General features: G+C 34.5%; 5 protein-coding genes and 1 pseudogene across 7 annotated transcripts; 2 read left to right on the forward strand and 4 right to left on the reverse strand.

Annotated features, from left to right (window-relative positions):
* Positions 1–3,244: 3,244 nt before the first annotated feature.
* LOC132175658 (phospholipase A1-Ibeta2, chloroplastic) lies at positions 3,245–4,978 on the reverse strand. The gene has a single exon (XM_059587673.1). The coding sequence runs from the start codon at positions 4,932–4,934 to the stop codon at positions 3,342–3,344; it is 1,593 nt and encodes a 530-aa protein (XP_059443656.1). The 5' UTR covers positions 4,935–4,978; the 3' UTR covers positions 3,245–3,341.
* A 9,288-nt stretch (positions 4,979–14,266) lies between these two features.
* LOC132174046 (gibberellin 20 oxidase 1-like) lies at positions 14,267–17,763 on the reverse strand (annotated as a pseudogene).
* Positions 17,764–20,572: 2,809 nt separating this feature from the next.
* Positions 20,573–28,280, forward strand: LOC132173759 (ATP-dependent Clp protease proteolytic subunit-related protein 4, chloroplastic). 2 transcript variants are annotated; one of them, XM_059585354.1, is made up of 8 exons: positions 20,573–20,875; positions 22,107–22,310; positions 23,071–23,126; positions 23,972–24,098; positions 24,291–24,368; positions 25,301–25,414; positions 25,497–25,610; positions 27,981–28,280. In XM_059585354.1, the coding sequence occupies exons 1-7, from the start codon at positions 20,633–20,635 to the stop codon at positions 25,566–25,568; spliced, it is 894 nt and encodes a 297-aa protein (XP_059441337.1). In that variant the 5' UTR covers positions 20,573–20,632; the 3' UTR covers positions 25,569–25,610; positions 27,981–28,280. The 2 variants fall into 2 exon arrangements, with proteins under 2 accessions (XP_059441337.1, XP_059441338.1); XM_059585355.1 differs by having other exon boundaries at positions 27,985–28,280.
* Positions 28,281–30,446: 2,166 nt separating this feature from the next.
* LOC132173760 (expansin-like B1) lies at positions 30,447–33,050 on the forward strand. Its single transcript, XM_059585357.1, has 4 exons — positions 30,447–30,652; positions 30,965–31,071; positions 31,807–32,118; positions 32,638–33,050. Exons 1-4 carry the CDS (start codon positions 30,517–30,519, stop codon positions 32,842–32,844), a joined length of 762 nt encoding a protein of 253 aa, XP_059441340.1. The 5' UTR covers positions 30,447–30,516; the 3' UTR covers positions 32,845–33,050.
* A 579-nt stretch (positions 33,051–33,629) lies between these two features.
* On the reverse strand, positions 33,630–34,221 carry LOC132176199 (large ribosomal subunit protein uL24y-like). Its single transcript, XM_059588336.1, has one exon. It carries the CDS (start codon positions 34,180–34,182, stop codon positions 33,742–33,744), a length of 441 nt encoding a protein of 146 aa, XP_059444319.1. The 5' UTR covers positions 34,183–34,221; the 3' UTR covers positions 33,630–33,741.
* A 4,368-nt stretch (positions 34,222–38,589) lies between these two features.
* On the reverse strand, positions 38,590–46,515 carry LOC132173893 (GATA transcription factor 26). Of its 2 annotated transcripts, none has more exons than XM_059585565.1 (8): positions 45,995–46,515; positions 42,819–43,190; positions 41,679–42,111; positions 41,397–41,469; positions 40,954–41,057; positions 40,347–40,533; positions 40,136–40,247; positions 38,590–39,143 (listed from the first exon to the last, which is right to left on the reverse strand). In XM_059585565.1, the coding sequence occupies exons 1-8, from the start codon at positions 46,032–46,034 to the stop codon at positions 38,833–38,835; spliced, it is 1,632 nt and encodes a 543-aa protein (XP_059441548.1). In that variant the 5' UTR covers positions 46,035–46,515; the 3' UTR covers positions 38,590–38,832. The 2 variants fall into 2 exon arrangements, with proteins under 2 accessions (XP_059441548.1, XP_059441547.1); XM_059585564.1 differs by having other exon boundaries at positions 40,347–40,536.
* Positions 46,516–65,927: the final 19,412 nt, after the last annotated feature.

Consider the following 65,927-nt stretch of genomic DNA (forward strand, 5'->3'; position numbering starts at 1 on the left):
TTCAATCGTGTTGATTTAGTTGTTTTATGTTATATCTTAAACCCTTAATCAATCTAATTATTTGTCAAATCCTTTTAATAAATAAAACCTAACATTTAAAATTTGTATCTTTTTATTTTTTATTTTTTAATTAGGTGGCATATTACTATACAGTCATCATTGATGACGTGGAACTTATGCAAAGTGTCAGCTTTTAATTGGCCCACGTGGAGTTCCGTTAGGTCAACTAACGGTCAATGGACGGAAAAACGAATTTGGTCTTTTATCAAAACTACAAGAATCTCCTGTGATACAAAATAAACCTTAGGAGAGAAAAAAGTAAAAAAGTGAAACCTTAGGGGGGTTTTAGGTATTTAACCCTTGCTACTAAGATTATGATTACTTTATCAAATCATAAAATTTTCTCTCAATTATTTTTCATAAATTTAACTTTATTTTTGCTTGCGAGCTTTTTTGTTTATTTATTTTTTTTGGTCACAAGACGCAAACACTTCTAATTGTTATTACTTAGTCTTCCGCTAAGTCAAACATTGAGTTTTTTCTTTTTGATAGCATCATGTCAATATTGTATAAGCCATCGCATATTACACCAAGACAAACCACGACAAAATCATATAACAACCTTTCCATTTCTAAAAGAGAATATATCCACATAGGTCTAAAGGAGCGCAAAGATAAGATTTCTCCTCGCCATAATTTTCATTAGCAAATAATGGGTGTGACCCAAGGGCGGAACTGCATGAAGCCCCATGTTTCGCCAAAATTTCCACCCCCGCCCGGATCGCAACAAATGAAATTTAACCCTTCCTACTTTTGGGTTTTCTCTTAGTTACTGAATTTGTTGTGTTTACACACAAAGGAGACCAAGTTCCTTGGATGACAATCGTGAAAGAGGGATTGACATGGAAGGGTTTTCCAATTTTTTTTTTTTTTTTTTTTTTTGGTTCTTTTCTAAAGTTTTTAGTTTTATTCTCTTTTTTTTTTAATATTTTTATTTTATTAGGGGTATTTTCTTCCTTGCAAGGATATTGACAATTTTTTGGTAGTTTGGAGGGGAAGACATTGTTGCAATCTAAAGTTTTAGAGACATTGCCAATTGTTTACTAGTTTGAGCAAGTATGTGAATTTTTTCCAATATTTATATATAAGTTATAAAGAGTAATGCTAAATACTATATTTTTTATTTTTTTATTTTTTTATTTTTAAATAATATCAACAAGCTGGCCATGACATAAGTGTTATATTTTTAAGGACATTGACGTGTATGTAAAGAGCACTACAAAAAAAGCACCTAAATAGTGTCGTGTGAATATAGTATTGCTTTTGACAAAAAAAACGTCATTATTTAAATCGTGAAAAGCGACGCTACAAAAAAACGTTAAAAAAAAAATGGAGTCGAAAAATTGGAAATAGAACATTTAATTTACTGTTAACACGTCCCTAATTAAGAATGTTTTGTCAAAAAAAATGACCTGCGTGGTTAAACCAAGTAAAGAGTCAAAGTATTTAACCCCAAACGAGAGAAAATTAAGTAGAAATCTCATGTTATTGACATTGCTTACTCCAAACGACGACAACCAGTGCCGTGTGTGGGGAGTAAATTACAGCAATAACTTTACTGTACCAACTTCTCACCGACAGGAAAGAAAAATTTGCAGTTATTAATTTATATGGGAAGTTTGGTACCACCCTGACCCTATATTCTTTATATTTATTTTATTTTATAAATTATTCTCTCCCAATATTCTTTATATGTATTTATTTAATTATTTCTTCTCTCCCAAGCAACATCCAAGCCAATGTTACGTGTGTTTGGTACACTTGGACTCATATCAATGAGCAAATGTACACGAAATTGCAGAGAATTGATCTAACTACCATATGATATAAGAATTCTTTCTTAAATATTCCAAGGACTCTGAATGGGTAATTGGGTCGCCATATAAACCAGATTGAATTGATGAAAATGTGTGAATGCCATGTTTGCCTAGGGTGGGTAGGTGGATTGTCGGTGTCCTTTTTAAAAAAGGAAAAAGAAAAGAAAAAAAGATAGAGCAAGAAAGCTAGCAATACCAAACGTACTGCCAGCCAAAGAATCGTGGGATTACAAAGATGGTAGTCCTTTCCACTACTATTCAAAAGGTAGACTTCGACCAATGTGAAAGCTGCCAACCAAACTGATAATAACGGTTAATTAATAGGTATACTGGTTGTCTGATTCAGACTTATCAAAAGATGTGTGAAATTTAAGACATTAAAATTGAAACTTTTCAATGCAAGAGCTTAAGAGTCCTGCTATTTGGCTGTCAAGAGTCAGATAAGTGTATGTCAAAGTTTGACGTAGCTTTATAAAAAATAAAAAAATAAAAAAAAATCATAGTAATCTCTCTCTCTTCCCCCATTTCGTATTTTTTTTTTAGTTAAATTTTTATGAATTAATATTTAGTTTGTAATGCCTCAAAACTTGTTTTTGAATTCAAAATTAAAACTTAGGGGTGAAAAGTTAACCCTTTAGGGATGATTTCACTAAAAAGGGATTCAATCATCCTAAATTTGGTGTTAATATCTCAAATTTAAATTTTCCTTTAATGTTTATCTTCTTTAATTAAAAAAAAAAAAATTGTAAATGTCTAACGCTTGGCTGCCTCATGACAGCCATAAATCTCTACTCGGAGCTTAATACTAAGATGGATTATTAACATTTTTCATTACTATTACTAAGGATAAAATCCAACATGAATCCCGCTCAAGCAATCCCAAGAATAATGATCCACCGGTACCACATGGGGAATAACTACCCACTACCTAGAGATAATGGCACGAGTCTACTACATGGGGGAAAAAATAAGGATTGAATGTAGGACAATGCAGCATATCATCATCTAAAATATAGACTCTTGTTAATTCTCTCAAATTAAACCTTTGCCTTATTTCAAAAATATCTTCAAACATTACGCTAACTTAAGCATTGTAGTGTTCTCGATTCTCTATCTTGTAAGTGACCCATCACCAATCCAGATCCGGTCGTTAAAAAAATTGCACGACCAACTATAATCACTTTTTTTTTTCCTTTGCAATTGGTTAATTTCACGTTGCCCTAACTGTCCTAACTAGACCAATAACATTGATATTGAATTATAAAAACTTTTTAGGATTGGATGGATAACCTCGATCACTTCTTAGTACGTAAGTTTAGATGCCAAATTAAATTACAGTGTATCGCAAAAATTTAACACCATAAAAATGAATAAATTTAGATCCATACACAAAAACATGGAGATCTACCTCGCTACAAGTTTTCTTGTGGAAGTATGTACCATTTTACAGTGTATATATATATATCAAGATGGGCTTGGCAAGCAACCAGACATACTGGGCAGCCGCGGTGTTTCAAGATTTAAACTCAAGCTTTTTGCCTTGCTGGTATACAATTTTTTCACATTAGCTCTTTGATCCTTGAGCAACCTCACTAAACTTCTCTTTGCATTTGCTCTGAACGGACAGTTTGACGCCATGAATCCGTCCACCAGGTGGAGGTACGCCTCCAGGTCATGGCAGCATGCCATGTCAGCGTTGGGCTTCAAGTACGGCGACATCTTCGTATCAACACGTAGCTCTTCTCCCACGTGCGAGTACGACAACGGCATGTTTCTGTCGAGCATGTCGAGCACACCACCGACCTTCGTGTTTCTTAGTTTCTGGTCGAGCTCCTCGCTCATGAGGGTGCCGGGGACCCTGGTGATGACGTCTTGGGAGTTGACGATTCGTAGAACTTTAACGTTGTTAGTCTTGATGCGGTCGGCGAAGCCTCTGTTGCCGACGCGAGGGCCGCCGAAGGAGAAAACTGCGACCGGAGGTACGTCGGGGGCGCACGTGCTTATATCGTCAGCGACTAGTAAAGCCAAGGCGGCGCCGAGGCTGTGGCCGGTGACGGTGATGCTTAGCGTCTCGCCTTTGTACAACTCCATGAGCCTTTTGATTTCGTCGATCACCGACTCGGCTAGGCTGGGCACGTGAGCGCCGGGTGTCTTGTAGAGGCTCAAGAACCCGCATTCGACTTTGGCTTGCCCGTGGGTCGTCGTCGGGTTAATATCGGCAAGTTGGGCCCTGAAATTCTCGGCCCACTCGAGACACGTGGAGGTCCCCCGGAGGGCGATGATGATATCCCTCCGCCCCATCCGGTTGATCTCCCGCTTGTCGTCGCAGACCGCGACATAACCGATCCAGCTGGACCGCTGGGTCATCCAGCCAAGATCCGGCGCCACGTCATCGACCCACTTCGGCAATCCGATAGACGACGTCGCATAGAGGCTCTTGGTGACTTTATAGGACCTGTCCGAGAGCGCCACGTGGTGCGGCTGCGGAGGCTCCTGAGCCGACATGGCAGGGTCGGAGTGGAAGGAATGGTAGGCTGCTTGGATAAACTCGCCGTACCTGACCACCTCTCGCCGGAGATTCTCGTCGAGCGGATCCAGAAGCCCTTTCCAGTGGTTGCTGCCGTGGTACTCCCGCCATTTGCTACCGAGATTGTTTCTCGGGGAGTATTCGTCTGTCTTCGACAGGAGCCGTTGCAGGCGGTTGAGATGTCTGGGGGACATTTCCTCGGCCGCCTTCATTTCCGGCCACATAAGTCTAGCCAAATTAAGCCCCTCCAGAGGTCCTTTTCCTTTAACTTCGACAGACCCATTATTGGAATCTTGAAGAACCGGTTTCCGGTCCGGCGGCGCTGTTGTTTGTAGAAGTTTTTCGAGGTTGGCTAGGTGTAACCGCGTTGGTGTTTCCGGTTTCAGAGTCTGTGATAAAGAACAAGAAGTAGAAAAAGAAGAAGAAGAAGATCTTGTTAATGGGTTTAACGGAGACATTTGGCATTTGAAACTGTTCTGTCTGGCCTGAAACATTTGGATATTGTTAGCGGGAAGCATGGAAGCCATCATCTTGAGAGAGAGAGAAAGAGTCAATGAGAGATGAAGAAGAGACACTGAAAGCCAAAACCAACTGGGATTGAATAGATCAAAGCAGCCTTTATATAGAGTGAATCTTGCTAAATGCCCTTCAATATACCTACAATTACAACGAGAACCATACTGCAAATATCTGAGAAACCGTAAATGCGAATAGACGTTGGAGGGTATAGTAAGCAATAGACGTATTGACCTATTCTATTCATTTTTTTTTGTTTTAATATTTTTTTTATCGCTACTTTCATTTATTTATTTTAGTTTAGAGACCTGTTCCATTCGACTTGAATTGGCGCGTTCGTGTTTTGTAACCGAAGACAAAGACATTCTTAAAAGTCTGCTCTCGGGCGTGAAAGGCCATGTCTCACTTCAGGCACTCCGTTCACTACGACGTTGCCGGCAATTTGTCTCATCGTCGATTTATGAGTATAAAATTAAAAAATTATTATTATTATTCTTTTTTTTTTACTTGTTCGCACATGTGAGAGATTCAAATTAGTAATATCTGTTTCATTAAACATGATTCTAGTCGATTGAGCTACATTTTGGAAACAATTATCTACTTATTATTATTAAATTTATGAGACTTACACTTCGTCTCACATATTTAATTATAAATTTATTCATATTTTATACATAAATAAATAGAAAATATACAAAAAATAAATAAATAAAACATTTCTCATAAAATTATATCTATTAATTTTAATTTGACACATTTATTTAAACGTGTGGACTGTGTTGGACCCTTTAATTGGTTAATTTTGTTTTGGATTCATATTTGATTCGTGAGTCGTCTTAAAAATTATCAACCCTAAATATCGTTCGTCAAGTTCAAATTATGTCGAACATAAGTAAAAAATTATATAAGCTCACTATGTTTTGACTTATTTAATTAAACCGATAAATTTTTCAATCTTAACTCGTTAATGCTGGAGTTTGAATCTTTTCAAGTGTATGGGTGAGACTAAATATGTTAATTTTAATTTAATATCTCAAATTTCGTGGTCTCAAACGTTGACAATCGTATTCCAAGTTTAAAGTATTCCTCATAAATGTGAGATAACCGAAGTGACATTTCTTGGGCTCCAGGCTGACATTTCTTGGGCTCCAGGCTGAGGATTTTGTCCACGAAAACTCTTTTTATTTATTTATTTGTTTTTAATTCGTCGTCGACTTTTCGTCATGGAAAACTAATAAAGGTCCTACTGAAAATAGACTACAGCACCTCGACGGAAGAGTCAGTTATGTGAAAATGAATTATGATTTTACAATTTTTTGCCCTCGTCTATATATATTTATTGGTAAAGTTATATATCTTTTTCATTGGTCAGACTCAAATTGATAGTTGAATATTAGTCGTGGACCGACAGTATGATATGTATATATAATAACACCTGGTTTATAATGGAAAAGGAATAATGAAGAACATTGTTTGTTTATTTATTTTAACTATTCATTTTTTCAAATCACCTATTTCCTACTCAATATTTTAGTTATTAATCTTTGTTTTTTTTTTTTAATTTAAAATATTATTATTTTTATTTATTTTCACTGTTTCTAAATAAGAGAGAATGATATTGATTTTTTTTTTTTTAATGGGTTGTTGAGTTACGTGCTAATCAAATCCTTAGAGTTAGACCATTTCAACCGTTTTCTTTTTATTTTTCTTAAATTTTGGAAAACAACGTCATTTCTTATATACTCTCACATTTTTTACAAAATCTGAAAGCTAAAAAAGCTACACAATCGTTATGGAAACAATAAGGAAGATGTTGTAAGTGACGTTTTGTGAAATATGATACAAAGAAGCCGTACGTTACGAATGCTTTTAGCCAAAATGGCTATTCGGATTTTGAACTTTTTTTGGTATTCTTTGTTTCGAGGCTAACTAATTAAAATGACGTTTTGATTATTTTGACTAGCCCGATGCGAATACCCTGCAAATGTATTTATAAAAATTGAGAAATATCCCAACAATTTTTTTCAATATTCAAATCCATTGCCTTTTGAATACTCCAGATGATTACCTAATGCTAAAATTTCTCTAATATGTCATCAACAGCTGAAATAATATGAAGAAGTGTAAGCAGATGGGTCATTAGGGAATTGGGTGAGGAAGTCTATTCCCAGGGCAGTTAAAGTAAAAGGCTGAATTTTGAATGAGTTCTAAAAGGAGAAATTCAAGTCAAAAGTATTCCAAAAGGCAATTTCTTAATTCAACAATCCTGAACTGGCTAGCCAAACTCTCACCATCATATACTTTATTTTTATTTTTTTGAAAAAAAGAGCCGTTTCTAATTTTAGTGTTAAGCAACACAATCAAACTTTGTAACATATATTAAAGAGGTTTAATAAAGTTTATACGCACTTACGTACGTAGCTCATATTTCTTCCCTGCATTTTTTTTCCCCATAGAAAGGAAAAGATATAAATTAACAATTGAATTTGGTTTCGATATGTACAAAAACAAAGTAGGAAAAACTTACCTTACCAACTCTCATCTTTCATCATTCTTAAAAAACTTTAACAAGTGTCAATTAAGCTAATTAGTGTATCAATCTTTCAATTTTTTTTCAATTTCACCTAGGATTTTATTTTATAATCCTGCCAAAATTTCTAAAATATCTATTTTTTTTTTTAAAAAAAATTATATATATTAATTTTTTTTTTATAAGATTCAGGGGTGAGTATTTTTGCAAATTCCTTTAAATCCTAATCGGCTCCTAAGTCCTTGCAATTTTTTTCTTATGTTTTTTTTTTCCTGGAAAAATTCTATTTTAGGATTTACTGTTAAATCCTAACTGAGAGTCGTTGAAATTGAAAAAAATTAATAGATGTATACACTAAAATTACAAAAATTATAAAATATCAGAAGTTGTAAGTGAAACTTTCTCAACAAAATAATAGTTTGATGAGTAACAATTTAGGAGTTCAAGCATATATATATATATGCAAAACAAAATTCCTAGACGCCCACTAGCATGCATTCATTGCGAACTGTTTTACTTCAAAGTGATAATTAAGTGTTTCCAATTAGTGTGGTGTAGAATGTGCACAATATTAATTTTAAAAGCTCTATATATTAATTGGAGATAATGAGCGCATTATCATGGTACTAATTGCTTTTCACTTTTTAATTTTTTCCAATCAAAATACATCACTATGTAACAGATGGACATAAATTTCCTCTAAATCAGTTTGGAGAAAATATCCTTCGACTCATGTAAAATAATGCTAAGTGTCTATAAATATTTAAAATGTACATTAAATTTTTAACCTTATTAGTAGCAATTTATTAACTTAGACTAAATTTAATATATATTTTAAATGTTTATAGACATTTGACACTATTTTATATGGGTTGGAAGATATTTCTTCCAAACTAGCTTGAAGAAAATTTCTGTCCGTAACAAATATATCTCCATGTTTCATAATTAAAAAAAAAAAAAAAAAACGTTTTTCCATGTCAAAAACGTTTTTCTTGTACTCTTGCTTTTTTTTCCTGTTCTTAGCACGCGGGAGAGGAAGGGGGTTGGGGGTTGCGAAACGCTGTCACTTCTGTGTAAATTTTTTACTTTCCACACGCAGAGAAGTTAATTGCATGTTTTAATCACATGGCGGAAATCCTTCTGGGATGATGATTATAAAATTCAATTTATACTTCCACTATGGAGTTGTCCCACATCGAAAAGGAAAGCATGTAAAACGCAATAAATCTAGAGATTCTCTTCCATATATATATGGGTTTGGCATGTCTCCATCGCTCTTTCACATCACTCCACTATACTGCCTAATAGTACACAAAACTTTCAACTATGTGGCCAATAGCCATCAACGCGTAGCCCCCTCCATTGATCATTGCATGGAACATGTTTATCATCTTTAGAGAGTGATAGATTTACTCGCCATACTCGGCAGCTAACGGTCAAATTCACACGCCTTATAATAAGAGTTAAAAGGAGTGAACTTTGCTCAACTTTTGAGTGAGAGCAGTTAGATGAAGTGCGTACAAGGAAATGAGAGTTCAATATAAGAGTTTGTCCGAGCGGGCCAAAAAATTAATAGTTTTGATGCTTTAAGTCATAATAGTTTGGGAAAATATTATTGGAAAATTATCCGAAGATAATTTCCAAGAGAAGGGGACCAAATCCCCTTTTTTATCAGGTGTTTACTGCCTAGCTTTCATAGCCGGTTTTCCGTATTTGCCATCCATGTGGCACACCCTCATTGGAGGCTTTCTGTTGACGCATTTTGTAGGTTTCGTGACTTTTGCAATCGATTATGTTGGGGTGGAAGTTATGGCTCACTTTTACTGATCGTAATACTTAAATTTTTCATGCTTTCGCAGCGGTTGACGCAGGTACAACTCTATTTTTTGCTCTCTCTACTGATCACTATTATTAACTCTCTCTTTTTTTCTTCTTTTTTTTCCTATCACTAACTCATCACCAATTGAAGGGCAAATTTTTGTCGTCATTGACATGGCGATAAGCATTACCAGTACTTTAAACTTTATTTTTTATAGTATACTTTATACTTTCTTCTTCAAAAGCAACCCTTTATTGAGGCCGTCATTTTTTGGGTTTTTCACTTTTGAGTAATATTAGATACTATAGCCTTTATAACTTTAATTTATTGGGTTATGTGGGATTGCTTGTCCTCCATAGAATCTAATAAATAAAAGGACGTTCCGCTCATGTAAAACATGCACATGTTAAAAGTCTTTTAGGTTATATCTTTTTTGAATATTTGATTTTTATTTTTTACACGTTTGCACAAAATGAGAGAAAGGGAGGAAATAGATTCGAACTAGTAATTCCCGCTTTATAAAACGTGATATTCAATCAATTGAATTATCTCTTAAAGACTCTTACACATTTTCACATCAGCCAAAATAGAAATTCGCAACAAATATTTGCAATTTTGACTGTTATTGTGAGGGAGCCTATGTACATGGGACTCAACTTTCCAAAAAAATTTATTTGGACCGTCTGGCCATTTATGCAGACGATTGCTCAAATTGTTAGCAATTTGAACAACTAAATAATTATTGTGAATCTCAATCTATTCAACACAGTAAAATAAAAATGAAATATGAATGTAGTATGTAGCGTTTTTCTTCCGCAAATTTTACGGCTATAATCCCAATTCTCTTTCATCATTCTCCAAAGTAGGGTCGAACTAACACTACTAACACGAAGTAAATGGAGGTTGGAGAAAACCAAATAAAGCAAAAAAAGAGTTCAAAGATTCATCATGATTTCTCTCCTTCACAAACATGTGCAGGCACACGTGTCTCACTTCCCCTGTCTTGGCGAATCTGTCGTCTCCCCTTAATTAGATTCCAGCGGCTTTGACGGAACACATGCATTCCACATTGTGGGAATCCATGCCTTTCTTCTTCCTAATAATAATAATAATAATAATTAAAAATATATATAATTTAGGTTTAATTATGTTTATTTTCCTTAAACTATTATTATTATTATTGCAATGTGTTTCTTAATGTTTTAATTTTTATATTGTCACTTCAATCTACTATTAGGGTTGTAATAAATGCTTTCTTTTTACAATCTAAAATGACAAAAATATTTCGGTTAAGATAAAAAAAAAAAAAATAATAATAATTTATGGAGGGTATTCTTATCATTTCCTATCACAAAAGAGGTGTTGCAATCTCAATGATAATTAAATTGGGACGACATTGCAAAAATTAAAACATTTAAAAGACATTATTAAAAAAACAAAAAACAAAAAGTGACAGTCATAGAGGAGTAAATGCAGTTTCTCTTATAATTTATTTCTAGTATAATACAACTGCATATAATTTAGTAGTACACTTAGATTTATTATTGTTTTAATATTTCTCCTCATGTATGAGCTTAAATTCTTTTTCAATAGGTGATGTTCAACACGTGAAATATTTAATTTAGATGGGATGATTTGATGAAGTCAAGGTTTGATTTCAGAACCTTTGATTCTGATACCATGTTACACTACAAGTTGTCCAAAAAGCTTAAGCTGATAGAAAAAGATAAATTTAATCACTTAATCATTACTTTAACATAAGGAGCATGTGATACAAACATTAAGAAAGACACTCTCGTTTGGTAACGTTTTTTTTTTTTTTTTCTATCTTCTGCTTTCTATAATGAATAAATAAAAAAAGCGCAAACAAATAGGTTCAAACACAAAACCCTTACAAAAAAATTTAAAATTACCTTGACTTATATATACCATGTGATAACATTTTTTTCAAACAAAAAGCAAAAAAATTCCATCTGAAAAGATTATCTTAAGATTCCTACCCCAGCCAGCCCCACATATATAAATATTGTATAATGAGGAATGCGTGGGACACGGTAATGACGTGCAAGCAACGTGGAAAGACTTGTTTATTATGGTTTGCGATCATCGTTATACAACAAAACAAACGGCATGTTTGGTACATTAAATGCAAAAGGAAAGCAGGTGGGGTTGCCCGTCGTTTTCAACTCAGAGAGACCACCGACACGCCAAACATAGCTTTAAGAAAGAAGATTAAAAAACATGTTTTCTACCCCATGAATCCCAATAAGAACTTGCCCAGAAAGGAGTAAATGCAGTTTCTCTTATAATTTATTTCTAGTATAATACAACTGCATATAATTTAGTAGTGGACACGTACTTATCAAAAAAAATAAATAAATAAGAACTTGCCCAGAAATATACTAAGCGACCGCCGACACGCCTGCCGCCGCAAATGAAGCGACCAAACAGTGACGATTTACAGCGAAACCATGCAGAAGTACTTTTTTTTTTTTTCATCAAAAAGTTAATCCAATGGTTGAGCTATTAGTAAAGAGTAATGCTAAATAATCAATAACAGCCGTGGTTCAACGGTCTCAAAGAAATCCCAATGAGGTTAGGAATGTATTAAAGCATGATTTCGATACTTTGCATAGAGAATCACTTATACCGGTTTGGTACTGGCTGTGTTTGAAAATAAAATGGAAAAAGGGAGTGGAACAGTACTATGCCAGATTGGATTGATATGAAAGAAAAAAGTAAGAATATTTTGTATAAAAAAGTGAAAAAATTTGTTTTGTAGTAATTTTATTATTTGAATAGTAATAAAAAATAATTGATGTGATGTCAAAAGTAAGAATGTTGGGATTGATTTTGAAAATAATTTTTTGAATTTTTGGGTCCGGTCCGGCCCTTTGCCAAACACAGCCAAAGTGCTTTAAATTTTACTGATGTTTTGCTGAAACTGAATCAGGCTATGATTAAATTGATTTTGAAAAAGTACCAACGATTTTTGCGGTCTAGGTCCCTCATATAAGCAATTCTCGACAGATACAAAATTACTATGACCACGCCCTGTATAATAATTACAGTTGGCCGACCTTTCATTAGTCATAGAATCTTAAAAACAACGTGATGGAATGCACAAAAGCAAGAGGCACATGGTGAGGGAGAGACAGCCAACAACCAGAGTAAAAGGATGCATTAATGATCAGTCCAAAGTAAACTATATAAGAATGTGAAATCTGAAATGCGAAGGTACAAAGTAAATGTCCTTTGGGTTGTGTCCCCCTTTTAGGGTTCTTATATATCCATTAACTAATTTCTTCCAAGTCAATGTCTATTACAGTCTAAAGTTGTTTAGGGTTAGTGAGGAAGCGTGTGATGCATTTTGGATAAACACTTGAGTCTGTGTTCAACCAAATTAGGGGTGTGTTTGATTTTTTTTTTTTTTTCGAAAATCCTTAACTCAAAAATGGGTTTTTATATGTGCCTCCATTATTATCATACTTTTCCAAACAAATTACAAAACTTTTTCCAAATATAAAAGATTTAAAAAAAATAAAAAATAAAACACAAAACACTTTTTAAGAAATAATTACTATGAATTTCCAAAAGCCCCATGGCAGCCACTTGATGCAAGACGACAAATCCCAATTTTAGGGTTCAAACATTGGAAGTATAGAAAGAAAACAAGCCAACTTGCCTAGAGTGATTATGCAAGCAGAAAATCTCGTTGGCAAATCTTGTATAGATGAGATAAAATAGTATCACTCGTGATCTGCATACGCGTTCGAACGTTACTTGCTGACAAGCGATTTTGCTTTGACTAAGAGTGTCAACCCGGTCTTGATTTCTAGTTATTGGCCAAAACCGGAAACCGGAACCGGGATACTCAGTTTTTTAATTTTGAAAAATCGTAACTGGGTACCCAGTTATACAATAACCAGCCGTTCCGGTTGGTACCTGGTTACCTGAACCGGGTAACCAGGTACTATATATATATATATTGGGCCTATTTTAGGTATTGGGCCTAATTTTTGAGCTTATTTGAGGCCATGGGTCTAATTTTTGTGCTTAATTTAACAATTTTTTGCCCATTTTTTAAAAAACACAATTAGCATTTTTGTCCAAATAAGTTGGGCTTTGTTGTGATTGTTCAAAAAAAAAAAAAAAAAAACCTAAAAAATCATTGTTTTTGGCTTTTTGGGCCTAAAAAAATAAAAATCATTGTTTTTGGCTTTTTGGGCCTAAAAAAAAAAATCCAATGTTTAAAAATGTCCTAAAATTTCATTGTTTAAAAATGTCACTAAAATCCAATGTTTACAAATGCCATAAAAATTCAATGTTTAAAAATGCCCTAAAAATATATATTATTTTATATATATTCCCGGTTATCCGGTTATAACCAGGTGTAAAAAACGAGAATTGGAACCAGATACCTGATTACCGGTTTTTTCCAACTGGTTTCAAAACCAGTTTCCCGGTTACCAGTTGGTACACTGTTGTTTTTTTTTTTTGACACCCCGAGAGCTTTGACAGAATTTGGAAGAAGAAACACTCGTCTACAACTCCATTCGAATGAGAATTTCAGATGATTGACCTAGGAGGAGTCACTATTGATGAGCTTCAAGTTAAGGGCATTGCAATTCATAACAATAATATTGATTTTTTCCCCCCATATAGGAAGTTCAATAAAACAAAACCATGAAAAGTCGGCTACACAATTGAGGTAGCCTCTCCTAAATCGGTCCTCTCCCATGGATTGAACTTAATAACTCCATTTTATTAAAATGTAAAATACTGCTTATGCCTTGGCCTTGCTAAGAGTAATGATATTTAGTACTTTTGTATAACTGGAATGCATATAACTAGATGACGTGGCAACATAAATCAGCTTTTGGATTGGAGCTTAATTTTTTTCTTTCTTACAAACTCTGATCAAAATGCTGATTTTTATTACCGCATTATCTTACATGACAGTTATATAAGAGTTTACTAAATAGCATCACGCCCGGTCAATTAGATATAAGATATCTATTGAGGGCAGTTTTCCCTAGCACCCTTTTTTGTACTAGAAGCTCCTTTCTGAAATCTTCCCAAGTGAAAGGAGTGTACTTCCTAGAATTGGTTCCTGGGTCCAGGAGCTTAGGAGGGCACTGTATTATGGCAGAGCTTGTTGGGCTAAGAAAATATGCTGCTGATAGCCCTTGCTTCTCTTTGTTCACCACCCTGTGTACAACACTCTTTAGCCTCCCATTAGTCCATGCCTACAAACAAAATAAACAAAAATTCTAACATCCAAGTCTTATTTAACATAAGAAGAACAATATATAGAATGCTAGTGAGAGTGAAATGTGTGTACGAATACTATAATGAAATCATTTGAACCTTCAATCTACAACAATTATCTGTTCGAATTACTAACAATTTGGGTAGGTAATGTGAGAGAGCTTATATGGGACCCATCTACCCAAATAAGGTTTGGACCGTTCGACCAACTATCAAAAACAAGTGGATCTCATATAAACTCAATCTCTCACATTATTTGCTCAAACTAAAAATGGGTAATTGTCTTGGATCCTTATCCGTGTCGGTGTGTGTAAGTGTAGGGGAAAAGTGAGAGAGATAGGGAATACTTCAAGGGTGTCACCAATGTTGATGACAAAGGAATTGGGGACAGGTCGGATTCCAGCCCATTGGTTGTCACTCTTTTAGATTTGAAGGCCACCCACATGGTCTTGCAACAATATTGTCATGGTGTGAGGGTCTGAATGGCTCCCAAGCCCTAGACATTTTTCTGGGAGGGGACAGGGAGGATAGCTGTTAACCCTAATCATGGTGGCATCTTTCTCTTCAAAGTTCCTTGTGAAGAAGTCTTCCTGGAGGCCTAGTCCATGAGCCAACATCTCAAATATTCTCATTCCTAGTTTGTCCAATTCTTGCATGTACTCAATCATTGCATTGCTGAAATATTTATTAAGAATGTTAAGTTAATTAGTCTAAAAAGTACAGGGAGCTCATTAAAAAAAAAAAAAAAAGGGAAAAATACACTTTAACTTTCGGACTATCACCCGTTTAATTTGCACTTATACTTTCAAACTTTAAAAAGTGACATTAGAGTCTCCCACACTATCACAGCGTGTCAAATTAGACACTTTCTTCATTTTTCTTTTCAAAATACCCTTAAATTTATTGAAAGGTAACCATCTTAAAAAAAAAAAACTAAAGGCACCAAAAATGGGTGGCCCTTTTCATATTAGCCCCCTTTATTTTTTTATTTTTTCAAATGGTTATTTTTATATATTTCTAAATTTTATTTATTAACAACTTCAAGGGTATTTTGGAAAGAAAAATGCAGAAGTGTCTAATTTGAACAACAATGGTAATATGTGGGGCTTCAATGTCGCTTTTTAAAGTTCGGAGAGATAATTACAAACTAAGTAATAGTTTGGAAGGCTAAAATATATATAGGGGTGAAAAGGCAGTCTAAATTTTACTAACCGCATCCACTAGGCGGTTAGCATTTTAGTAAACATATAATCGCCCGCTATAACGGCTTTTTTCAAAGTTGGGCCTTTGGGCCTATTTTCAATTTTGAGCTTTTTTTTGTTTTTGTTTTTATATACCAAATTGGGCCAAATTGTTCTAAAAGGAGCCCATATTGAAAAATCTAAAATATTTGACCTCAAATTTACATTAATTTACATCTACTTGTAGTTAAAAAAAAAAAAAAAAATGCAAGTTATACATAGGGGTGAAAACCCGGTTCCAATTCCCGGTTATTGGCCAAAACCGAGAATCGGAATCGGGGTACCGGTTTTTGATTTTTGAAAATCGGAACCGGAATCGGGTACCCAGTTAACCAGTTATACAATAACCGGCCAGTTCCGATTGGTACCCGGTTATCCGATTTTTTAAAATTTTTTGCATTTTATTTTGAGTTTGTTTTAGGTATTGGGCCTAATTTTTGGGCTTAATTTAACCATTTTGTGCCCCATTTAAAAAAAAAATAATAATTCAAAAATATTAATAAATATACTAAATTCGAAAATATAGAAGTGATTTACAATTTTTGTGAACCTTAGAGTAAAATAATAATAATAAATATACTAAATTCGAAAATATATATATAAAATTAAAAATATATTATTATTATACCCGATTACCCGATTATAACCGAGTATCTAAAAACCCCAAAACTGGAACCGGGCATCCTGATTACCGGTTTTGCCCGGTTTTTTGGTTTACTGGTTCAAGTCCCAATTTTCCCCCTTTTTTTTTACACCCCTAATTATATAACATTTAGTCAATTACCAATGTTTTAAAAGGACTTGAATATTAGAGACTTAAACACAAAATATAAATAAAATTCCACAATCTTTGTGGGTTAACTTTTACACAACATATGATACAAATAACATATATGGACTTATAAGTTTATACCATACGTTGGAACTAAATCTTTAGGTACTTAATTATTGTATTAGTATGAACTTGTATACTTATTACTTATGTCATATTATATATGTATAATTTGTTATTTTATAATCATATGATTTAATGACCAATTAATCATGAGATATAATCATATAAATTATAGTGATAATACATTAATACTTAAATTGTGATTTAATTTTCTAACGAAACTTATTGTGATTTAACGGTCAATTGATCATGTTATAAGTATAAATATTATATATTTATATAATAAAGGCAATTAGCGGTTTTAAAAAACTCAATAACCGCTAACCGCTAGACTAACTGCTTTTAAGGCAGTTAGCTAGCGATTATTCATTTTCACCTCTACTAAACTATGTTCTCTCCAAAAATAATTAGCAATGATTTATAGTTATATTTTTCTTTTTCTTTTTTCTTTCTTAGTATAATTGCCTATGTTTTTATTTGTCACAAGCCTAAAACTCAAACACTTCATTCTCAAAATTAAAAACATATATTATATTTTGGTGACTCTAGTTTTCATAATCGGCTCTGTTTTTTTCGACAGAAAAAAGAAACATTACCTAAATGGTTGATGTTGATCACCAAACACCTTCGCAGCAAACGCGACAACCTGCTGCGGTGACTGAAGCAATTGCACGATCTCCGCCCAAGGCAAATTTTTTCCATACTCAGGATTTGTGGCACTGTACCCCAACGGCAAGCTCACCGACCTACCACCCTTCATCTTCTTCTCCATTGGAAGATCAAAAAGCTCGTTCAACCGGAATTTAAACTTGTCAATGGTTTCCAGAGCAACCCCATGATCTACTAGTTTGAAGAATCCCCAGTTGCTGCAAGCAGTTACCATGGCTTCGCACAAATTCTGGTAGTCTCTGTTTTTTTGCCAATCACAAACTCCCCGGAAGCTTATGACGGGAATGTCGTCTCCGTCGGCGAAGTCGTCGTAGTTTATTGCCGGCCATTCTTCCTCGGACCATATGAAGTTTTTGACCTGTAAATCGTTTCCCATGGAGAGTGACTCAACATGTTCTTCTTCAACTTCTTGAGCCATTGTAAACTCTTTGACAACTTTTGCATGCTTTCAACCACTCATACCCTATATAAAGCAAAATTTTGAGTAGGGCATCTCCGGTTGTGTTTTTTTTTAAATTTTTTTTAATGTTTTATGTGAGCCTTAGAACAAGAAATTTTGGGGTTTCCTTGATGATTTTATTCAAAATAGGATCTTTATTTTCTCTTCCTATAGCCTTGATGTATAAGGATTTACCTGCAGTAGATTTTTTGTTCGAATTGCTAGTAATTTGAGCAAATAGTAGGAGAGACTTTGAGTAATTTTATTTTTATCACCTCTTATTTTCCTTTCATCTCTTCAATGCCTATGTGGCATGGTCTCTCATCTAAAAAATCAATCTCCATCACCAAAAGTTATGAGAGATCAAGCCACATAGGTTTTGAGAATAATAAAAAAACATGGGGCAATGTATAGCATTACTTGAGAGATACCATATGAAACCTACTTGCTCTGATAAATGGTTGGGTGGGATAAGGATCCACAAAAATTATTTACCCACATTGCTAGCAATTTAGGCCGATAATGTGAAAAATTTCATATGGAACTCCTTTGTCTGATAAATGGTCGGATAACTCAAAATTTATTTATGCAGATGACACACATATGAGATCTTTCACATTACACGCCCTAAGTAATTGTCGTGAATTCGGTTCCATCTTTTACCTCATTGTATGTCTAATCCTAATCCTATATTTGGTTATGATAATTTTTTTTTTTTTTTTTTTTTTTTTTTTTTTAAGTTTCGAGGGATAAATTGGAATGTAGCAAAGATACTTGGTGGATCTTGTTATAGAGATTGTCATGATGAAATTAATGAGGATATATTTTTATTAGTGAAGAAACCTAAGATTCTATAAGAGCCGCACCAGTCCGGAAATAACTAAGATTCCTATACAAGATGTTCAACAGTTGGAGAGTAGCCAATGAGCCTCAAAACAACAATAAATTACTAAAAAATGAGTGGCTGGAAACAGATAGATTCTACTCCATTATCAACTGATACAGAATCAACTCAAAAAAAAAAAAAAAAAAAAAAAGATGAATTCTATGATCAAGATCTACTGAGGAATTTCAATTTCTGAAATTTCATATTTAAGCTGTCCATTTTTCATCTAAGGGTCATTGTTCTGCTACTTGTCTCACTACTAATAAAATAATAACTGACAGTTTTTGAAATTTCAGATCTAGACTGTCCATTTTTCATCCAAAGGTCATTGTTCTGTCACATGTTTCACTACTAATAAAATAATAAATATTAATTATTTTATTAGTAGTGGGACACGTGGCAGAACAATAACCTTTTGATGGAAAATAGACGGCCTAGATCTAAAATTTTAGAAACTGAAATTCTCCTAAGAATTTCAATGGATCTAGATCCGCTTCTATGCTGTTGCTCTTACTATGCTAAAATCTCTTTTACGTTGCTCTTAAATGCGATTGCTCATGTCTAATTTTTAATGACAGATTTAGGTTGTTGCGCATGGTAATTTGGGTTGTTTAAGGTTCAGGTATAAAATGATTTTTGTTATAATAGGGCCAAGCCTTTTTTTAAGGCAAAGGCCAAGCTTAATTATTTTGACTGAAATATATAAATTTAGTTATTTATATACTATAATAATAAAAAAAATGTTTTCAAAAGATAGAGAGGATCGAGGCCAAATCTCTGTATGTTGTAGTTTTTTTACGGCACCTAAGTCAATTATGGTCATTGATGCCCGTTGCACCGGATATTCCAAGCAGTAATAAATATTTTTTATTTTATTTTATTTTATTTTTTGTCCTAATCAGAAAAAAGAGGTTAACATGGGATCAATCAAACCAAGAGGTGGGTAGGGGTGGACAAATTAACTGTTTACTACCTACTGATCGTCATTGAACAATCACCGACCGACAACCGACTTCTGACAGTTGGTAGGCAGAATACAAATACTGTTTCGACATTGGTTTGGTTCGGTAGGCGGTAAAAAGAAAAAAAAATTGGTGGTTAACTGACTTAACCAAAATTTCAAAGGAATTTTAAATTTTATCTCGTAGGTTTCCTTATTGTATTTGTCCAAATGATTTGTGGGTGTCCTTTCGGTGTGTGTTCCATGAATTTATTTTTTACTTTTATTTATAAAGCATATATATGCTCTACTGATTCTGTAGTTACAAAGATGTTGATAAATCTTAACATAAAAACTTGTAACTGACAATTAACTGATCACCTATTAACCGACTAAGTGATTAGCCGAAAAGGTCAAAACTATTTCTTGTAAGTATGAAGTTGGTTAATTAATCGACTTCACCAAATTTCACAAAAAAATGCCCATACCAACACCGACCAAACTGATACACACCCCTAAAGGTGGGTCCCCAATAAAATACCCAAATGAGAAAAGCAATGCCAAAAAAAGAACAAAAAATAAAACATAGATCCATAAATGAACCCAATAGAACAATAAAAGACCCATCCTTTGTAAGGTTCAAATGAAATGGAGAGGAACCGGTTGCTTTCCTTTTGAGGTGCAAAATTGTCTATCACTTTTGAGGGGCAAAATTGTCTATCAAAAGTGAAATTATAATTTTGCCCCTCAAATTTTAACAATTAGTTCCTCTCCATTTCATTTGGAGAGGATCCGTTTGCCTTTGTAAGGGTCATGAAAAGAGGTAACCAAAGGTGGACTACAACACAGAATTAGTTAGCTGATGGTTGCATTGATTGGGCTTGGGCCGGGTTCAAGTGGCCAGCTTAATAGATTGGGTTTGGGCTGAGTTCAAGTGTTCCGCTTCATAGATTGGCTTTCCATTTCAATCTTCCGCTATTCGTTTATTTCACTCTCACTCTGCGCAGCACCAACCGCTTGCTATGGAGTTCGCCACCACCGCTCCGAGCTTTGCGCTCCACCGGCCCATGTTAGCACCGCCCATCACTTCCCGAACCCTAAACCCTAACCGCACCTTAAACTCTTACTCTCCCAGAGCCTCTCTCTCCACCAACTTCCTCCCTACCTTCGCCGGCGGCAGCGTTTCCGCCGACTTCTCCGGCCACAAGCTCCGTCCCTTGTCTCTCAATCTGGCGTCGAAGGGCAAGCGAGGTGTCGTAACCATGGTACAACTCTGTCCCAAATACCAATGCATTGTTAAAATCGTTTGCTAGGTTTCTAGGTCGTCGTGATTGGCTTTGAATTTCGAGAAATTCTCTAATTTTTTGTTTATCTAATCGGGTAACTTAAAAATTGTCAGGTTTTACAGGGTTTATGCGTTGTCAATAATGTATATGCATACTTGTGTGTGTGAGTCTAATATGATTTTCGGATGGAGAATTTGGATTAAAAGCTCAACTGCGAAACTCGAATGTGTTATAGAAAAGGAAATTTAATGTAAAAAAAAATTAAAAAAATCAAACATTAAAATTTGACTCACCCCAACCTTCTAGACTTTAGGTCTACAATGGAAGAAGTAGACGTTGAGTCACATTTTGTCCTAAAAACTTAAGCTAATAATCCCTCAATAAGTGAGGTTTAATACTTAGAATATTTTACTTGAAAACTTGAAAATGGAAGGTAAATTATAGACTCGGGCATTGATACCATATTCAATTATCAGCTGTTTGAAAATTTTAAGCTTATAAAAAAGTGTGAATTCAATTAATATTCTTTTTTTTTATGTCGGGGAACCTCTCTAAGGTAGGGCCCTTCGGACTTACCCTTGCAGAGTAAACCTCGGTCCCGTGCACAGCACCCTCAGAAATTTTCCTAAATAGAATTGGTTAAATCGCTGGCTTTTCACAAGAGGGTGTGGCCTCAAGGGATTGTTTGCACCCATGAGGTGTGGAACCTTGGATCTTGAAGGGATGATACCTCAAGACCAAGGCCTCCACCACTTGGGCCAACCCTTTGGGGTTAAATTCAATTAATATTCTAATAGTTGAAATGGATGAACTTGTTTATATAGGACATTTAACTTATCACAAGGTAAAATTCAAAGCAGTAGCTTTTATGTAATTTCACTAAGACATTTGGCATATGTCCTAGAGTATTCAGATTGTGTAGTTCATATGCAGTATTCTGATTTTTAGTTATTGCCTATGCATTAAGATATACCGATTAAAACCTCATCATTTCTTCAAATATGTCACAGCTAAAATGCACTTGTAACAGTACTTGTTGCTGATTGGGTTTATGCAATACAACAATATTTGGTCTAACCCTTACTTTGATTTTCATGTGAGCAGCATCTAGTTGTTCTACTTCACATTCAGTTCCTTATATATCACCCTAAGATACCATACGTGTTGCTGAACTTCTACGAATGCAGTTCTCTGATATATTTGTGGACAGGTTATTCCATTTTCGAGGGGAAGTGCATGGGAGCAACCTCCTCCAGACCTGGCGTCTTACCTGTACAAAAACCGGATTGTTTACTTGGGCATGTCCCTTGTTCCTTCGGTCACAGAGTTGATACTAGCAGAATTTTTGTACCTTCAGTACGAAGATGCTGACAAGCCTATCTACCTATACATAAACTCCACTGGAACCACCAAGGTCAATATTTTCATTAGTTTCTCTAGCTTGCTTCTGAAACTTTCTTTGGATATTCTTTTTGAGTGTCCATTATGGATGTCTGGAAACTATCTTATACAAACGGATTAACTAGATCTGCAAGCTTGATTCTTCCTTATCAAACACTATCCTTTGTGTTTCCTTTTCGAAGAAAAAGAAAGGAATTAAAATAAATATGCTGTTAGTTTTATACATTTATGAAAACTGAGAAGAAAGAAAGAAGTTGCACTGGCTCGCAATCATGGATTCCACCTTGATGTTCTTGCTTGACATAGGGCCCCCAGGTAGTGGTTTCATTTTATGGATTTACAGAAGATTATAGAACCGTCAAAACTGAGGAAGCATAATGAATTATTGGATATATGCTATGAATAAATGATAAAAATAACTATGATGATACTTAAGTGCTTAATTTACACATAAACAGCATTAATATGGAGTAAAGGTACAGTGAGGGAGAAGGTATATGCTCATAAGGGAAGAGATGATGTGATTAAAGCTATTGAAAATCAAACTTAGCCTTTTGCTCCAATAGTAAGCACCCCCCAGAGCCCGCCACTTCCACACCCAAAAAAAAAAAATCAGCATCAGGGTCTCCATTTTTAAGTTTCAAATATCAATATTTTCTTTTTTGTTGGTTCCATCTTAATAAACCAATTTTTGATATGATGCTGAAAAATGGTGCTTCAATATTTAATTGCAATGATTTGTGCCTTTAATAGCATTTTGCACTTCTTTTCAGGGTGGCGAGAAGTTGGGTTACGAGACTGAGGCTTTTGCTATTTATGATGTTATGAGGTCATTAATGTTTATGCTCTCACAAATATGTCATCATTCACCTATTGTAATGTCTATATTATGTTGAGCAGTTCATGTATTCATTTAGTGAACTTTACAGATGACGTAGAACCTCTTTGTCTTCTGATTCTTTTGGCCATATTTTGAGTTTAAAGTTGTAATCTAGAATGTTTAAACTGATTCAGATATCATCTCATTTTGTGCTTTGTGAATAATGCTGAGGTCTTTAGAGTTTAAATGTCGCTTTGCCTCTAAAACTACCTGGCCGCTAGATCTCGGTGATTAAATCTCCTAAAAGTTCCACATACCAATGTTTATTTTATTTTTATTATTTAAAATATCTGAGCTTACACAAAGCTCAGTGTATAATGAAATTGTTCCAACTTTGCCATCAATTGTGTTGATTTTATCTTCTTGCACTTTAAGGACTTCCACATTTTGCTTACTTGTGTACTTAGTTTTAGCCCCTATCCCTTGTTCTTTTTGCTTCTTCGAACTAGGTGTTTCCTTCTGTATACTTTCTATGTACTTAGGGGCGCCTTATGCTTTTAATAATATGAGTCAATTACTTATCAAAAAAAAGTTTTAGCCCCCTATCCATTCTATAGTTGATATATATATATATATACTTTTTTTTTTGGTCTCATTCATCATTTACTTGCTTTGGTGTAATTGATGATTTAATAACCTTTGTTTCAGTGGTTCTCTTTTGTGAAAGGATATCAAATAAGCTTGGAAAATAATTTCCATTTGCAAATCAACTGTGGACTTTATGTATGTCTACAATTGTGGAGTTTATGAACTCTATGGTGTGTTTGTCACATAGGTATTCTCTTCCACTGCAGGTATGTCAAACCACCTATATTTACTCTCTGTGTTGGTAATGCCTGGGGAGAAGCAGCCTTACTTTTGGCTGCTGGTGCGAAGGGAAACCGTTCTGCTTTGCCCTCATCAACAATCATGATAAAGCAGGTTTTTTTCTTGGCGACCAGTGATCTCTAATGCTTTGAAATATTGTCCTTTCATGTTGTCTTTGCCTTCTGTGACAGTCTTGCTTTGCCTTTTAGCAAGGTTGGAAATTTGCTATTGATATGATATAGTGGTGTTTACACCTGGATTACATTTCCTACAAAAATTGTGGTCTTATTTCTCAATCATCTGCAGCCAATTGCCAGGTTCCAAGGTCAAGCAACTGATATTGACCTGGCAAGAAAAGAAGTAAAGAATGTGAAGGCAGAGTTGGTATGTTTAATGATCCATTATATTAGACTTTTTCGCCCTTTCATGTTCCATTCTTGATCACTATTATACATTTTGAAATTTCTATTAAGCGGGGTAATTTCATTGTTTGATGAACGAGTTGGAAGGATGATTAGAAGCTCCTTGTTGCTTTGTTTTATGATCAGCAAAGCTTATTAAAAACGAAAAGGAGGTGTTTTTACACTTTTTCTTTTTCTTTGTTAAATGGCAAGCAAGTGGAACCAATTTCAAAAATTATGTTATATATTAATCAATGAAAGACGTATGGGTTATATGGTTCAGCAGATATTTGTCAATAAGCGTCTATTTTTCAAGATATCTCTTCGCATGACTAAGATTTTTATTCCTACTACGAATCCATTATAAGTGAGTATAAAACTTAATATCATATTCATCCACTTTAGGGAGCCATGTATGTGATTGTTAAATAGTAAATGACTCATTCATTGCGTGTGCGAGCATGGGTGTCTGGGAGAGAGTGAGAGATGGAGGGAGAGGGGTTAGTTTGAAAATGAAAAAGGAAGAGAGAAAAAACGCAGGTTTTGGTTATCATGTTTAACATATTTTAATAAATGGTTGAAGAACTGCAAGAGACTCATCAATTGGACATAAAAATTTGTCCAATTGCCCAGTGTTTAACCTGTATTTGAGCTTTAGAGTCTTGGTTTTGTTATATGAAGCAATGACAGCACTGTTAGAAACCAATATTTAAGCTTCTATTTCAGTCCTCCAAAAAAAGTAAAAGAATAAAAAGTGCTTATGTATAAAATGCTGCTGCAATTGCATCTAAACAGCTCTAATGGCGCTGAGTTGATTCTGATTTGACTGATAGACTTTAGCTACTTTGCATTTAGATGTGCATTTAATTGTGGGCCGATATACCACCTGACATGGTTATTTAATTTACATGCAAGGTTGATCTTCTGTCAAAGAATATTGGAAAATCACCTGAGCAGATTGAAGCTGACATCAGGCGTCCAAAATATTTTAGTCCCAGTGAAGCAGTTGAATATGGCATCATTGATAAGGTGTTTCCAGCAGAATGATTTACTTTAATGTCTGGTCTAATTTTCATACAATAATAACTGAGTATTTCCGTCATATGCCCAGGTACTGTACAATGAAAGAGGTTCCGAAGACCGGGGAGTTGTCTCTGACCTGAAAAGGGCACAACTTATATGACTGTAGGAAAACATGGATTTATTTATTGTGTGGAATAGTCAGGTAAAGCACAACCGCAAGTCACTGTCAGAATGTGAATTATACGACAATTAAACTGCTTTTTATGCATATAGGTTTTTATGTCATGTAGTAGTTCGTGGATTACAATCAGGGCCCTGTTTTCACTAGCAGTCTCTAATAGATTGTTCTATTCTTCTTTCTAATAGATTGTTTGTGCTGTGCACTTTTTGTTTTTAATGGCATTCAGGCGTAAGACTGGTTAGTTAGGGGGTCATATGGCACCACAAGTTTTAACAGGTGTCCTGTCATATCGAGGCATAGATAGGATGGTTTTCTCATCTTCCCTTTTTTTTTTCTTCTTTTTTTTTTTTTTTACAACGAGGAACCCCTTCAAGGGAAGATCACTTCGTATACCTTCCCCTGTTAGGTAAACCTTGAATCCGTGCAAAGCGCCCCCTCCACATGGATCGGGTAATATTCCAACTTCAAAGGCAAGCTGGTCACAAGAAATTGTTTGCACCTAAAGAGATTTAAACCTTGGACTTGATGGGAATACCACCAAGACTAAGGCCCCGTTTGGTTCGTGAATTAAATCCTTGGATTGGATTAGGTAACATTAGGTATAGCTAGTCCTTTGTTTGGTAACACTCTATTTCTGGGAATACTCTATTTCCATGAGACTACTAATCTCATACACACAGGGTTAACTAAGCCACTAAAAAATGAGTGACTTAGCTAATCCATTACTCTGAGATTAAAATTAACGTGTAAAATTGTCAAAAAAAACCCTACCCTTCTAACACCTACGAGGCTCTCACAATCTCCATCTCTCAAAGTGAGTCTCAGTTTCTTTTTTTCATTCTCTCATTTTTTTTTTTGTTTTTACCGTTTATTTTTCTTGATTCTGTTTCTTCGTCTCTCTTTCTCTGTACTGTTTCTCAGTTTTTATTTTTTATTTTTTTATTTCTTTTGATTCTGTTTCTCCGTCTCTCTCTTTTTTTTTTTTTTTTTTACTTCCTATACCGTTTATTTTTCTTGATTGAGTTTGATTGGCATTAGAATTCAAGATTTAGTTTGATTCTGTTTTCTTCAACTATAATTTTTTTGTTGGAGAAAAACTAAATGGGGTATTGTTAGATTTTATCTTTTAGTAAAGTTTGGACCCAGATTTGATATGATGATTATGTGATTTTTTTATATAAATAATATATAAAAAAAAAATTATAGTATAGTTGTTTATGTTTTTTTTTTTTTTAAAAAAAAGGTCCTTAATAGTATAAATTGTATTTGTATTATATGAGTATTTTAGGAAATAAGATCACAATATGATTCTATCTACCAACATATTGTATTGTACCAAACGAAAGAATATGATTATGTAGTCTATTCCAGTGTTACAACCAAACAAAGGAATAAGAATAGCTAATTTATTCCATACTCTTCTATTCTCAGTGGTAGTTAGTCCTTTTTTAATGGACAAGACAATCCGCAAATCAAACGAGGCTTACAGCTCTTACCACTTGGGCCAATTCCTTGGGGTTTCTCAGCTTTCTCTAACATGATGATGGAAGCAAGCACTCCGTATGAGTGACATTTTGAAAAACATTATTTTCTGAACTTTTTCCACTCTAGTCTGAAATTGTATACTCTGTCGTATCGTGGCACCCAGAACTTCACCTGCTTCTTTTTTTAACCTATTCATTGCTGTAGTCTCAATTGTGATTGCTACTTCTTTTCTTTTTATGACTGCACCATCTTTACCATTATTGCTCTTCTTCTTCTTGAAAACTCGAGTAAGGAGAAGAAGTGACAAGTGACAAGTGACAAGTGTAGGACACGTAGTTTGGTCGCTAGTATCGACAGTGTGTCCTTGATTTGCTTAAAGTTGTTATGATCCATTTATGGAGAGTGATGGAGAGTGATGTCATTGCCCAAGCCCTGTTACAGTGGGAAATGGATCCTCTCCATTTCACTTGAAATGGAGAGGTCCATTTAGTGTATTTAGGGTGGCATAGTTGTCTAAAAAAATTTGTTCAAAAATTAAATGGACAATTATGCCTTTCTAAATATACTAAATGGACCCTCTCCATTTCACTTGAAATGGAGTGGATCCTTCTCGTTAAAGTGATAGTCGCTTTCTTTGAGTTGTGACTCTCTTAAAAATAATCATTATTTTCATGGTGAACAGATTAATTAATGATTTAAGATTCTGTCTTTCATGCCAAAATGGGTATCATAATATTCCTTTGTGATTCTTTATGTTGGGGAAAGCGAGGTATACATGTTTGTGAAGTGGTGTCATAATAATAACAACTCTCTAAGGTTGATTGTACTTTACTATATATATTATTGGTCATTATAATTTCTCATCTTTAATTGCTCTCTTCTGGATTTTTACCTCTTTCTTGATAGCCAGAGCAAGAGCTGCAGCATACACGAACAAAATCTGAGCATCAAGCAGCTAGCAGTAACACACCAAAGGTGGAGAAACTCATAATTCCTTGGCAGCAGTAGAGGATTGATTACCAATGGGTATTCTGGTCTGATCCTTGTTGATGTCAAACAGTCTATTTCAAGCGTGCCTGTGCAAAAAACAAAAAAACAAATTTTTATTGCGCTGTTCATGTATTACTAGACTTGGTGACAGCATGCATTGAATCATGGTTTACATATATTGCACGAAAAAGGGGAAGATTCACCTTTTGCGTTGTATCCTACGTGTTATACCCATGTTTTATTATATATATATATATATATTGTTAAATAGCATAACCCACCGAAAGGTTTGGTTGTTTTGAATGAGTCATGGATAGAGCAAAAGAAGTTTGGCCAAAGAAGATGGCTAGGGTTGTAATCAAGTTCAAATTCTTTACATGAGGTTTATATTGTAAATTCATACTAATAATTAGTTAATTGTTTGAATTTTATTATTCTAATTAATTAGATAAATTAGTTTTTATTCATAAACTTATAAAAGTTAACATAACCAATAAACAATTGAATTCAAGTCAAATTTGCAATGAGCTTTTTTTTTTTTAATTTTTGAAGCAAATAAGGAAAGGGTCCAAGGTATAAAAAACTGAAAAAAATGGGTGGGTTTCCCAATAATAAACTCAAACGAAAAATACAATGCCAAAAAAAGAAACTGAAAATAGGAAATGGGTCAACAAATAATTTCAAACGAATCATAAATGACTTGGTCCTTTGAATCTTGGGCAAAAGCCAATAAATGGGCTGTATAAAGCAATTTAAGCACCAAACCAGTGGGCGAGACACGACCGTCTCGAGATTTTTTTAACTTTATTCAAATCTTTAATGAAAGGGACGCAGATATGGGCATGACCCTTGAAATACCCTATAACCCTACCCAAACTCTTGTTTGGTAACAACAACCATCGGAGAGGGTGGTTGAAGGGTTAGAAGCACTAGCACAATTCGAATAGGATCTATACAAAATGAGCAATAATCTCTAGATACAAGATAAGATGAAGCAAGCAATTTAAGAACAGCTTGGTTTATTTTGCATGCTTATGTACCATTCGAATGATGGTGCATCTCTATGTCTTATGATGGTAAACGAAGCTAGACCTTATGATTGTGTCCGGCCAGATAAAGTAAAATTTAAAATCCAAATAATGATGAAATTGATCAAGTTGATGATTAGGATAATCATAGATTCACTTCCAAGATAGTGCTTCAAAAACAACAAAATGGACGGTTCAGATCAAGGCTCACCTACCCCAATAGTGAATCTAAATCTATGCTCGTACACCTATCTCCTATACATATTTGATATTTAGCACTTGTACTATATCCTCCTCCTGTGCTGACACCAATTGCTTTAGCATCTTTTTGGTTTTTGACGCGTCAAAAGTTCAAATCCAATTTGTTGTATTAATCTTGTGAGCTACTAACGGAATTATTAGTGCTAATCTCCCAAACTTTTGAGCTCTTAATCATGAAATTCAATTCTTTTGACACGAAGAAGACCAATTAGTGCGTTGTAACCAAACAGATGATGTCTTTGTGGGTCTGCGTTAATCCGGTTGTTTAACATAGCTTTTGCTACCCCTTGTTTGCACAACTAGGATCATGTTGTTTTTACTAAACTAGGGGTTGAAATTCATATCCACGTGTCGGGTTCGAATTGCATCGACGCATGTATCTAAATCAGTCCTAACTCGATCTATTTAATTAAACAGATCAAATCCTTTAACCTTAACTCATTACTTTCGTGTTGAATTCGTATCAGATTCACAAATCGTGCTAAAAATTAACAACCCCATTCTAAACGATAATGCAGGTGCAAAGTGGTAGGTAGAAGAAAAGAGTTGGCAAGAGTTGTAATGGATAGATCCTTGTATTAGCATAATAGATGCATTGTTATTATAGAATGGACTTAAGGTTTTAGCTCCCAACTAGGGGTGTAAGTTCTTGTTCGCGTTTTGAGTTTGCGTTTTTGAGTCGTGTCGAAATATGAGTATAAGATTATATATGTTAACTTTAACTCACTGATTTTGTATTTAATTCATGCCAGGTTCACTTATCGTGTCAAAAATAATTAGCCCCATTCTAAAAGAAATTGCAGATGCATGAGGTAGGCAGAAGATAAGAGTTGGCAAGATTTGTACGTAATGGATGGATCCAATTCTACTAGCATAATAGATGCATTGTACGTTATTAGAGAATAGTCTTAAGAGGTAAATAAAGGGGGGTGTACTTGTAACATGCATGATTAGTCTAATCCTAAACGTCACTACCTTTTTTATTTGGTAAGCAAGCATTAATATTCCCTAGTCCCAAGTGGGGAGAAAAAGGTACCTTTTACCTCAACGCATTTCCTCAAGGCCTCCAGCTATAAATATGGGGTTATATTTATTGGCAATTCCCATCTCTCCTACTCTCCTACTTCATATTCATCTGCTTCTTATTATCTTATATCAAAGGCATGGGGTTTGCACCTGAAACCCTAATCTGTCTTCTTTGTGTCATTCTGCTCTTGCCTGCACCATCTACTTCTCAAGACACTTTTACACGCTCAAGAGCAACCTACTACGGTAGCCCTGATTGCTATGGGACTCCAAGTACGTTAATATATGCATGTTTAAGGAGTAATGTTATTTAGTAAACTGTTATACGACTGAAACGACATGACAGTGAAAATCAGTTTATTATTATTATTATTATTATTATTTTACGAGTGCTGATTTAAGTATTGTGATATTACACTCATGCTTAATTAAGGCATAAATAGATATCAAACTGGGTTGGCTGCATGTGAATAAAAGTATTTTGAAAATGCTAATCTTGCCATGCATGCGTACGTAGAAAATTAGTAATCCTACTTATCATGTTAATTATATAGTTGAGCTGATAATTAATGTGGTGTGTTATAGGTGGAGCTTGTGGGTTTGGCGAATTCGGAAGGACTGTCAATGATGGCAGTGTGGCTGGAGTTTCCAGGCTCTATAGGAATGGAACTGGCTGTGGTGCATGCTATCAGGTCAAATTTAATCAATTTTTTTTGGTCAGGCAACGAGTCATTTGCAAACTAAAACAACGAAAACAGTTATCGAAAACTCACCGGTTCTCAGGAGATCAGGGATACTCTGATGCTCGAGTCGGTAATTAGCTCTGATCGAGAGAAAAAACTAAATGCCATTTTTAACGAGAAAATTTTAAATATGGTCTTTGAATGCTTGTCACATGGTGGACTTGTATCCCTCTTATTAGTTTTCATGTAGTGAAGGTTGTGATCATGGGTCCAACAGTACTCATGAACCAAAAAAATAAACATTTATTAGAGAGAACTTCATCAAACACTCTTCAAATTAACCGGCCGAATTGCTAGTAATTTAATTATTAGGTAATATAAGAGATTATATATATAGGGCCTACCTGTCCGAATAGGTACTCGGGCAGCCTAACTTTATTTAAATGGGTAGGTTTTATATAGAATTTATCATATTATTTGTTTAAATTACTAGTAATTCAGACACATAAACACAGTGGTATTCGGGCGTTTTAAATTGTTTGGAAACACTCCCCATAATTATTATTATTATTTTTTTTTTTTAAAAAAAAAAAATGAAGTTGGAGGACAATATACAATTGTGGTGGCCTAATGAAAACAAGTAACAATTTTTGTGTTTTGTTTTTTGCTTTAGTGATGTACAATTAATTAATTAATTTAATTAGATTTTTAATTTAGTTTAAATATTGTTTGTTAATGAGACAGGTACGGTGCACAACACCAGAATATTGCAGTGATGAAGGGGTGAAGATAGTGGTGAGTGACTACGGCGAAGGAGACACAACCGACTTCATCCTCAGCCCACGTGCCTTCGTGAGGTTGGCACGTGCCAATGTGGCCAAGGAGTTGCTGGCTTACGGCGTCATCGACGTCGAATACCGGCGGGTCTCATGCCAATACTCCGGTCACAACCTCATGGTTAAGGTCCACGAAAACAGCAGATTCCCTCACTACCTCGCTTTACTCGTTATTTATGTTGCTGGACAAAATGACATCACAGCCGTTGAATTGTGGCAGGTACCAACGTAGATCCTTCAATTTTTGACTTTCTATATATATATATATATATGGAACTAATGGTGCCCAAATTAAAATGAATTTAATGTAATTAAAAGAGTCGGATTAAAATTTATTTATACATAATCCGAACTCGACACGCGACACTGGAGTTAGGACTAACAATTTTTTTACATGAATCTAATAAAAAATTAGTAGGTTAAGGTTAAGATGACCTACCCATTTAATTAAATGTGTTAGAGTTACGGTTGATTTATATAATCTTAGAGTAATTTTATTGAGTAGACTCTCGAATAATTGGTTGAGTTTGCAGTAAAAATTAGTTCTTGGATCATAACAATTTTTTTTCTTTTTTTTTTTTACACAAGGCGCTAATATAATATCTGATTTTTACCGTCATATTTACGTCCCAGCACAACACAATCTAAACCTGACATATAAAATAAATTGCCACCACTATATATAATAGAATTAATAATGGATGTGGGTTTTTTGTTTGTTTTGTTATGGTGCATGCAGGAGGATAGCCAGCAATGGAGGGGGATGCGTAGGGCATACGGGGCGGTGTGGGACATGGCTAACGCACCAACTGGAAGTGGTTCGATAAAGTTGAGGTTCCAAGTGTGTGGCAGCGCGGGTACAAAGTGGGTGCAGTCGAGAAATGGTCTGCCGGGAGATTGGAAGCCTGGGGTTGCTTATGACTCGGCCATTCAGCTTGTCGCTTAATTAATTAAATTAAAAGCGATTAATGGAAAATAGTTATTTGAATATTTGTTTTCAGTAATTGGGAAAATATCCTATTAGTGTGTGCTTTGTGGACGCAAGTGTTCTTTGCGTCGCTCTAAATAAATGAGAGATTGTTGTAGTATGATGCACTAGTGAGAGAGACTATGAATATGAATCATGATTAATAAAGCTTTTCTTTTCGGGAATCATGCAACTTGATAGTGAATTATATATATATATATATATATATATATATAAAAGACGAGCCAAATTTATACAAGTATGTATCGTTTAATGATCGAGAACATCCTATTTAACAATTGAGCCGAGCCCGAATATGTTCATAAGTAGTTATGTATATTTACAACCCTACTTGCTTCACTTCCATAGTAATTTATCGTTCTCTAATATGTTTTGCTGGATTCTATATACACACACATACGCATATCATTTTGATTGGTTTTGGGTCTTAGATTCAGATTATATTTTGGTATTGGTGAAATGATGTTGTAGCAAATTTTCAGAAAATGTTTTCGAAAACAGTTTGCCAAAAGCTTTTTCAGAGAAAAAACAGTAGAATTTGTTTCTGTTTTTGTTCTTGAAAATAGTTTCCAGAAACAAAAACAAAAATCGATTTGCCAAACAAGCACTAAGAATTTCTCTAATTCTTCATCAAACACAAAGCAAGGGTTCGTTTCCGTTTGTGATTGTAGGCATATGAATTTTTATATGATTCTCATCTCTACTTGGTCACTGTAGAAAGGGGGAGAGTGAAGGATGGAGGAACAAAAAATCCAATAATTTGATTCCAATGTTAAAAGCCAAAGCAGAATAAACAACCGAAAAGCAGGTGATAATGTATGAGAAATCAATGAATCAGAGTCTTTCACCGATTCCTTAATCGACGGTTTGCATGATATCCTCCGCGGAGAACTTGGCGCTCTTGTCCTTGTCAGCAGCGGCGCGACCCTTGGCCTTAGCGTCCAGCAGTGATTTCCGGTCCTTGTCGAAGCGGAGCTTCGTGATCACCACCTTTGACGGGTTGACGCCCACGTTGACGGTCGACCCGTTCACCTTCTCTCGGGTGATCCGCTCGACGTGGATGACCCACTTGCGGCGGTACACCTGGACGACCTTTCCCTCGCTGCCCTTGTACGTCCCACGCACCACCAGCACCTCGTCGTCCTTGCGCACCGGCATTGACCGCACCTGGTGCTTGGTCCGCAGCTCGCTCGAGAGTGCCGCGCTCATCATGACGCGCCGCACGCTCGATGGAGCCGTGAAGTGCGCCTTCCGGCTCTTCCGGCGAGAGCTCGACACCCTGGGGTTGTACTTCATCTTTTCCCTTTTGCCCGCTATCGGCAACGGCTCGGCTCAGCGAAGGGAAAAGGAAGAATGTGGTTTTTAAGGGTTGGTGGCGCCAAATACAGAGAGAGTACGGGATTCCCATGGGCCGTTTTGTTCGAGATATGTTTATTAGGAGGCCCAACTTGACCTGCCCGGCCCACATTATTTCAACATCCTTTAGAAATTAGAATTCATAGTAGAAAGGTTTCCTCAATTCTCAATGTTATTTTCAAATTTAATGTCTAATGTTTTATTTATTTTTAAAAAAATATGAAAAATATAATAAATAGTTGAAATAATAAATATTAGAGAAATGCTAGACACAACTTTGACCCAACTTTTCTCTTATGTGGTCATTTTTTTTAGGGATAAATGCAAAATTAGTCTATGTGGTTAGCCTAATTTACAAATCACTCCATGTTGTTTAAAAAATAATTTATAGGTTTTTAGGGTAGGCCAAAAGAACATTTTACTCCCTGAACTCATTTTCCGTTAAATGACTTAACAGAAACCGTTACTTTGACACATCACACCCAATAAAAATAAGACACGTGTTATTTTTTATTTATGTTTTTAAAAAATGACAAATAAGCTTTTCCACATCATTTTGACGCTCCAACACACACTCTACCTCAAATTATATCCCTTATACCGCCGTCGTCTTTATCTTCCCCAACGATTCTTGCCGTTGTATTCATCTTCATCTTCATGCCGTCGTCTTCATCTTTCTCATCGATTCTTGCCGCTATCGTCTTCATCTTCCCAAAACAAAAAAACACACAGAGAGAGGAATAGATTGTTTTCGATGCCCGGAAACAATTTTTGAAGATGCTTCAATGCCAAAAAAACAAATTCGAATTTCCATAGAAAAACTGCCAAAAAATGCACTAATCAAAAAACGCAGATGCCCAAAAATCTTAGAGCAATTCATAGATCAAAGATCACACCCATCAGAAGATGAAGACGGCGGCAAAAATCGTAGGGGAAAATGAAGACGATGGCGGCACAAGGGATATAGAGGGATTATGTTTATTTAATTTGATGTGGAGTGTGCGTTGGAGCCTGAAAATGATGTGGAAAAGCTTATTTGTCATTTTTTAAAAGCATAAATGAAAATGAACACGTGTCTTATTTTTATTGGGTGTGATGTAGCAATGTAATGGTTTTCGTTAAGTCATTTAACGAAAAATGAGTTCAATAAGTACAATGTTATTTTGGCCTACCCTAGGGACCTATAAATTATTTTGTAAACCACAGGGAATGATTTGTAAATTAGACCAACTACAAGGTCCAATTTTGCATTTATCCTCTTTTTTTAAAAAAATAAAAAATAATGAAGTAACAACATCCTATGTGGTCATTTTTTTTCTTTGATATATATATAAGACTTTTTTTTAAAAATAAAATAAAAATAAATAATAAAAATTGACCATATATGATGTTATTATAATTTTTTATTTTTTATTTTTTTAAAATGACCACATAAAAGAAAAGTTGGAACAAAGCTATATTTCTATCATTCCTCTAAATATTTATATGGCAAAATTTTAACCATTTAATATGGAAACAATAATTGCGAGATAAGGAAATGTACATGATAGAATAGGATTTGATTTAGGTGATCTCTCGTAGTTTTTTTAATAGTCTATATTTAATTTCAAGTTTTGTATGTAAAAGACAGAGTAAAATTAAATTTAAACCGTTGAAAAAATTATAAAAAATTTCATATAGGTTTTTTTTACAGTACCTAAGCCAAATCCAATAAAATATTCGAAAAATTTAAAAGATCTAAACAAGCTCGCTTGGGTTTGCGATTTTTTTCCAATCTACTAAATTGAATTTAAAATTACGAATATCGAAGAGAAAAAAGAGTTGAGATTATGTTTGGGTTGTTTGAATAATATAAAATTTTGAATAAAGTTGAAAATTTTTTAGTTGAATTGAGTGTTAGTAGTGTCAAATCAACTAAAAAAAAAAATTGAGAATAATCGGGAAGAATGTCTTCTCAAACAAGCTAACATTGTCATATCTATTAAGTTTTTTGTTTTATGAAGATAGTTGAAGTGTTGGAGGGTAACATGGAAGGGAAGCCACAATTTTCTCATTAATCTCTAATCCCAAACTATAGGATTGGTTAGGTTAGTAACCTACTTCATATAAATCATATGGTACGTTTTGTCATGGTAGGCAATGGAAGAATCTGATTGGCATGTTAAAAACATTAGGTCAAATTAAGTCCATAATATTTAGGGATTCATTCCTTTTTGTGGAACATATATTACTTTGCGTAGCTTGTACTACTTACCCAACTCGTGTAATACTCCTATCTAAATTAGGGTTAAGAAATAATTAATTGGGACTTAAGAGTTAAAAGGGAACAAGGTTTGACATGAAAATTATGAAAAATGGGCATGGTTTGACACTTTGGCCAAATTTGGGACTGAGTGATCAATCACTACTGAGCACTAGGTGATTGATTAGTCCTAACGCCTAGGTGATTGGTCGCCCTTTGTGTTGTGATTAAATTACTAAGTGCCAGAAAAGTCAAGTGATCGATTGGTGTTAAGACACTTTTGCAATTTGAATACGTTCAATACATACAGACGCAATGGTTAAGCTATTAAAGAGCAACCCTAGTGACCATTTGGCCGACTAGGGCATCTAAGGAGAGAGAGATAGAGGGAAATGAGGTTTTATTCTTAAGGACTTTGAGAGATCAAGGCTCCACAATGTGAGAATAGCTGTTCTTACTAGTGTTTCTCATGTTATTTGTTATATTTCTCGTAGTTGCATTCATTTTGGGTGTTCTAAGCTTTGTTTGAGAGAAAGGTTTAAGCTTTCTAAAGAAAAACCCTAACTCTAAGTTGTTTAAAGTGGTTAATATTCTTATATATATGACATAGCTATCATTGGAAAAATGAATGAATAGTATGGAGCATGTGCATATTATGTATATAGGCTTAACCCTATGACCCCTGTTTATTTTTGTTGTTCTCTACCTTAGATCCAAAGGCTAAAGTGACAAGCACAACCATGCATGGATGACGATCATGTCTTGTAGAATCGCTAGTTGTGTGGATCACTTGGGATCGAGCCCGGTTGAACAACTAGTGGTGGCTAGCTATTGTACCTCATCGAGGCACTGATGTTATACCTAAAGTTCCACGGGACACACAAACCTCAACTTGATGTTGCGTGTGAATTGTCTTTATATATATATAAGAAACTAAGCTTACTGCATATTGACATGTTTCTTGTGTGTTTAATTCACTGAGTCGTGAACTTACACTTTATCTTTCCACCTATAAAACATATTTGTTTTACACTAAAACAGTCTTTAGAAGATGATTCACAGGGCCCCACAGAGGAGGATTTTGATGGATGACTTGGCTAGGATAATCTCTGTGGACAACCCTAAGATGGCAGATATATACGAGTTGAGAACGAGTCATTTGGGATTAACCACCCCCAACATTGTTGCACCCTTTGTATGGAGTACCTCTTGTGCAAATGTTGCAACCATGGTGCCTTTCAGTGAGGTTACCAGAAAAATAAACAATCCCTACAAAATTCTAATTGTTCCATCTAATTGTGTATATCCATGTTTGATTGAACAGTAACGATTGGTGGAATTTATAATGGTTTAATGCTAACAAAAAGTCACAAAAAATTTTCCTTCAGTGGGCATTCATCTGCTTCAGGGCACCTTTCAAATGCCAAAAGAGGCCTTTGTTTGCGGCCTTTCCACTCCTGAAATTGGCTTGGATGATTTGCCAATTCTTTCTACATAATCGCTTTAACTTGCATGATTAAACACCTTTATGCTGCAAATGCGACAATATAACAAATTGTAGGCAATTAACTTTGGACCAAGCTCAATCAATTTTGTTTTATAAGAAAAACCTTTGTCCTGAGAACATTTTACGCCGAATCAAACAAAGCCTAAGTTTCATTATCCCTCTCTTCACATAAAGAACACCTAAAATGGCCGTAAAAATGGTCTCGGAAACTAATAACTGTTGTTCAGAGCTTGTAATCTTGTCAAAGAAACAAGCACTGGTATTCTTACATAATAACCCCCTTCCCACTAGACAATAAATCCAAGGATATGTTTGCTTTTTTCTCTTCTTTCCTTTTCTTGGATAGCTGACAGAAATCTTATCCTTAGATGCAGTCACCTCATTGAACAATGCAGGTATCCTACAAAAGCCATAAAGGTAGGCTAAGAGTCCACTTCCTTCACATGCATCCCCACAAGGTCCTTTCCCCTCTCTTTTTTTTTTCTTCTTATTTTACTTTTCTCTTCACACAAAAATAAAGAGTATAAAGAAAGGAAGGCAACAGTAGGGTATCTTCAAAGTTATTATGCAAGACAAAAACTAATATTGCATACAAAACTCTGCAAATTACCACTTCTGTATTATGAGCTTATATATTACAATCTATTTGTAACCTATACAAAAAAGCCCGCAAAGTTCATCCCTTGCTTTTCAAGTTCAAAAAGGTTAAGAAAGAAAGATCAACCAGCAAACCTCATTCACAGACATTTTTCCTGTTTACCACCCAAAATATGTGAACCCCATTCAAAGATTTCAAAGACATGTCTACAATAGCCCTAGTGATTAGAAATTGTATACATCGTCAGCGACGGCCATGATATGGGTATATTGAGCTACTACTAGTGCTTGCCTGTTGTGCACCAAAACTTAAAGCTGGGTGAAGAAGCTCTGCCTGTGGGAAAGAGCCATTGGATGGCACGTCCAGCAGCAGATCCTGATCAGAATTTTCTTCAACAAAACGTAATGAATCCAGCATGAGGGAGCTACCATCAGGAGGCAAAGCAAACAGGCTTCTTGGACTAAAGCAAGAACCATCATTGTCTATGAGCTCCTTGTTCTCATAGCTAGCCTTCATGATCACCCTTTTTGGGCACTTCATCATTGTCTTTACTTCTGCGAGATGCAAGATACTTCTTAAGAACCATTTCAGTGTACATGTTTAACTTATTTCAAAGAGAACAAACATTTTATTTAATGGTAAAGTGATATTGCAGCTCAGATGGTTCACTCAATGGAACAAAGTAAGTTGTTCATAGGGCTTAGCATATGAAGTCATCATGTCATACTCAAACAACCACGATAATTGCATGTTTGTATTAAGAGAGAGAGAGAGAGAGAGAGAGAGAGAGTTAATTTCTCAGTACTTATCCATTTTCTTGGTGAAAATAAGTGCACATTTGTTTTGTCTTATTACTATGCCTCGGTATCCCAAGTCCAAGAGCACTTTATAGGCCCCATAATGCTGTTCTGTCAAACATATGAGTCATGACCTTAGACTATGTATACACAATGCCTAGTAGTACAACCCTCAGTGTCCAGTCCAAAACTGATTATCAGGAATCTGTGCTTCCAGACAGTGCAAAACCACCCAGAACCATAACAATGGAATGCAACCAATGGGTGGACAGAACAAGCGGAACTGAGGAAAGCAAGGAGAGAAGGCAGAGGACTTAGATATGTTTTTATTGTAATTAACCAGTCAGTGTGAAATGCGCAGTCTTTATCTAATTAACATATTATACATTTAAAATGAAATGCAACCTAAACAAAAAGGGACAAAGATGACGGGAAAATAAAGGGTTTAGAATTTTTTATGGATGCATTTTCAAAATCTGGATTTAAAGATTGTACATGAGTTGTAAACAAGACTGTCATTTAAGCCCATCAGTTGTATAACACCTCCTTGTATAAGGCAAAGAAATTCACTCAGCTTTCTGAAGCCCCTTTTTAGGCTTCTCAAGTGTTTTTTTCTCCTTTTCACAGGAAAACCTAAGCATAGGAAAACCCAAGCCAAGTTAAACCATTTGTAGTGTTTCCAGCAAATATATTTAGACAAAAACGGGGCCACTCATCAAATAGAGCCAAAAATAAAATTTTATATTAACCTGGAAGATTTTGACTTTGGCTGTCACGCGATCTCTTGACATTTGTTAAATTACTTGCTGCAGTGGCATTAGGTCCTAAAGCACCAGATCCTCCAGCACCATTTTGACATTTCTGCAACCAAATAAAGATGTTAATAAGTTGCTATACAGCTTCACAATCATTTTTCCTTGATATCTAATGATATTTCAGATCTTAATAGCTAGCTTAAACCTTAAGTAGATGATAGCTTTCAACCCATTTGCATTTTGATGAATTGGATAATGCAAGCCTTTTCAAAGTCTTGCAGTCTTCAGATTTTGCCCCTGAGAAGGAGATATCAAAGACCCCTTCCGCAAGCAGTTGCTGAAAGTAAATTAAGTTCTCCTTGAATTGTGGACTATCAAACATGCTTTTGAGGCTGCTGCATGCAACAGTTTAAACCATCATGAGGGCGGGGATCATGTCTCAACTTCATAAATCCTATTATATAGGATAGTGAATGACACTTGCAAAAGAAGCTTAAACATCAAGAGTGTCTTTCTTTTTAGGGGTGTGTCTGTGCAGCTATGACTTGATCTCACGTAGCAACATCACTCTATTCTAAAAGACAGGCATGTGTACTCAATTGCAGGTGTATGAAATGAAATGATTTTCAAACACCCCAAATATGAACATAGGATATTCATGCATGCTATTTTGCAAAGGATGTATTGCTGACATATGGCATACGCAATGTGTTTCATCTCAATGCTCATTGTTGCAGCCAAAACAATTTATAGAGAGTATTCTGTGGTCAACAGAAAAATGTTAAGATTATATTTATGAAAAGGATTCTAACCTATCAGGAACTTTAACAGGATCAACTGGAGATAGATACTTGAGTAATTGTTGTTGCTCCTCATTTGTCAGGTGTCTCATAAACCCCTCAAAGTTCAAAACATCCTACAACCAACATGAACTGCAATTATAATAAGCACTCAACGAATCGAGGAGTCACAATACTAAACACATCAATTAATCTGGATTCAGAAGCACTCTGCAGCAGGATATATAGGAATAAGGCCAGAATTGCAGAGATAATGGCCCCAAAAAAGAGAAGAAAATCAGAATTTTTAAACAATGTGTATTATGCTCTGTAAGGATGTGTACAGTTTAGGGTGCTTGTAGAAAAGGAGAACTTGATCACAAGCGTTATTTGCAATTAGTTAAATAGAAACACCAAATTTGAGGAGCTCAGCTTCTGTGATACAACCAAAGAAGAAGCATAGGAACAAAACTTACATTCAAATCTATATAACACAGTGGTGACTTGTGGCTAGAGAGGATTTGTTGGTTTTCATTCTGAAACTTGTCCCTGCAATTTCAAGCAGCATCAGAAATATTCATTATGGTGAGAAAGATTCTTTCAATTTCATCCCCCAACAATGGAGTAACAGTTTCTTTGCTTTGTTATGATATTATCCATGACTCACACTCGTGTAGGAGAAGTTATCACAGAACTTGTGTTTGTATTTTCATACATAATTATGCACGAGTTCTGAAACCAGTGTAGGAAGAAGGTACCTTTTAAGTTGCTCTGGTTGCAACCCTTGTCCAGCATGGCTCTTCATTTTTTCGACCCCAGGACTTGGAAAACAGACACCCTTGCTACCACTATGTACAGAAGGGATTGCCCAATGGGAATAAGCCTCATTTGATGGAAATTGTTTGTTCTCAACCGAAAGCGAGCTAGCTTCAGATTCCTCATCTCGAGCTATTGAGCTCGGATGCCTAATGAGAACACTTCCATGTCCTATCTCAACAGAAACCATTGGTGTTTCACTCTCAAAAAGCAGATCCTCTTCAGAAGATCCAGAGAAATATGAAGATTGTTGTTCATGTAAAATAGTATATAGATCTTTTGTTAGCTTCTCAACTGGAGATGGCTTTGAACGACTCACACAGGTCCTTTTCCTAGAAGGCACTGTTGTATCCCACACCATTGATTGAGCTGGACCTGGAAGGAGACCAATTGGACACCATATATGGTCAGAATTACACAGCTACCATGAAATAGCATAAAACTTCAAAATACTGCATGGGAAAATGAAAAAGTGCCCTTTATGGAGAACTAAAAGAAAAGAGATTGAAAAAAAAAATTGCAGTTGAAACTCAATTCTGATAAAGTTGTACTACCCAAGGAAAAGACTAAAAAAATTCGAACAATGAATATATCAAATAAACAGGAACTTTCAGTTACAACTAGAACTTTGCCTGAGGGATATCGACGATATTAAATCACAAGGGGAAATAAAATCATGGAAATGAAGTTAATTATACTAAATTAATAAGGCATTTACCATAATGATTATTTGTTAGTGTTTTTTTTTTTTTTAATGAATAAAAATAAGGCTATTTGTTAGTGTAATATAACCTTGAAGTACTCACACAATATGAGATGAACATGATGTGCATAGCAGCTTACTTCCAAATTGCACATTCTAAAAAATGAAAGGAGGGCACTTCTTTTTCTTTTTTAATAACATTTGACTCGTATCTAACAAGACATCTCTCTCTCTCTCTCTCTCTCTCTCTCTCTCTCTTCCTGTTTTCTTTGAAACCCTTTCCTGAATCCACCTTTCCATAATATCAAACATAAAACTTATAAATTTCAACTGGCAGATAGTAATCCCCAAAGACTACTAGTTCCAGCGAGTGCCCAACCTGTCAAATCACTTGCATCTGCACCACCAAATTGTGCACAGCTCTCCGAATTAGATATGGCTGATCCGGAACTCGATCTATTACTTGTATCTTCATCTATCACTTTTCGAAAGCCCGGGTTGTAATCAGCGGCACCCCCTCCAACCAACGTATTTTCACTGGGCTGCTTTCTTTTGAGCAGTTTCACTTCTTTGTTCTTATTTATTGATATACTCTTCACCCTGGAGACCCTGTGATCCTCATAATCATCAGGTTCTGCCCGAGCATGTAGAGGAGTATAATTTGCAAGTGTTCCCTTTGTCCTCCACCGAGACCCACAAGCATTGCACAAGACTGGCTTCTCAGGAGGCCCATTGCGCCAAAGAGGAGTGCCTGTTGCAAGGCTTGGTTGTCAGCAGTCAATACACATTGAAAGACATTAGGCAAAAGTAAGAAAGATCTAGACAGAATAACATAGAACCATCAAGCAATTTCTCATCTACAAGTTTAAAATAATCGAATTTCAGTTGTCGTAAACAAGAACCCCAGCTAAACTGAGATGTCATGTCATTAGTGTATCAAGAAGTGATAAACTTAGAAGATGAAAATGTACATGCCTGCCATGAATAAGGGAAAAAGTTTAGTGTATCTGCATAGAAAAGATTAAACATTTTTATGATGAAGTTGGTATTTTTCACACATAGATGTTTCTGTTGCAATGGAAGCTTGGAATCAGACAATTGTTCCTGCATTCTAACCAACTGTACAAGCAAAGAGCAGCATACATGGAAGCCATACTTAATAAATAAATTATGATTAAATGTCTTTTATCACACAATAGAATGATATACCATGGATCCAACAACAGATGGATTCAGGACACTATGATGAAAAATCCCAAATCTCCGCTTGGCTCTAGTTTGTCAACTAAACATGAAATTGACTTGGGAGCATAAGCTCAGACCAGGTATGAAAGTTGTATTGAACTCAGAGTAAAAAGTAGCCCAGCACAACATCTTGTTAACAAATTCTTTTTTATTTTTGATGATGAGGAACCCCTCTAAGGCAGAGCCACTTCGTATACCCACCCATGTCAGATAAACCTTGGACCTATGTAAAGCACCTCCTCCACACATATCAGATAATACTCCGACTTCACCGGCAGATTGGCCCCAAAGAATTATTTGCACCCTAGGGGATTCAGACCTTAGACTTGATGAAAATGTCACCAAGACCAAGGCCCTTGCCACTTGAGCCAACACCTTGGGGTTCCAATAGTATAGAAAACTATTGTTTTTTGAATTGGAATGAAGTAATTAACTAACAATCTAATTCTTCCACATGCTAGAAAAGTAATTGTAATCCTGACAAGTACTTCATTGCAACTAGGATGTCCATGACAAACTTCTTCTCACACCCATTTGTCCGTTTCATTTCTACCTGCAAAAGTGATTCAGTTTCTATCCCCGCATAATTACCATGCACTTTGTCCTTTATAGAATTTGTTGAAGAAAGGACAAAGTGCATGGTAATTATGAGGGGATAGAAACAGAATCACTTTTGCAAGTAGAAATGAATTGGACAAATAGGTGAGAAGAAGTTTGGCATGGACATCCTAGTTACAATGAAAGACTTGTCAGGATTACAACTACTTTTTCTAGCATGTAGAGGAACTAGATTGTTAGTTCATTACTTCATTCCAATTGAAAAAACAATAATTTTCTATACTAAAAAATGCAAACCTAGGTTGGCAAATGGCTGAGACAAGGGGCACTGACTGTTATAGAGAAAATCAACAGTAAATGATACTGCTTTTGAGGTTTTCCTTACAACAGCACCCTTGGCCGTCAGTATAAGAGGCAACTCCCAAATCCAATTAAGCATTGTGAAATCTTCAACTCATTTCTCCAACAAGTGAAAGCTCATACTAGGAGATAACAATCTTTCCCCCCACCCCACCCCCCCCTCTTGCACTACTGCTATTCAAAAGACTCATGAGCAAAAGGAATACTTATATCACTGACTCCAGATGATTAAAATGAAACTTCGTTTTTGAGAATAACAAACCAAGCTCTGTTGGAGTGATAAAGGAACAGTTGCGAGTGACTTTAGAGTCTACCACAATACAGATAATCCTTGTCAGGAATTGGATTGAAGAGCTTGGGACACAAGCTTCAGAACAATTTCCATCCAATGAAATTGAAAATGAGAGTTGGGATAAAAACTCCACATTGAAAGAGCAAGCGAAATCAATCTAAATGAAAAAGAGAAATACTACACATCCTTCCAAGTCCTCCCCCTGCGACCCCCCGTGACATCGTAGTGAAAATCACCATTGGATGCTACATGTACTTTCATTTGTAATTTGATTCAAGGGTGATTTTCACTGCGAAGTTAGGGAGTGAACACTTGGGAATATATGTAGCTCTCCTCCTATGAAAAATGGGCAGTTCTGTAGGACTGTAGGAGTAGTTCTCAGTTAAGCCACAAGCCTTGGGAGTAAGCATGAGTATTGATGTTTGAGAGAATGCTAGCACAAACACTCTCCAATGACGCAGCATAAGAAAAGGTTCAGAAGGAACACAGGAAGATACCCATCATGAACATTGCCCAAGGCATAGAGGAACTGAAACACGGGTTACACACAAAAAAGTACATTTTTGTGAATGAATAAACTTCAGTTAGCAAAGAAATACAAACAGCAACTACAGTTTGGCTTGGTTCACAACACGTCGAGAGCAATGGGAAAGTAAAACAAATAACTTATAGACTCTGCAGTTACCCATTATTCAACAGACTCCAAACTCGGATTTACACTTCAAGGAAACAAACACAAACAGAGACATAAAAGTAAAGGGTTTGGGAAATAATCGAAAAGTGAAAAATAAATTCGTGAACAAATTCGAATCCGAAACAACTACAGAGATTCAGAAAAGCAAGAATACTTGTAGCTCTGGATTATGCATACAGAAAAACACAGAGAGCAGCACATACGGTAAACTCATTTCCCTTGTCCAACTAATCTCTTCCCTTTTGCTCATCGTTATTGTTTTCCAGGAAAGAATTATTTATTTGAGCACAAAACCCATTTGCATAATATTTACTAGAAAATTATAACAATGAAGAAACCAATTTTTTCTTGTATGTCCAAAATTTATTAAAAAGAAAAAAAAAAAGTTGGAGAAACAAGAACTCACTTGTAACTCCACAGTGATAGCAAGGCCCTTGCTTGCCCATGTCTTTCTCTTTTCCTCAAGTGAAGAAAAAATAAATTCAAAGGAAATTCACAGGGAAAAAAGATAAATAGAGGGGAAAAAGAAAAGACGGAAAACCAATTTATTGACAAAAAGTTGAGAATTTTGGAAAAACAAACAAAAACTTTGAGAAAATATAATTGTTCTCTTCAAGCCTTGTTTGGCATCATACTACTGGGTATGAAGGCTTTTCTGCAACAACCCAGAAAAAGAGTTTGCACAACAAAGCAAAAGCCAAGAGACCCAGAAGAGGCTTATGTCTTATTGTCCCATAAAAATCACAGAGAACATCCAAAAATCAACAAGAAATAAGAGGGATTTAGAGGGGTATTTTCATCTAGGAATCTGTACAATCCAATGGAAAGGAAAAGACCATTGGAGGAATCTCATAAATGGCTGTGGAAAAAGGAAGGAGAAATGGGCTGGGGAGAAAGAGAAAGAGGGGTCTGTATGTGTGTGTGTGACCTCTTCTTCTTGTATTGTATATGAAGTAAATGCTCAGCTTTCTTTTACTTTATTTTTTATGTTGTTGAAAGATTTTTAATTTCATTCCCTTTTTATTACTGTAAAAAATTACAAAAAGATTAATTTTTTTTTTACCCACCAATTAGAGTGAGTTTACACGAATATTATTTCATATATGCTCTGTTGACTACGGACTTTTCTTGCTCTGTTTATAAGTTTTCAAACATATATTCATTAAGTTATTACCTTTTTCAGTCCAAAAACATAAAAACCCACAAAATAAAAATGGACCATTGTTTTATTTTAAAACAGGCTGAAATTTTGGGAGAAATTTAACATCGAGTGCTCGGTAATTTTTTTAACGGTCTAGATTTAATTTTAAATTATTTATGAAAAAATAAAGAGAGAATAAAGTTAAATTTAAGAAACTATGCTGAAATAAAAGAAAAAGAAAGACCTATTGCTCTATACCTAGAAAACAATAAAAAGGGAGGAAGAAACAAAACTGTCAGAGTCTTGTTTGGCTAAATTATTTATTTCCTCCTCCTACTACTACTACTACTACTTCCTTTTCTTTATTTTCTTTTTGAAAAAAAAAAAAAAAAGGAGGAAATTATTCATATCCTCATGGGCTTGATGACATGATGGTGATAAATATTGAGTTGGTCTTTATAAAAAGAATAGAGTCTAAAGTCACCGCCTGCCTGCTCATTGGTTGTTACAAAACCCATTACTCACGGTTGATTCGCCAATCAAATTACAATGACAAGGGCCCCACCAGATTAACATTGTTCTCCTTCATGCCTTTGTTTTGGACTTTTGATTATGAGGAAATTTCTAAATCATTTTTGTATAATGTATTTAATTTAATTAATACAATTTCGTAAATTGTAATACGTACGGTTGTCATACAATTTGAATGACGTGGCAATAAAGAGTAATGTTAAGAATCGTTTTTTTATTCTCTTAAAATTAATGTGGCTTTTAAAATCACCATTGGATTAAAATTCAAGTATGATTCATCTCAAATTTAATGGTGATTTTAAAAGCCACATCAGCTTTAAGAGGATAAAAGTATGATAAAAAGATGATTTCTAACATTACTCGGCAAAATAAAAGTTCATGATTAATTTTTTTTTTATGAGTATTGGTCCAAATATGATAGTGGTAAAAGAGTCTCCTAAATGGCAAACTCGCTCTTTACCCTTTAAGTGCTTATTTCTAACGTGGCAGTTGACACGTCAGTTTTTTGTTGTATCGTTTTTTAATCTCATCTATTTACTCTCTTTCTAGAATTGTCAGGTTAATAACTAAGACCTTAAAACCGTAAAAGAGAAAGTTCGTGTAGGGTTGGTCTACTCTTTTAACTTGTTTTTTTTTTTTTTTTTTTTGCAAATATTATGAAAAAAGAAAAGGACAATAGTATGTCCATGTCCATTATACATAGTGGGCATCCCATGAATGAATTGACTGACTGGTTTGGTGCCATGTGGAAATGGTAGTATTTTTTTTTTTTCAGTCTGCCTTAAAATTTTGGCCCCTCTTAACCTCTAAATTTGCACAATTGCACCAAAAAGGTCAGTATGACCAGGGGCATTTTAGGCAATTAGTTGAATGGTTCTTTTCATCAAATAGAGTATGATTATGCACCTAAACCCCACTGATAGACAGCTCAAGAAATCGTCTCCAAATCCTACGGCCCAGAATAATCAATCCTATGGAACCGAAAAATAGGTCAAATACCCAAACGTCATGCAAAGTAATTGCTCAGAAAATAAAAATAAATAAATAAATAAAAAGAAAGAAAAATTGACTTGTAATTGTACAACGCATTTCTTGCCTGTTTCTCTTTTACAAGTACTGACTGCGTCTTTGCATCTAGACCCTTCATTTTGATCAAAAGTTGTTTAAGATAGGCCCAATCACAGACACATCTTTGATAACCACCCTCCGATTTGCTGATATTTTCTAAGTTGTTCTTTTATGAACTAAATTATTAGAAAAATGGTACATGATAATATAAAAAAATGACAAGATTTGGGTATTCTAACTTAACTCTTCAAACACTCAATGGTCCTGATTAATTCAAACAGGCCACGTTGCTGGCAGCACACCATTGCTGAAAATTCGTCATTTATTATTACTTCATTTGTTAAAAAGTAAAAGAAAAATGAAATTAAAACACTAAATAAAAAATTGAAATAATCTAGTCAGACTCATTGGTGGATCCCTGGCAGAGCTTCTCCTTTCCCCTACAGTTTTTCTTTTTCTTTAAAAAAAAAAAAAAAAATCTCTTTTACACTTATTTATTTCATCTAATATAATGTTTTAAGTGATTTATATTTTTATTTTGTAAGCCACTTAAAATATAATATGTCAACTAATATAATATGGGTGTGATAATCGGGTATAAAATTTAACATTACTCGAAAATAAAACAATAATTAAGTCAAGAATAATATGCTACCATTCACATTTATTTTATTACACCCATTTTCATGTAACATAAGCTAATTTAAAACTTTTAGATAAATATAATTTAACCCTCTTAACTAACAACTATTTTTTATTTAGCCATATGAACCGACCAGTGTGATACTTAAATATACCAAACTACCATTTTGTTATAATTAATCCCCTGGGCTAGTGTTGATCGCCTATTTAGATGGAAAAATCATATTTGACCAAATTCTCTCGAAACTACTCGTCTTTTGATCATTGAAAAATCAAATTTATCCTTTATAATTTTTAATCAATAAAAATGCTAAAAAAAAATGTGGGGTGACTCAACCTCCATCTAAACAGATATCGACTCTAATGGAGAAGCTTAAATGCAATGAAATAGTAGTTTGATATATCTAAATGTGACACATATCATTTCATGAGACTAAATAAAGAAATGTTTTGTTAATGTAGGAGGCTAAAGAATAGTTATCTCTTTGTTTTTTTAAGTGGTCATTCAACCCTTGCCACATCAATTAATGTAAAGGAAGTGTGATAAAATGGACGTGAAAAATAAATGTATTCTTTAGTATAAGAGATTTTACGAGTGAGTAATGTTAAAATGAAAGTTAGAGTCCTCTCAAATATAGCGTGTCTTTTAAAATTATTATTAAATTTTGATCTATCGATGAATTTAAAAGCCACGTCATATTCGAAAGAATTCAAAAAGTTGCAAAAAAGGGTCAAATTCTTAAGATTGCTAATATCACTATGGGTCCATTAGAATTAGGTATGATTTATTGTGCATGCCACGTGTACAGCTAAGGTGCTAAGGTGCATGATTGGAGTAATGTGCAGAGCCACAGGAAGCTTTTCTGTCATCGATATAATTGAATATATAAAAGAGAAGCCGTCTTTATTAGGGCAGGCAGAAGCAAGAACATTATCTAATCTCCGGTACAACCAATGTTCATTTTTTTTCAATATGGAAAGGGAGGTCCCTAAGCTATACTAAAATTCTGAAAGCACCCCTCCTTGACATTTACTGATATTCCCCTAAAGCCCCTCTACCAACAACACCGCAGTACAACCGCGTCCCTGTGGAATAATATCCCTCCTTGTTCTCAATAAGACAGCTTTTCCTCATTATTATTTTTTACAAGTATTTTTATTTTTATTTTTTTATATGTCCACACAAGAAAATGGGCAGGAAGGATTCGAACAAGTAACCTTCGCTTAATTAGGCGTGGTCCATAGCCGATTGAACTACCTATTTGTGACAGTATTTTTAATTTTTTATTTCCTCTTCTTTTACAAACAAAATTAATGGTTAAGATTTATAGGAATATTAATTTTCATACTCATAATTTAATAAAATAGCTTGCTTCCTATTTTATTTTTACTTTTTTTAATAACATGTGTAATGATAAGATATTAGGATCGTAACCCAGTTGGCCCAACCCTGAAGGCTCGGGAGCCACGCGGCCCAAGCCAAAAGCTCGAGAGAAGAAAGCCCGAAATCGGAGTTTAGGCCCACCAAAAGAATACCCATATTTTCCTTTGGCAGATCAAGCTTAACAGAAAAACTTGCTTATAGGAGTGTAAAAGTAAAATGGCTCACATAAGGCAAAAATTCCCTCCTTGTGGTGTCAAACTCACCCGACTCATGAAAAGGGAAATGGAGATGAGTCATTTAGGTAAAAAGGTGTAAAATTTGGAATAAAATTATCCTCAACTTTAAAAATTGGGACAATTTTGTCACATCCTTTAGCCTAATCGAGTCCTCTCCATTTCATTTATGTTTCCCATTAAAAGAGCAGAACTTTGAGCCAAGCAAATCGCTTAAGTAGGATCACCTTACTAAAGGCAAGGAATCGTAGGTCCAAAAAGGGATGTGTACACGAAACGAAATTGGCCACCATGGTCGAGGGAGCCAATCCGCCAAGCAATCCCTCAAAAAATGACACTTTACTTGCCTAAACACGCCTACCAAATCAGGACAAAAGCCGACAAAATGTGAGCGAGAAGGACAACACATGTATGCTAGCTCTAATAATCCTTTTTTTACTACACAAGTTTCTTTTTACTTTTACAAACTTAAGCATATAAAATAGCGTCAACGCCACGAATGGTATGTCACCTTGGCCCTTAGTTTTATTGCTGAATTCTTATGTCGAGGACTACGCATGTGTGGTCACTATATTAACAACATGAAATATCTTCATTTGTTATCCCCTCTTAATCACATAAAAGAAAAGAGTTTAGTGTTGTCAATAGGACTAGATCATGTGTTATTTATACCTCAAACTCATTTCTAAGACTTAATCCAAACGAGATTTTTTGCTACCCGAATTGGACATGGATTTGGCCCATTGGAGGTGGACGAGAAAGCTAGTGAATGGTGAGAGATCTTAGCCATCCATTTAATGGAATTGTGTGTTGAATTAATGGTTTACATTGTTGATTTGACACCTAAGTGATGTATAAGTGATTTTATGATAAATACATGAGGAAAAAAAACAATAATCGAATGGTCAGGAAACTAAGACAATAACGCCAAATCAGACATGCTAGAAAACCAGTTGGTGGGATCTCAGATGTATTGTTTTAGACTAAAACTTGTAAATGTATAGTTTTACTTTCTTTTTCTTTTTTATTAAAAAAAAAAAAAAACAGAATTTAAGATGGTTGTGTGGCCACCCCTCCTTCAATTTAGGGTGGTCACATGATCACTTTTATTCTTTTTTTTGGGTTAAATACTTAATACTCAATGGAATTTGATAACTTTATTTTTTTCCTCTTAGGGTTTGGTTTTTATCACAGGAGGTCATTGTGGTTTTGATAAATGACCAAGTTAGTCCTCCGTCAGTTGGCCTAACGGAATTCCACGTGGACCAATCATATATTGACACGTGGCACTTACTTAATTTTTTTAAGTATTTGAAAAAAAAAAAAAAAAAAAGAGGAAAAAAATTTTGGGGTGGCTCTTGGCCATTTGGGGGTGGCTGGCCATGGGGGTGACCTAGCCACCCCCATCTCGGCCACCCCCTTGGATCAAGGGGGTGACCGAAACCACCCGCAGTGGGTACTGGGGGTGGCCGAGCCACCCCCATGGAGCCTAGGGGGTGGTTTCGATTGGAGCCAAGCCACCCCCAAATGGGAGTAGGGCTGTTAAGTGAGCGAAGCGTCTCACGAGCAAACTCGGGCTCGGCTCGTGCTCGACTCGAATATTAAATTAAGCGCTTCATGAACACAAATCATGGCTCGAATATTAAACGAAGCAAGCTCGGCTCGACTCGGCTAAGCTTGTGAACAGCTCGTATAAGCTCGTGTGTATATATATATATATATAAACTAACTAAGTAATACATAATTAATTACAAATCTCATAATTATTAAAACCTTAAAATTGCATTTATATTTAAGCGTTAGAGAATGAAAAATTCTAGACCCTTCGTGATCAAAGAGAGAGAGAGAGCAATCATTAAAAAGACCTCGATTCAATTAGATCTGACCCAAACGAAAGGAAGAGAAACTATTGAGGCAGATTGCGAAAAACATAAACTATTGAAGAATCAAACAGACCCAAACACTATCACTACTTGTCTGGTGAGTGAGAGTGAGAGAGTGGAAAATGAGAGTTCAGGTGGAAGATCCGTTGTGACTAGTGAGGGGGATTGAGAGAGAGACGTTAAAAAAATATTTTTTTGTAGGGGCGTTGTCCCAATGCAGTCTGAATACAACCTGTAAACTTGTCCCACATTGTTAAGAAAACATCAATCTCCAAGTTTGCTTATCTATAAAAGGATGCATATCTTCTCTCTTTGAAATCACATGCCTTGTTGTATTGACTCAGGCTCCATACTCAACTAGCCAAGCTAAGCAAATACTCATATGCAAACTAAATTCTTAAGCCGTTTAAGAGTATTTAAAGTTAAAATTTTTTTAAAAAACAAAAACATTAAATATAAGAGCCAGCTCTGGCTCGGCTCGACTTATTATTAGTTCGAGCTCGATTTTTTTGGCTCGCCTTTAGGCTCGACTCGAGCTCAAGCTCAAGTAAAATTTAAACGAGCCAAGCCTGAACAAGGGAAACTCACTCAAGCTCGGCTCGTTTACACCCCTAAATGGGAGCCACCCCCAGTTTTTTTTTGTTTCCTTTAAAAAAATAAAAAAATTAAGTAGGTGCCACGTATCAATATCTGATTGGTCCATGTGAAATTCCGTTAGGTCAACTAACGTTCAACTAACAGAGGGACTAACTTGATTATTTATCAAAATCACAGGGATCTCCTATGATAAAAACCAAACCCCATAGGGAAAAAATAAAGTTACCAAAGTATTAAGTATTTAACTTTTTTAAAAAAAAATTTAAAATAATAAGTTAACTCTTATTTATGTGAAAGTTAAATACCTGTTTTGCCAAAATATTCCAATAAAAAGAGAAGAATATGCATTTTACAAAAAGTGTTTTATGTTAAATAATAAAAACACGTTGATATTCGTACAAAAATTAATCACGGAACAAACAAAGTTCTCATTATGACAATTGACAAGCAAAGCAGTGGGTAAAGAAGTGAAAGGATAAGACTTTACAGTAGAATACAATATTGGGAGTCAATATACGTTTTAACCCTTCAAAAATTTGAGTGGATATCAATTTACCCTCTCAAATCAAGCTTTACAAATTAACGCCGCAAACTTTCAAATTATTATTATTATTATTATTATTTTCTTTCCCCAAGTTGCACTCAAATTTGATTTAGAAAGCCATTATTTGTACGGACCGACAAAGCTTATCATAAATTCAACACAAAATTAGTAGGTTAAAATTATAGAGTCAAATTCATTTAATTAAATAGGTCAGATTATGGTTGATCTATATAATATTTATATTTATTTCTCGACACGACCGAATCTACCCACGACATTTAGGGTGCAGTTGGTATTGTTATTTTATAGACAAAAAATGTGATTTTAAATTAAATCGGAGAAAATTGGTTGTTTGGAATTGCGATTTGAAAATGCAAAAAATATGCGTTTTCAAATCGCAAGTAAGAATGTGTTTTTTTTTTTTTTTTTTAAACACATAATTTTAAAATGCTAAACTGCGATTTTGCCAAACGTTTAACTGTGTTTTTAAAATTCACATTTTTAGATCGCACATTTTTAAATTACCATTTTTAAATTGCAAACTCAAACAGACTCTTCAATCTTAATGTTGTCAATTTTTTACATGAATCACAAATTTGATACAAATTCAACATGAAGTTAATAGATTATAATTATTATTATTATTCTTTTCTTTTAGAAAGAAGTTAATAGATTATGATAGAATGATTTAACCCATTTAACTAAATATGTTAAATTAATATTAATCATAGCAAATATGTTAAATTAATATTAATATTAAATATGTTAGAAATACGAATTATGACTCCGAAATTATTTGGGACCAATCCCATTTGACCCGTTTCTCTGAATCCCCAAAAATCAAGAATCACAAACTCCCAGATCATTCAAAATTAGGATTTACCTCAATCCCTAGCCCCCTGGTTTCTGAATCAGATCAGAGGAACAAGAAACCAACCATTTGGAACCAAACCCATCTGGCCCACTTGGATTCGGACTCCGTAGCCGTTACGGAAGAGAGTGGGGGGGGCGAAATGGGCATGCATTTTACCGCGTTTGCGCGCGAAATTCTTCATTCCGATGACGAAAATAATAGCCCGGACGGCGTTGTGGTGGTTGCTCTTGCCGTGACCGTGACGGAAGATGATGGCCCGTTTCGGGTTGGCGGTCTACGGGTCTACAAGCTGACGCGTTTAGATTGAAGGACCATGTCGACACCAAATTAATAGATTATCGGAATCTTTGACGAATAAGGTTGGCTTGGGATTATGATTTTAACAAGTTCAATTTTAAAAATTGGATTTTTAAAAATTGTGTTTTTTTTAAATTGCTACATTTTAAAATCGTAAAAGTTTTTAGTAAAATATGTTAAAAAATAGGGTAAAATCTACTTAACTCCTCAAATTACCACTTCAATGAAAATCTACTTTCTACACTATCAATTGAGACAATTTATCACCAAACTACCAAAACAATGACAATGTACCCCCAATGCTAAAAAAATGACAAAATTGCCCCTATAAATTTTTTAATAAGACAAAAATACTCTTAAAAATTTGAAAAAAAAATTAAATTTTAGTATTTTGTTTTTATTTTAGTAAGGGTAATTTCATCATTTTATTAAAATTGGGTGTACATTGTCATTGTTTTGGTAGTTTGTAGGGTAAATTGTCGCAATTAATAGTTTGAGAGGTAGATTGTTATTGAGTGATAGTTTGAGTGGGTTAAGTGGACTTTACCCAAAAAAATATTTTTTTATTAAATATTTGTTATGAGAAATCGCAATTTTGGTTTAAATTTGTACATTTTCAAATAAACACCTCCTAACCTGATATAGAAATCGCAGATTTTTTTCCTGTATTTAAATTAAGTATTTTTTAAATCGCAATGTCAAATGCCTTACGTTTTCTGATATATTCTAAAAACGCATATTATTCTTATGAAATCACAATTTCCAACGCACCCAAGTGCTATTTAGATCCGTTTTTGTTAGCATTTTTTAAATGTACTATTTTTTAAAAAATAGTAAATTTAAATGTGTGATTTAAAAATATAGTTGTATTTGATAAATTTTTTTCAAAAAAAAAAATGTATTTGATAAAATTATAGTTTGATCTTGAAAATCACAATTTAGCCTTTGAAATCGTGTATTTTTAAATAATGCAGCTCATTGTCTGCAATTTCAAAAATGTCTAATTTTTTTTTTTTAAAAAAAATGCACTATCAAATTATACATTTTCTGTTATTTAGTTTAAATTGTATTTTTTTATAGTGTCACAAAAAAAAAAAAAAGACACTCTAATAGTAGACTGCTATACGTACAACTAAGATGACGTGACAATGAAAATCAGTCATCGTAAAAAAAATCAACCAATGCTAGTCAACACTTCGATCAACGGCTGTTTTTTACTATAATGTCATCTCAGTTGTATGACAATATTTGACTGCTACACGATTGTTGTACAATTAAGACGACGTGGTAGTAAAAATCAGTCTTTAAATCAATATTCGAAAAAAAAAAAAGTAAAAAAATAAAAAAATAATAATAATAATCAATACTTTAACCGAAGACTATTTTTAAGGTCACTTTTTTTTTTTTTTTCCTTGAAAAATATGGAATTTTCATTGATGAAATTTCATAAGCATAAAGCTCTTATAACATAAAGTATACAGCTCTGAAATATCATATCCAAAAGCTATGAAGGTTACAAAGTCATAAAAATGACTTCAAGCTTCCGCTAACCTATGTACAATTACATTTAAGAAACATATCTGCTTCGTACATATTAGATCTAGAACATGGGTAACTCAAATACAAAACAAAAATAAAAAACAAACTAGAAACTAAAAATCCAGCCGTGAGAGTTAAGCCCTCACACCGATCTACTTCATCCTCAACTCGAAGGCCAGGACAACAAATTCATCCTCAACCCAAAAGCCAAGACAAACAAAATAAAAAAACAAAAAATAAAAACTTCACAAGCAGCAGTGGAGGAGCACGACATTGTAGATATCCCGTCAGAATATACGCTTTTGCCGAAAAAAAGATCAAATCTAAGGTTGAAGAGACTAGATCTAGATCTACAAACTAGATCTAAAGCAACCCGCCAGAAACGGAGACTCGATGCAGACTACAGAAAAGACACCGAACACTGTTACCATGAAAGGGGAGGAGGAAAGATCAAAATCTATAACTTTCCTTTTTTCTTTTTTTTTTAATAGATTATGTCACATTTATATTATATGACAAGGATATATCAATATAATAAAAGAAATGCTTGAGTGTAATAAAAATACCATTTTTGGCCCATAAAAGACTTAGGTGGCAAGATGCTATAGACTCTACCTTTAATTGTTGTGGCCTCACCCACTAATGGACCTATGACCTCTTGCCACTTAAAACTTTTATAGGCCAAAAATAAATTTTTTATTGTACTATAGCATATCTCATATAATAAATAGGATGATCCTATTATGTTAACCATTTATCTCATTTTCCAAAAACGAATCAAATGTCAACCATGACTCTATAATGAGAGTAGGCCCTCCTGTAATCCACACCAAAATAAAAAATAAAAAAAATAAAAATCCTTGAAAATCTCAGATTAATAAATCAGGACTAATTATTTATTAATCAAAATATATGGTTCTTGAGATATTCCGAAAAAAAAGGTACTAAAGTAGCCCATTAAACTACCAAATTGATTTTACTTTAATATGACATGAAACAATTTGTAATTTAGGCCAACTACAGCGATTAATTATTTATTTATTCCATTTTTTTTTTAGTATTTATTCGCCCATTGGTTTTTTTTAAAAAAAAAAGATTTTTTTTAATTATTTTATTTGTTAAAATAATAGGGGTATTATAGGAATATAAAAAATAAGTGGCTTTTTTGATACATTTTGGTAGTTTGAGGAGTTATTTTAGTACTTTTTAAACATTTGAAGGCTATATTGCAAACCGCTGGTAGTTTGGGGGGCTTATATATATATATATATGAGAAATGCTTGGCTTCATTAAAAAGTCCATCTTTTGACCATTTTAATCCTAGGTGACATGGTTTATTTTAAAATTAATATATTTTAAACAATAAATTAATAGATTTATAAAAAATGGGTCATGTCACCTAAGATTAAAATGGCTAAAAGATAGACTTTTAATGAAGCCAATCATCTCTCTCTCTTTCTCTCTCTCTCTATATATATATATATATATATATATATATATATTATGAATGACAAGTGTCATCATATTATTAGCGCTAATGTGGCACACCAACGAAATTTATCAAGCGTTTGACAGAAGTTGATAGCAAAGAATAAATTGTTATTTATGTATATTTCAGGGAGCTTCAATTTATTTTAGTACCATATATATATTTTGTTAAATATCTAGAGCTGCCACTCCATCAATCATAGTAAAAGGAAGACTTTCGAGGAAATTAAAGCTAGATTTCTCAATAGGGTCTCAGGGCCAAACCCTATAACATGCTGCAAAGGACCACTTTAATTAAGTCACTGATTTATACTCTCCCCATTTTCTCTATGTCAACCTTTTTTTTCTTTTTTTAACATAAATGTGTAAATTTTATTAATAAAAGATTAAGAACATAAAGCTCTTATACCATAAAGTATAAAACTCTGAAAATCATAGTCAAATGTTATGAAATTAGAAAGTCATAGATACAATCATAAAATTCTTACAATCAAAGTACAAATCTATGACTTCAAGCTTTCGCTATCACATGTACAACTATCGTTAAGGAACAGATCTACTTTAAGCAGACTAGATCTAGAATATGGGTAGCCCAAATACAAAAAACTAAAAAACTAAAAATTCAGCTATGAGAAATAAACCCCCACACCGATCTACTCCTCCTCGGCCCAAAGGACAAGAGACAGTTCACATCCTCGACCCAAATGCCAAGACAAAGCTCACATCCTCGACCCAAAGGCACAACAAAAAGAATCAAAAAATCAAAAGAAAAAACTCGAAAAACAAAAAATCTCCACGAGCAGCAGCGGAGGAGCACGACATCGTAGACAACCCTAGGAAGACACGCCTTGACTAATGAAGACAATCAGATCTAAGTTTGAAAAAAGTAGATCTAGATCTAGATTTGCAAACTAGATCTAAATCACACTCGCCAGAAATGGAGACCCCAAGAGACCATAGAGAAGACACCGCGCACTGCTACCAGGGAAGGAGAGGAGGGAAGAATGGATTTTGCTGTTCTTCCCTCCTTTGTGATTTCTTCTTCTTCTTTGTACTGTTTAGAAGGATTGAGAAGAATTCTAGAGAGAAGGGAGAGCCTCTCTCTCTAGAATTGTGTTATGTAGGATGTCACTAGTATTCAGCCTTCTTACTCTTGGGCTTCAAGGAGGACAAGAAATTTAATTTAAATCCCTTAACTTGGAGCAAAATATGTACTCCTAAAAGTATGGGAGTTTTGAGTCTTGGATCCATGCTTGGACAAACCATACCCTCTTGGCAATACTGGATTGGAGAATTCTAAAGGAGGATGACACTTTGTGGATTCAAAGTTTCAAACAAAAATACCTTAAAAACAGTCTAATCTACTCCAAGCTACTTCTTCCCCTCAATCCTCTTGGCTTTGGAAATGTATAACCAAGAACAATCAGTTGGTGAGTAGAGGAGCTTGTTATGCATATAGTAAGGGGGATAAAGTTGAAATTTGGCATGATCCATGGATTCCTACCCTACCTGGATTTAAACCATATACCAGTCCCCACACTGCATATTTACCTAATTTAAAGGTGGTTGATTTGGTCAACAAGTTGAGAGCTCTCGCACTCTAGTTCTGTGAATTCGATTTTATGAGTTCTTAGCCTTCGCCTAACAATTTGGTCTAGACTACTTCTTCTTTGGGCCAATTTTTTGTTAAATCTGCAAATAAATTAGAATCTAATTCACAAAACTTAAGTCAAACAGAGCTCTCAACTTGTTAAAAATCATCGATTAAAATGTGAAACCAAGTGTGATGTTGAAAAAATCAATGAAAATATATGGTAACTGAAGGAAAATGATTAGGGTAATGATTGTGGGATCAATTATAGTGCAAATATTAAGTTATGGTTCCTAAAGGCCGGAAAAGCACACGAAACATTGTCTTAAAAGGGAAAACTTTATATTTTCGAATTCCAAGAAGATACTCAAAAATCTTATAATGGTTACCTTAACATGCGTCTCGAAAAAAGCTTTCCAAAATGAGGTTTTACATGAAATTCTGAGACTCATAGCAAAAGTTATGCTTGTTTTATTAAACATCGTGTGATGCAGTCAATTGCTAAAAAAGTCCACTCAGAATGTTCAACAGGAAACATGGAATGTTCAATATTTGATTTTTGGGCTATTTAAAGGTTATTTTGGGGCTTTATTTTTTATTTTTTTGTAACAAACTGGCATTCATAAAATAAAAAGGAGATTACAGAATAGACATGAAGCTAAAACAAGCTTAGACAAAAAGCTAAAAACAAAATAACTCATTCCAGAAAGACCACTAGCACCTTAATGAAGGTGAAAGTAGAGGTCACCTGAGAATGCAGCTGACGAAAGCCGTGATGCAATATGATTGGTACTACCATCAAGAGTACGAATATCCCTATCAAACATCTAAGCAGGCTTCCTAAGAAGCAGTGGAGATTTAGATGAAAATGAACAATGAAAAAAAGGTTTCCTTCGTAGAGAGTGAGTCTAAAGCTCAACCGGTTATAATTAACAAAAACTTCATCCAAACAGACCACTAGCACTTCAAAGAACTGGAAATAGACCAAAAAGAAAAGAAAAAAAAAAAATTCCACTTCACAGACAAAGAGTCTGAAGCCCAACCGGATCAGATTAAACGCTAAGCAACAAACCAACAAAAAATTACAGAAAGTTACACAAAATAGCAGGAAAAACTCAAAAATCAACGACTGCGAAGGAGGAAGATGTCGGGGGGAAGCTGCTCGGAGCATTAGATCCACTCGTAGAAGCGTGTGGTCCACGCGCCAGTGCATGGGGGTCAGTTGGGGTCGTAGAAAGCTGGAACACCGGTGATGATGGAGGAGGGGCACGTTTGATGGAGAGAAGGAGATCCGGCTTTGAAAAAGTCAATCTTCAAGACTACACAGATTCGGCCGGCAAAGAGTTGGAGGAGACGACCCATGACTGGGGTGAAGTGGGCAAAGAGGGATGGATATTGCGACTGCTATTTCATAAGGGTCAGGGATAAATCGTCATAGACGATGGATAGATCTAGAGAAGACTCTAGAGAAAAAGGAGTTCTCTTATGAAGAAAGAAACTCAAAAGGAAAGGGTGCAAAAAAAAAAATGGAAAAGAGGGGTGGGAGGAGGAGGGAAACCAGAAGGTTTGCCCTCCTCAAGCTTTCTCTTTTGGGCTAAATTCAAGAGAGAGAAAAGAGAGTTTTTTACGAAATTCTCAGCCACTCTTCAGTTGTTTAGGCCCCAGTGTTGTTTTGGGGCTAGGGTTTCATTGCGTGCACCCGCAACTTTCATACACAACCCAATAGTCTCTATAGGGAGAAAGAGAGAAATTGAAAGAAATATGAGATATTTGAAGAGGAGAAAAAGAGAAGGAAGTGTGTCTAGAGCAAAAAGGCTTAAAGAAAGCTTCAAGGGTAAGATCATAATACTCTTCTCTTTAAGTTTCTATTGATTATTGATACATAAATTTACTATTTTGAGAATTATGTGATATGGGTATGTATTTGGTTAATGGATTTGTTATTTAAGGTTTCTGAGATAAATCTTAGAGGTTTGATGTTGATTATTGGGTGTGTAAGTTATAGTTTTCATTAAACATTTTATATCTCATTGTTTAATTATGGTTAATCTACTGTTTAAAATGAGATTAATGTAGATGTACATGTCTTGATATTGTTTTGTGGTAAGATTAATAATGTGGGTTAGAGATTAGATGATGATGGATGAGCATGTATATGTATGGAAGTTATATTTGGGCATAGAACAATATTAAGAAGTGTAATCAAACCTTATATCTTGTTAGAATGCATAAAATTAGGACATTCTTAAAAATGGGGATTATGCTAGACTAAGCGAACGTTCGATGAAAATATCAAACGATCGATGCCGATCGTTTGATACGTTTACTGAACATTCGATGATTGGACATAATTACCATTTTGCCCTCAGAATAGGTTTAAGGGTATTTGAGCTTAGATTAAAACTAATGATAGACCGCTTCTCAAATTTCGAGGGTTAAGACACTCTGGAAGTTTATTTGGAGGAGCCTTACGACCTAGGTGAGTAAAACTCACAATTACTTGTTATTTCAGTTCTTTCATGTTATGATTATTTTACATATAAAACGTGCATGCTTACAACTCATACGAAATACATTTTAGAATTATGTGAATTGTACTTTTGTGAAAATGATTGATGAATAATGAAACAATGAAATATATAAGTTTTGGAAATGCATGCATGTAAAACATAATGGATAATTGCATCATATATATAAATAGTACATCGTGTATGGGATAACAACCATGGGTTACTATTATACAGGTTAACCATATGGTTAAAAAGATTCAATTCTATGTTTGGCCTTGCATCCAATGATTTTATAGGTGACTAGCGCACGATGTATGTATGTAGATCACAACTATGACATCGTTAGTGTTGTATACAGTAACATCGATGCATCAACATTGTACTACAGGTCATTCGGAATAGCGCAAACCTTGCCGAAAAAGGGTTAATATCACAGATAGACCATATAAATGTTTAACATATAACATATTGCTTACTTAATATATCATCTACTATATCTATAATGCATTACTATGACATTTTTTTATTCAACGGATGACTTCATTTATATTATTGCTTGTGATTCATAAATTTTTGCTAAAAATTGAGTTCACTATATGATAACGTGTATACCATGTGTATTTTTACTAAGTAAGTCGTGAATTTACGCTTATATTTTTTTCACCTTTAAATTAGGGGCGGAACTGTGTAACCCTTATCCCCCAAAATTTTACAATTATCCTTAAAATTTAAAATTTTACTTCTAAAATTTATGGGTTTTTTTATGAAATTTCCCCCCAAAAACTAAATTTTTACCCCTAAATTTTTATTTTTAAAATTTTGTCCCCCCACTCTTAATTGTCTAGTTTTGCCCCTGCAACTGTAAAACATGTGTTGTTTTATAGTTGGACTGGTTTTATACGTCGTATTCGGGTAGGACTTCGATGTAGTTGTGGCAGTTTTGTGTTATGATAGAGATCTGGTTTATGCTCGAAGACTCATTGCAAAATTTCGAAGGCCACTCATGGTATTAGCATTTTTGGGTGACATTGCAAACTTTTAGTTTTGAGACGTGTATGTATTAATGTAACAATCATAATCCTCTTTTATAGAGGTATTTGCGACAGAAATTTCTTCTAAACCGGTATGGAGAAAATATCCTCAAACCCATGTAAAATAATACAAAATATCTATAAATATTTAAAAAGGCACATTAAATTTAGTCTAAATTAGTAAACTGCTATTAATGAGGTTAAGAAAAATAATGTCAAGTGTCTATAAACATTTAAAAGGCACATTAAATTTAGTCTAAATTAGTAAACTGCTATTAATAAGGTTAATAATTTAATGTGCCTTTTAAATGTTTATAGACACTTACCACTATTTTACATGGGTTGGAGGATATTTCTTCCATACCAATTTAGAGGAAGTTTCTGAACTATTTCTTGAGCTGGCAAATAATTTATGCTCCAAGATAGGTTAATAGGGCTGCCCATGCATTAGCCCAACAGGCTCCGCATGGTTATATGGACAATGTTTGGGGGAGCATGCCTCATAAATTAATGCTAGGTGTGACAAAAAAAGTTGTAAGTTATATTTATATGTTTAAAACAATAATTAAATTTTGTTAAATTATTTATTTATTTCATTACTTATATTTTTAATTTTTAATTAGCTTTTGTTCAACTTCATTTTTTAATCTTGACCTCCTTATACCAAAATCTTTGCTCTGGCATTGCACCTAAGTGTTTTATGTAGTAACAAATTTTCCAAACACACAATATTCATGCTACCTCACATGTGTAACACCATTTCAATTGTTTTGAAAAAAATTCCATGTTTAATGGATTCTACCAAAATCATAGCAAATTAACACTAGTGATTATTTTATGAAAAGGAGGGAAATCTTAGCCTTTAGATGAGCCACGTAAGCATGCAAAAATAAAATAAAAATCTTCAAGAATTCTCCAAACTACACGTCACTTTCGACATTTGTCGTTTCATTTCACCAAATGTTATCTCTCTTGATGGAAGGAAACAATTTTAAATAAATTGGATAAGGGTTTTGGCATATCAATCTATAAATAAGCTTGTGATATCCATCCGTCACAACTTTAACGTAAGAAATAGATAGGCTAAAAACTCTTATCTATCACTTTTGTGAGGGTTTTAAAATTACAAATTCAAAAGTGTTCAAATTTTATTTTTTCAGTTCAAATACTTAAGCAACAATGGTCAGAAGTAAATATCTTTGAGATTTTCTTTTATGTTTCTTAATTACTTTTCTCCTATAATCTAACCACTTTCTCTTTTTCACCTTGAAAAAAAATAAAAAATGGCCTGCCCTCTCTCTACTCCACCACCATGTGCATGTAAGGGGAGTGTTTGAAATGTTTATCAACTCCCTATTGTTTTCATTCATACTCTCTTATTATATTCTAAAAGCATGTGTTTTGGTCCAATGGTTTTTATAGTTTTTCAATGATGTTGTTTTGTTTTACTTGTTTTGTCTCTTTTGACAAAGGTGTCTTCCTGGTTGTAACTTGTACGTGTATATGCTAATTCAAAGAAACTCACCTCCACACCATGAACCACTATGAGGATGCATACATACCATAAAGTTTTATTTCTCAGTAATTAACAAGAGAGAGAGAGAGAGAGAGACGTTTTCTATCTCTTTCAAAAACTCCCTTTGTTGTTGTTCTTTTTTCTTCTAGACACCACCTGACCTTTTCCATGTTATTTGATCCACTGTTTTTAGCGACATATAGAAGAACATGGAAATTAGGGTTCAATCAATCGATTTGGGTTTGATCTCGCGTTTGTTTAAGTTTGGCTAAAATTTAGTTTGAGTAATTTTTTTTTTTAATATTTTCTGTGTCTCACGTAGCATGGAAAACATAGGTAACACTTGTGATACACGACCACGTCATAAAATATGTTGAGCAGTCTTCCATATGTGGCAAAAGGGACACATGTCATGATTTTAAGTAGAGTGACGTGGATTTCTGTAAAAAAAGAAAAAAAATTAGACAGAACTTGGACGGAAGTACCAAGTGGGTATTTCGCCCTTGTAACACTTTTTGAAACCGAGACGACTACTTGATTTTAGCCCTAGTGACAAGTATTAAAAATGTATTTAACCCTTATATTTAAATGAGTTTCAAATATTATAGCAGTGCTATTGTGATGCCCAAATGTAATTGGGTATTCAATAATAGCGTCATTGTAATGCTCAAATTGTCATTGCATTACAAATGAATAAGATGATTGTTTTATTGCTTTAGCTAATATAATTGTTATAAAAATCACATGTTAGGGACATTTTCTAAAAGAAGACTCGTAATAAAATGAGATCATGGATTCACTTATCCTAGTTATTATGGACGACAATGCAAGTTGTGAAAAGGAGAATCAAAATCCATATACATGTCCTAATTATTATGGAGTCTATCGTTTGCCTCATTTTTGTCATAAATTGCCTTGTTTAGTCTATACCGCATAGGGTTAAAAAGGCGGGCAGTTAATAACCGCTCACTAACCACTAACCGCTAACCGCCTTAAAAAGCGGTTAGTAAAAACCTCTAACCGCCTAGACGGTTATGGTTAGTGGTTAGTGAGTTTTAAAAAACGGCTAACTGCCTTATATATATATATATATATATATATATATATATATGTGTGTGTGTGTGTGTGTGTGTGTGAGAGAATCAAAATCCATATACATGTCCTAGTTATTATGGACAAGCCATGTTTAGTCTTTGCCTAGGGCTAAAAAGGCGGGCAGTTAGTAACCACCCACTAACCGCCATAACCGCTAACCGCCTTAAAAAGTGATTAGTAGTTAGTGAGTTTTGAAAAATTGCTAACTGCCTTATATATATATATATATATATATATATGAAACGACCTCGTTTTGGTGTTTTAATATATAAAAATGTATAAACTCTATAAACGACGTCATATGTAGTAGGGTATTGCCATAAAACAATGTCGTTTTGGTTTTTTTTTTTTTTTTTTTTTTTTAAATTTTTTTTT

The sequence above is a fragment of the Corylus avellana genome, chromosome ca3 (assembly GCF_901000735.1).
Source record: "Corylus avellana chromosome ca3, CavTom2PMs-1.0".
In the NCBI taxonomy this organism is placed as follows: domain Eukaryota; kingdom Viridiplantae; phylum Streptophyta; class Magnoliopsida; order Fagales; family Betulaceae; genus Corylus; species Corylus avellana.

Bases quoted from the DNA above. Each gene is read 5' to 3' on its own strand.
- LOC132173893 (XM_059585564.1), bottom strand. From the start codon at position 46,034: ATGGGCAAGCAAGGGCCTTGCTATCACTGTGGAGTTACAA. The intron at 42,112-42,818 runs GTTGGGCACTCG...GTCTCCTTCCAG, and splicing joins AGATGCAAGTGATTTGACAG to GTCCAGCTCAATCAATGGTG. The intron at 41,058-41,396 runs GTAAGTTTTGTT...TGTTGGTTGTAG, and splicing joins TGTGTTATATAGATTTGAAT to GATGTTTTGAACTTTGAGGG.
- LOC132176199 (XM_059588336.1), bottom strand. From the start codon at position 34,182: ATGAAGTACAACCCCAGGGTGTCGAGCTCTCGCCGGAAGAGCCGGAAG.
- LOC132173760 (XM_059585357.1), top strand. From the start codon at position 30,517: ATGGGGTTTGCACCTGAAACCCTAATCTGTCTTCTTTGTGTCATTCTG. The intron at 30,653-30,964 runs GTACGTTAATAT...GGTGTGTTATAG, and splicing joins TGATTGCTATGGGACTCCAA to GTGGAGCTTGTGGGTTTGGC. The intron at 31,072-31,806 runs GTCAAATTTAAT...TTAATGAGACAG, and splicing joins GCTGTGGTGCATGCTATCAG to GTACGGTGCACAACACCAGA.
- LOC132175658 (XM_059587673.1), bottom strand. From the start codon at position 4,934: ATGATGGCTTCCATGCTTCCCGCTAACAATATCCAAATGTTTCAGGCC.
- LOC132173759 (XM_059585354.1), top strand. From the start codon at position 20,633: ATGGAGTTCGCCACCACCGCTCCGAGCTTTGCGCTCCACCGGCCCATG. The intron at 20,876-22,106 runs GTACAACTCTGT...ATTTGTGGACAG, and splicing joins AGCGAGGTGTCGTAACCATG to GTTATTCCATTTTCGAGGGG. The intron at 25,415-25,496 runs GTGTTTCCAGCA...TCATATGCCCAG, and splicing joins AATATGGCATCATTGATAAG to GTACTGTACAATGAAAGAGG.